Here is a 72,089-nt window from a genome sequence, read left to right on the forward strand (position 1 = left end):
TTTACTACTAATTATTTGGTCAATTTTAGAATAAGTGTGATGTGGTGCTGAGAAGAATGTATATTCTATTGATTTGTGGTGGAGAGTTCTGTAGCTGTCTACTAGGTCTGCTTGGTGCAGAGCTGAGTTCAAGTCCTGGATCTCTTTTTTAACCTTCTGTCTCGTTGATCTGTCTACTATTCATAGTGGGGTGTTAAAGTCTCCCATTATTATTGTGTGGGAGTCTAAGTCTCTTTGTATGTCTCTAAGGACTTGCTGTATGAATCTGGGTGCTCCTGTGTTTGGTGCATATATATTTAGGATAGTTAGCTCTTCTTGTTGAATTGATCCCTTTACCACTATCTAGTGGACTTCTTTGTCTGTTTTGATCTTTGTTGGTTTAAAGTCTGTTTTGTCAGAGACTAGGATTGCAACCCTTGTTTTTTTTTTATTTTGGTTTCCATTTGCTTGGTGGATCTTCCTCCATCCCTTTATTTTGAGCCTATGTGCATCTCTGCATGTGAGATTGGTCTCCTGAATACAGCACACAGATGGGTCTTGACTCTTTATCTAATTTGCCAGTCTGTGTTTTTTAATTGGAGCATTTAGTCCATTTACATTTAAGGTTAATATTGTTATATTTGAATTTGATCCTGTCATTATGATGTTAGCTGGTTATTTTGCCTGTTAATTGATGCAGTTTCTTCATAGCATCAATGGTCTTTACCATTTGGCATGTTTTTGCAGTGGCTGGTACCGGTTGTTCCTTTCCATGTTTAGTGCTTCCTTCAGGAGCTCTTGTAAAGCAGGCCTGGTGGTGACAAAATCTCTCAGCATTTGTTTGTCTGTAAAGGATTTTATTTCACCTTCACTTATGAAGCCTAGTTTGGCTGGATATGATATTCTGGGTTGAAAATTCTTTTCTTTAAGAATGTTGAATATTGGCCCCCACTCTCTTCTGGTTTGTAGGGTTTCTTTAGAGAGATCCACTGTTAGTCTGATGGGCTTCCCTTTGTGGGTAACCCGACCTTTCTCCCTGGCTGCCCTTACCATTTTTTCCTTCATTTCAACCTTGATGAATCTGACAATTATGTGTCTTGGGGTTGCTCTTCTCAAGGAGTATCTCTGTGGTGTTCTCTTTATTTCCTGAATTTGAATGTTGGCCTGTCTTGCTAGGTTGGAGAAGTTCTCCTGGATAATATCCTGAAGAGTTGGATATTAACTAACTTGGTTCTATTCTCACCGTCACTTTCAGGTGCACCAATCAAACGTATATTTGGTCTTTTCACATAGTCTCATATTTCTTGGAGGCTTTGTTCGTTTGTTTTTACTCTTTTTTTCTCTAATCTTGTCTTCTCACTTTATTTTATTAATTTGATCTTCAATCACTGATATCCTTTCTTCCACTTCATCAAATCAGCTACTGAAGCTTGTGCATGCATCACGAAGTTCTTGTGCCATGGTTTTCAGCTCCATCAGGTCATTTAAGGTTTTCTCTACACTGTTTATTTTAGTTAGCCATTCGTCTAACCTTTTTTCAAGGTTTTTTGCTTTTTTGCAATGGGTTAGAATATGCTCCTTTAGCTCAGAGAAGTTTGTTATTACTGACCTTCTGAAGCCTACTTCTGTCAACTCATCAACTCATCAAACTCATTCTCCGTCCAGTTTTGTTCCTTTGCTGGCGAGGAGCTGCGATACTTTGGAGAAGAAGAGGCACTCTATTTTTTTGAAGTTTCAGCTTCTCTGCCCTGGTTTCTCCTCATCTTTGTGGTTTTATCTACCTTTGGTCTTTGATGTTGGTGACCTACAGATCGGTCTTTGGTGTAGATGTCCTTTTTGTTGATGTTGATGCTATTCCTTTTGGTTTGTTAGTTTTCCTTCTAACAGTCAGGTCCCTCAGCTGCAGGTCTTGTGGAGTTTGCTGGAGGTCCACTCCAGACCCTGTTTCCTGAGTATCACCAGCAGAGGCTGCAGAACAGCAAATATTGTTGCCTGATCCTTCCTCTGGAAGCTTCATCCCAGAGGGGCACCCACCTGTTTGGGGTGTCTGTTGGCCCCTAATAGGAGGTGTTTGCTAGTCAGGCTACACAGGGGTCAGGGACCCACTTGAGGAGGCAGTCTGTCCATTCTTGGAGCTAGAACACTGTGCTGAGAGAACCACTGGTCTCTTTAGAGCTTTCAGACAGGGACGGTTAAGTCTGCAGAAGCTGTCTGCTGCCTTTTCTTCTACTATGCCCTGCCTGCAGAGGTGGAATCTATAGAGGCAGTAGGCCTTGTTGAGCTGCGGTGGGCTCCACCCAGTTCGTGCTTCCTGGCCTCTTTGTTTACACTGTGAGCTACTCAAGCCTCAGTAATGGCAGGCGCCCCTCCCCACATCAAGCTGCTGCATAGCAGGTGAATCTCAGCCTGCTGTGCTAGCAGTGAGCAAGAGTCCATGGGTGTGGCACCCACTGAGCCAGGCACAGGAGGGTATCTCTTGGTCTGCTGGTTGCTAAGACTGTGGGAAAAGTGCAGTATTTCATCAGGAGTGTACTGTTTCTCCAGGTACAGTCTGTCATGGCTTCCCTTGACTAGGAAAGGAAATCCCTCAACCCCTTGTGGTTCCCAGGTGAGGCGACGTCCTGCCCTGCTTCAGCTCACCCTCCATGAGCCACACCCACTGTCCAACCAGTCCCAGTGAGATGAACAAGGTACCTCAGTTGGAAATGCAGAAATCACCCATATTTTGCGTCAATCTTGCTGGGAGCTGCAGACCGGAGCTGTTCCTATTCGGCCATCTTGGAAGTGCTCTCCACGATGTTTTCTTGAGATGCAAATAATTTGAATGCTCTTTCAAATACTGTGACAGAACAGCAAGGCCCACACTTCTCCTTCTTCCACTTTATCAGTTCAACTCAGCAGGGCCAGAATTCAAACTCATGTTCATAGAGATCTCATTTAATTTTCAGCAAAGAACATTGGGTAAATCAATACGTTCTTTCTTGTTTTTCACTGCCCCTTTGGAACTACATACAGATGTGCTGTGATTATGGAGGACTGAAATCAGCACACGATGTAGGAACTCTTGTTGGTCTGCACTGCTGTTTTTCTCTGTTTGCTTTTCTGATGGTAGATTATGTTAATGTTATCTTTCTTGTCTTTAATTTCTGAGTTGACACAAAGTAAACAATCTGACATTCCTTTAAGAAACATACTATTCCTCTTTCTGAAAACACTGACATTTGACTTTCATTTTAGGCAGACTTTTACTGTCTCTGCTTTTGGGAACTGCAGTGAATGGTTAAGAGTACCAGAAGAACTTGTCATCTATAGCATTCATGTTAGAACATTTCACAGGGACTAGGAATCTTTTTAGACAGTAAAGTGGAACAGAAAGAATGGGAAGTAGCTCTTTCTTGGCAGGATTGCAGTATACTTTTTTCTGGAATTAGTAAGAATGATGAACTGTTACACAATGATGGGGAAGTTGTGAGTGGGTGACCCAGAAAGACATGATAGCTAAATTTCACTGGGATCCTGTTTCTCATTCTGTTTTCCTCCTTTGGCTGTGATCACTGCTGGATAAAACAACATAGCTGAGCAGATAGAAAACACTTTAAATCACTCTCCCTATCCTCACCTGGCCTTCAGTTCTGTCATTCAGCTCACTCTATCACAATCTGTACTACATCATTTATTCATATTTCACAAAAAATAAAAATAACTTCACTGAAACTCTTCTCACCAAGTTCATTATTGACCTGCACTCTACAAATCCAGAAGAGTCTTTACAATCTTTATTTTATCTGATGTGTTAATATGATTTAACACATGGACAATTGTCTTGTAGCAAGATGAGCCATGGACAAAACCCCTCAGACACCGAGATAGTGAAGGGAGTGGCTTTAATCAGCTGGGAGCATCAGCAGGCTAGCGTCTTAAAATCAGGTGCTCAACTTCTGTCCCTTTTAAGGGCTCACAACTCTAAGGGGGTCCACGTGAGAGGGTTGTGATTGATTGAGCAAGCCAGGGGGTACGTGACAAGGGCTGTGAGCACCGGTGGTCAGAGTGAAACAGAACAGAACGGGAGGTTTCACAATGTCCTTCCATACAATGTCTGGAATCTATAGAGAACAACAGTTGCTAGGTCAGGGGTAGAATTTTAACTACCAGGCTTAGGTCAGGCAGGCCCAGGCCTGGTTTCAGGTCTGGTTCCTTGGTTTTGGGTCTGGTTCCTAGGTGCCAGGCTACCTGCCTTTAGTTTCACTTCTCTTTCCTTTTCTGAGTATAAAACAATATAAAACAATATGAGAGGGTCTCTCTCTTCCCTCAGTCTCTGTTTTGAATATTTCTTTTTTTTGGCTATGGGGTCTCACCTCCTCCTGGATTTTCTTACATAGATCCGGCCATTCCTTCTATGTTTCTTTTGAAAAGAAAGATCCTGTTAGGTGATCTCTTTGACATCTTTGATTTTCAACTGCCATTGAAGACCAGCTGTTGTGATTTTCCTCGAATTTTTGTTCCAGAAGAGGTTGCAGTGGGTGTTTACAGTGTGTCTTTCTTGGGACACTTTTTTAGTTCCTGGAAGGCAACTCAATGCCTAAGTGTCTGCCCCTTCACCAGGTGTTCCTCTCACAGGAAACTTTTTTAAGCTAGCAGATGTTCTTGCACTCTTCTCTGACCTGTGTCCAGTTTATTCCTACCAAGATAGCCACTCTCTAAGAGAGCCCTGCCTGGGAGGAGTGTTCAGTTCAGGTGTATTGGTCAGGTGAGAAACAGAGGAGCCAACATAACAAAACACATGAAATAACAGAAGCACTGTATTACTTACAGATCTCAGAGAGAAGGGAGCAGCCAGAAAAATTCTGAGGTCACATGTTTATTATTTGAACTGTCTCACAAAACAAAACAAAACAAACAAACCCTACAACTATGGAGCAAACATGTAATGCTTTCTAAGTTTTGTGTCTATGTCTACTTTTTTTCCTGCCTACTCTGAATCTGATAACTCTTCTATTGGTGTTGAGATAAAATGGACGGCTTATGGCGCTGCAGCCAAGACTTTTTAAAAAGTCTTAAAAAGCTTTCAACTTAATGGCTTTACAAATTACAACAGCTTCATTATAACCAACAACCTAAACACCTTTTGAAAATGTAAATATTTAGTTAGGTTTGTCGGACCAATGTATGCTCAGGGTGATGGAACAGTTAGTTGAATAATTAATATTCTAAAAAAAAAAGAACTAGACAAATGTTTACAAAAAGTTAGGCTCTCAGATTAAACAGATCAAAATCTCGACTCAGAGAAATAATGTAAACTGTATCTGTCTGCCACAAAAATTGCTTTGTCTGCCACACAGGGACCAACAGACAAAGCAAAACAAACAAACAAACAAACAAACAAACATAACTTCTAAAGCGCTTCCCCATCTGCCCTGACTGATCAACCAAACAAGAAGTACTTCCTTGCATACGATTTGCAGGAATGCATCACTGCCTTTTGCTCTTTTTCTTTCTCCCCTTGAAAAGGTGTTTGTTTTGATTAGCTGGGGTGATAAGTCTCCCCTTCAACTTTTTTGTCAGCTCCTATAACTATTTTTCTCCAGTTCTAACTCTGCTATTATGGCCTAATGCTAAAATGTTTGTCTTTATATAAGCACTCATTTACCTAAGACAATCTGAGTAAAATTTCCTAAGAGATTTCTGGCTGACTGTATCAGATTTTACCATGTAAACACAATATATGACATAATACACGTACACATGGATAAACACACCTAAACACACATACATTCACACAAATATAGCTTTTATTTTAGAATTTTAGCCACGAGACAGTAAAACAAACTTACTGGTTTACAAAAGGCAGTTGGATTAAAAAACTGGTTATAGTGGCTCATGCATGTAGTCTCAGCTTCTGAGGAAGCTGAGATTAGCGTCTCCCTTGAGCCCAGTAGTTTGAGTCCAGCCTGGCCAACATAGTGAGATCCTTTCTCAAAAAAAAAAAAAGCAGTTGCATCCAAATTATATTTTTGACAAAATGAGGCCTGTTCACATAGGTGAACATCACTTGTCCTAATTAAGTTAATGGGCCAAAATTTGGGGTAAAGCAGATTTCATAGCAGTTTGATTTTTAGCAGCCTATTTTTATGCTTTTTTTCAATTTTAAATAACTGTAGGGTTACATTTTTAATGTTTACATTTTAGCTAGAACTGGCTGAATTGTATAAGAAAGCCAAAATCTCAAAGTTTTTCCCCAATTTGATTCCATACTAGTGGTTTTTTTTAATATGTCTAAATTATTCCATGTATCCAGGATACTTCCCATACTGTCCTGAAAAGCCATGTATTCCCCTGCTCAAGATAATAGTTTTCTTGTTTACATTCCTCTATAATATGTGGTACACTCATAGCTTTGGACATCATTATTCCCACATCTGATTAAAATAAGTGCCTTCTTCATCAGACTCAATCTCAAGGATATCTAAATGGGCTTCCCATAAGGAGAGGCAATCACAGTGAAGGAGTTTTTGTTTTAGTTTTTAAATTTTTTTAATTTTTTTAACTTTTTTGGTAACCAGCCTAATAAACAAAAAAGAATTTACATTTTATCAAGATAATTTTCCAATGTCATCTTTATCAGTTTTTTAAATTAGGAAAGCAGAACTTTGAGAGGTTTAAGGTTTTTTAAATCCATGTAACTTTCTTTAATGCTTTTGAAGTCTTTATTGTCACTATGGTTTAATAAATGACTACTATTTCACAGTGACCTATTATTCTGTTTTGATCAAGTGTTTTGAAACTTTTGATATCTTTGGCAGGCTTTCCAAGGACCAGAATTCTAAATGAAGTCTTTTTGAACTAAACTTAACTTTGAAATTTTCAAGCTGAGCCCCTAGAGAGACTCAAAGAACACATCTGTCATCCTGCAGATTTTAAATGATTAGGCTTATTTGGTAAATGATATAAAAAGCATAGTCAAATGATAAGTGATACTAGATCTTCTTTTAGTTGTACTTATGGATAAATTATTGAGATGAATATTTCAAAAATTATATAAATTTATAAAAATCTAATATGTTAGTCATAATTTTGATTGTTAGGTTAAATCTTCTTTTAAGTTATATGTTTATGGATATGTTATTGGTCTAAGTATTCTAAAGGTTAAGTGAAATTTATGAAAGTCTGGTGGACCTGTTATGAGCTCACAATCATGATTCTGGTTGTTATCTTAAAATGTTGTAAAGAAATGACAAGAAAACTAAATTTTCTTTTCAACTGTGAACTTTCATCACATTTTAACCATAGCTATTCTAAGTCTTTGTTATCCATAGTTATTATTTTTATTTTTCTCTATAATTATTTATAATTGGCTATAGTCCAAAATTGCTTTTCATAAAAAAGACTCTAACAAGTACTCTTAAACTCATATTTCTAATAATTTTAAAATTAATAGACTAAATAAAAATTTCAAGAATTCTGATGAAGAAACTGATGAGCTCAGGAAACTGCTAATCAAGGTCAAGCAAACAAAATTTTAATTACATGAGATTTAATAATTGATGAAAATATTACTTTTATAACTTTTATTTAAAACATTATGAGAGGGAGAAAGCAAGGGAAGAGAACAAGAGTCTCTGCCTAGTAATGTAGATAATTCTCACAGATCTTGTCCAAGACCATCAGTGTGACACATCTACAAGTTTGCAAGAAGTACAGGATTACTGGGCTTGAGGTGACCCCTAAAGCCAATACAGCTTAGATACAACACCCAAGCCCTATGGAATATCTGGAAAGCCTTCTCAAGAAGGATGGGAACAAACAAGACAAGACAGTAAAGACTACAGTAAATGCCTAACTCTTCCATGCCCACAAACCAAAGAATGTCTATGAGCATCAGCACCATCCAGTAAAACATGACCTCACCAAGTGAACTAAATAGGACACCAGGGACCAATCCTGGAGAAACAGAGATATATGACCTTTGAGACAGAGAATTCAAAAGAGCTGTGTTGAGAAAACTTGAAGAAATTCAAGATAACACTGAGAAGGAATACAGATTTCTGTCAGATAAATTTAACAAAGAAATTGAAATAATTAAAAAGAATCAAGCAGAAATTCTGGAGGAAAAAAATTGCAGTTATCATACTGAAGAACACAACATAATCTTTTCTTTAATTTTATTATTGTACTTTAAGTTTTAGGGTACATGTGCACAATGTGCAGGTTTGTTACATATGTCTACATGTGCCATGTTGGTGTGCTGCACCCATTAACTCGTCATTTAGCATTAGGTGTATCTCCTAATGCTATCCCTCCCCCCTGCCCCCACCCCACAACAGTCCCCGGAGTGTGATGTTCCCCTTCCTGTGTCCATGTGTTCTCATTGTTCAATTCCCACCTATGAGTGAGAACATGCCGTGTTTATTTTTTGACCTTGCGATAGTTTACTGAGAATGATGATTTCCAGTTTCATCCATGTCCCTACAAAGGACACGAACTCATCATTTTTTATGGCTGCATAGTATTCCATGGTGTATATGTGCCACATTTTCTTAATCCAGTCTATCGTTGTTGGACATTTGGGTTGGTTCCAAGTCTTTGCTGTTGTGAATAGTGCCGCAATAAACATACGTGTGCATGTGTCTTTATAGCATCATGATTTATAGTCCTTTGGGTATATACCCAGTAATGGGATGGCTGGGTCAAATGGTATTTCTAGTTCGAGATCCCTGAGGAATCGCCACACTGACTTCCACAATGGTTGAACTAGTTTACAGTCCCACCAACAGTGTAAAAGTGTTCCTATTTCTCCACATCCTCTCCAGCACCTGTTGTTTCCTGACTTTTTAATGATGGCCATTCTAACTGGTGTGAGATGGTATCTCATTGTGGTTTTGATTTGCATTTCTCTGATGGCCAGTGATGATGAGCATTTTTGCATGTATTTTTCGGCGGCATAAATGTCTTCTTTTGAGAAGTGTCTGTTCATGTCCTTCACCCACGTTTTGATGGGGTTGTTTGTTTTTTTCTTGTAAATTTGTTTGAGTTCATTGTAGATTCTGGATATTAGCCCTTTGTCAGATGAGTAGGTTGCGAAAATTTTCTCCCATTCTGTAGGTTGCCTGTTCACTCTGATGGTAGTTTCTTTTGCTGTGCAGAAGCTCTTTAGTTTAATTAGATCCCATTTGTCAATTTTGGCTTTTGTTGCCATTGCTTTTGGTGTTTTAGACATGAAGTCCTTGCCCATGCCTATGTCCTGAATGGTAATGCCTAGGTTTTCTTCTAGGGTTTTTATGGTTTTAGGTCTAATATGTAAGTCTTTAATCCATCTTGAATGAATTTTTGTATAAGGTGTAAGGAAGGGATCCAGTTTCAGCTTTCTACATATGGCTAGCCAGTTTTCCCAGCACCATTTATTAAATAGGGAATCCTTTCCCCATTTCTTGTTTTTGTCAGGTTTTTCAAAGATCAGATAGTAGTAGATATGTGGCATTATTTCTGAGGGCTCGGTTCTGTTCCATTGATCTATATCTCTGTTTTGGTAGCAGTACCATGCTGTTTTGGTTACTGTAGCCTTGTAGTAGAGTTTGAAGTCAGGTAGCATGATGCCTCCAGCTTTGTTCTTTTGGCTTAGGATTGACTTGATGATGCAGGCTCTTTTTTGGTTCCATATGAACTTTAAAGTAGTTTTTTCCAATTCTGTGAAGAAAGTCATTGGTAGCTTGATGGGGATGGCATTGAATCTATAAATTACCTTGGGCAGTATGGCCATTTTCACGATATTGATTCTTCCAACCCATGAGCATGGAATGTTCTTCCATTTGTTTGTATCCTCTTTTATTTCATTGAGCAGTGGTTTGTAGACTCCTTGAAGAGGTCCTTCACGTCCCTTGTAAGTTGGATTCCTAGGTATTTTATTCTCTTTGAAGCAAATGTGAATGGGAGTTCGCTCATGATTTGGCTCTCTGTTTGTCTGTTATTGGTGTATAAGAATGCTTGTGATTTTTGTACATTGATTTTGTATCCTGAGACTTTGCTGAAGTTGCTTATCAGCTTAAGGAGGTTTTGGGCTGAGACAATGGGGTTTTCTAGATATACAATCATGTCATCTGCAAACAGGGACAATTTGACTTCCCCTTTTCCTAATTGAATACCCTTTATTTCCTTCTCCTGCCTAATTGCCCTGGTCAGAACTTACAACACTATGCTGAATAGGAGTGGTGAGAGAGGGCATCCCTGTCTTGTGCCAGTTTTGAAAGGGAATGCTTCCAGTTTTTGTCCATTCATTATGATATTGGCAGTGAGTTTGTCATAGATAGCTCTTATTATTTTGAGATACGTTCCATCAATACCTAATTTATTGAGAGTTTTTAGCATGAAGGTTGTTAAATTTTGTCAAAGGCCTTTTCTGCATCTATTGAGATAATCATTTGGTTTTTGTCTTTGGTTCTGTTTATATGCTGGATTACATTTATTGATTTGCGTATGTTGAACCAGCCTTGCATCCCAGGGATGAAGCCCACTTGATCATGGTGGATAAGCTTTTTGATGTGCTGCTGGATTCAGTTTGCCAGTATTTTATTGAGGATTTTTGCATCAATGTTCATCAAGGATATTGGTCTAAAATTCTCTTTTTTGGTTGTGTCTCTGCCCGACTTTGGTATCAGGATGCTGCTGGCCTCATAAAATGAGTTAGGGAGGATTCCCTCTTTTTCTATTGACTGGAATAGTTTCAGAAGGAATGGTACCAGTTCCTCCTTGTACCTCTGGTAGAATTTGGCTGTGAATCCATCAGGTCCTGGACTCTTTTTGGTTGGTAAGCTATTGATTATTGCCACAATTTCAGAGCCTGTTATTGGTCTATTCAGAGATTCAACTTCTTCCTGGTTTAGTCTTGGGAGGGTGTATGTGTCGAGGAATTTATCCATTTCTTCTAGATTTTCTAGTTTATTTGCGTAGAAGTGTTTGTAGTATTCTCTGATGGGTAGTTTGTATTTCTGTGGGATCAGTGGTGATATCCCCTTTATCATTTTTTATTGCATCTATTTGATTCTTCTCTCTTTTCTTCTTCATTAGTCTTGCTAGCAGTCTATCAATTTTGTTGATCTTTTCAAAAAACCAGCTCCTGGATTCATTAGTTTTTTGAAGGGCTTTTTGTGTCTCTATTTCCTTCAGTTCTGCTCTGATTTTAGTTATTTCTTGCCTTCTGCTAGCTTTTGAATGTGTTTGTTCTTGCTTTTCTAGTTCTTTTAATTGTGATGTTAGGGTGTCAATTTTGGATCTTTCCTGCTATCTCTTGTGGGCATTTAGTGCTATAAATTTCCCTCTACACACTGCTTTGAATGTGTCCCAGAGATTCTGGCATGTTGTGTCTTTGTTCTCGTTGGTTTCAAAGAACATCTTTATTTCCGCCTTCATTTCATTATGTACCCAGTAGTCATTCAGGAGCAGGTTGTTCGGTTTCCATGTAGTTGAGCAGGTTTGAGTGAGTTTCTTAATCCTGAGTTCTAGTTTGATTGCACTGTGGTCTGAGAGACAGTTTGTTATAATTTCTGTTCTTTTACGTTTGCTGAGGAGGGCTTTACTTCCAACTATGTGGTCAATTTTGGAATAGGTGTGGTGTGGTGCTGAAAAAAATGTATATTCTGTAGATTTGGGATGGAGAGTTCTATAGATATCTATTACGTCCACTTGGTGCAGAGCTGAGTTCAATTCCTGGGTATTCTTGTTAACTTTCTGTCTCATTGATCTGTCTAATGTTGACAGTGGGGTGTTAAAGTCTCCCATTATTATTGTGTGAGAGTCTAAGTCTCTTTATAGGTCACTCAGGACTGCTTTATGAATCTGGGTGCTCCTGTATTGGGTGCATATATATTTAGGATAGTTAGCTCTTCTTGTTGAATTGATCCCTTTACCATTATGTAATGGCCTTCTTTGTCTCTTTTGATCTTTGTTGGTTTAAAGTCTGTTTTATGCGAAACTAGGATTGCAACCACTGCCTTTTTTCTTTTTCCATTTGCTTGGTAGATCTTCCTCCATCCTTTTATTTTGAGCCTATGTGTGTCTCTGTACGTGAGATGGGTTTCCTGAATACAGCACACTGATGGGTCTTGACTCTTTATCCAATTTGCCAGTCTGTGTCTTTTAATTGGAGCATTTAGTCCATTTACATTTAAAGTTAGTATTATTATGTGTGAATTTGATCCTGTCATTATGATGTTAGCTGGTTATTTTGCTCGTTAGTTGATGCAGTTTCTTCCTAGCCTCGATAGTCTTCGCAATTTGGCATGATTTTGCAGTGGCTGGTACCAGTTGTTCCTTTCCATGTTTAGTGCTTCCTTCAGGAGCTCTTTTAGGGCAGGCCTGGTGGTGACAAAATCACTCAGCGTTTGCTTGTCTGTAAAGTATTTTATTTCTCCTTCACTTATGAAGCTTAGTTTGGCGGGATAGGAAATTCTGGGTTGAAAATTCTTTTCTTTAAGAATGTTGAATATCGGCCCCCACTCTCTTCTGGCTTGTAGAGTTTCTGCTGAGAGATCAGCTGTTAGTCTGATGGGCTTCCCTTTGTGGGTAACCCGACCTTTCTCTCTGGCTGCCCTTAACATTTTTTCCTTCATTTCAACTTTGGTGAATCTGACAATTATGTGTCTTGGAGTTGCTCTTCTCGAGGAGTATCTTTGTGGCGTTCTCTGTATTTCCTGAATCTGAATGCTGGCCTGCTTTGCTAGATTGGGGAAGTTCTCCTGGATAATATCTTGCAGAGTGTTTTCCAACTTGGTTCCATTCTCCCCGTCATTTTCAGGTACACCAATCAGACGTAGGTTTGGTCTTTTCACATAGTCCCAAATTTCTTGAAGGCTTTGTTCATTTCTTTTTATTCTTTTTTCTCTAAACTTCCCTTCTCTCTTCATTTCATTCATTTCATCTTCCATCAGCGATACCCTTTCTTCCAGTTGATCGCATCTGCTACTGAGGCTTCTGCAATCTTCGCGTAGTTCTCGAAACTTGGCTTTCAGCTCCATCAGCTCCTTTAAGCCCTTCTCTCCATTGGTTATTCTAGTTATCCATTCTTCTAATTTTTTTTCAAAGTTTTTAACTTCTTTGCTATTGTTTTGAATTTCCTCCCGTAGCCCAGAGTAGTTTGATCATCTGAAGCCTTCTTCTCTCAACTCGTCAAAGTCATCCTCCATCCAGCTTTGTTCCGTTGCTGGTGAGGAACTGCGTTCCTTTGGAGGAGGAGAGGTGCTCTGTTTTTTAGTTTCCAGTTTTTGTGTTCTGTTTTTTCCCCATCTTTGTGGTTTTATCTACTTTTTGTCTTTGATGATGGTGATGTACAGATGGGTTTTTGGTGTGGATGTCCTTTCTGTTTGTTAGTTTTCCTTCTACCAGACAGGACCCTCAGCTGCAGGTCTGTTGGAGTTTACTAGAGGTCCACTCCAGACCCTGTTTGGCTGGGTGTCAGCAGCGGTGGCTGCAGAACAGCAGATTTTCGTGAGACCACAGATTCAGCTGTCTGATAGTTCCTCTGAAAGTTTTGTCTCAGAGGAGTACCCGGCTGAATGAGGTGTCAGTCTGTCCCTACTGGGGCGGTGCCTCCCAGTTAGGCTGCTCAGGGGTGAGGGACCCACTTTAGGAGGCAGTCTGTCCGTTCTCAGATCTCCAGCTGCGTGCTGGGAGAACCACTACCCTTTTCAAAGCTGTCAGTCAGACAGGGACATTTAAGTCTGTGGAGTTTCTTGCTGAGTTTTTGTTTGTCTGTGCCCTGCCCCCAGAGGTGGAGCCTACAGAGGCAGGCAGGCCTCCTTGAGCTGTGGTGGGCTCCACCCAGTTCGAGCTTCCTGGCTGCTTTGTTTACCTAAGCAAGCCTGGGCAATGGCGGGCGCCCCTCCCCCAGCCTCGCTGCCGCCTTGCAGCTTGATCTCTGACTGCTGTGCTAGCAATCAGCGAGACTCCGTGGGCATAGGACCCTCCGAGCCAGGTGCGGGACACAATCTCCTAGTGTGCCGTTTTCCAGGCCCATTGGAAAAGCGCAGTATTAGGATGGGACTGACCCGATATTCCAGGTGCCGTCTGTTTCCCCTTTCTTTGACTAGGAAAGGGAACTCCCTGACCCCTTGCGCTTCCCGAGTGAGGCAATGCCTCGCCCTGCTTCGGCTCACGCACAGTGCGCTTCACCGACTGTCCTGTACCCACTGTTAGGCACTCCCTAGTGAGATGAAACCGGTACCTCAAGCAGAAATGCAGAAATCATCCGTCTTCTGTGTCGCTGGGGCTGGGAGCTGGAGACCGGAGCTGTTCCTATTCGGCCATCTTGGCTCCACCCAACCAGCATTTTCTTTTTCTCCCTACCTGATCTCTCTAAAATTTGGAAACTATTAATAAGTGTTTTTATTTTTATAACAATTTAGTTAGTTGAATAAGTCCAATAATAATCTGCTTTCTCTTTATAGCAGGTTACAATTGGAAACATTGATTATATTACCAAGGATTTGACTAAAATATCATATTTGAAAATGCACATAGAATGCCTGACTTCAGTGATTCTCAGCCTTACAGTGAGTGAGTAAAAATGGTCACTTCCTGGAAGGGCCAGGAACCTTAAAATTGTAGGCAAAATGTAAAGTCAGCCTTGGTTTACCTTCCTAGCTTAACCAGTTATTTAAATCTGAGATTCCTATATGGTATTAGGGAAAGTTATGTTTCTAAAGAAAAGCTATAATATACTTATTATTAGATTGTATCTCTGTGCATTGTTTTTGAGTTCTTGTTGTTTAACTATAGACTAGACTAGATCCTGCATTCTTTTAGATGTCTCCAATCCAGACTTCTTTTTCTTTTCTCCCTTCCTTCTTTCCTTCCTTCCTTCCTTCCTTCCTTCCTTCCTTCCTTCCTTCCTTCCTTCTTCCTTGAGACAGAGTTTTGCTCTTGTTGCCTCGGCTGGAGTGCAATGGCGCCATAGCAGCTCACTACAACCTCTGCCTCCCAGGTTCAAGCCATTCTCCTGCCTCAGCCTCCCAAGTAACTGGGATTACAGGCGTATGCCACCACCCAGCTAATTTTGTGTTTTTAGTAGAGACAGGGTTTCACCATGTTGGTCAGATTGGTCTTGAACTCCTGACCTCAAGTGATCCACCTGCCTCCGCCTCCCAAAGTGCTGGGATCACAGGTGCGAGCTGCCACATCTGGCCCAATCCAGCTTTCTTCCATGGAATTACTAAAACAAGAACTGCTCTCTTTCTGAACTCCTATAAGCTGAAACTAGATGAATTTTAAGGAATAAGTCTCATGCATGATGCTTTGGTCACAAGAAAGTTACCAAACCACCCAATACCATAATTCCACTACAAACCAGGATGAGAAGCTGATGTTTGCATGCTGTAGATAGCTTTTCTGAAGGTTTCACAATAAGACTCTATGTAATAATGAGACTCTTACCCCTCTTAATGCCCACTTTTTTACTTGCGAAGATGATGGTTACTTGATTTATACAATTCGTTGTTCTTAGCCTGGGTTCATGGGTCAAAACCATCATGCAAACTCAGATTGTCATATTAGTATGAATTTTACTTTGTATTTTGCCTTTTAAAACTTCTTATCTGTTACTTGTTAATTTTTTTCATAAGTACAATTCCTGGCAAAATAATACTGACCTAACACTTTGAGATGATAACAAAAAACTATGGAATAGACAAAATTAAACTTTATAATGGACACCATCCAGGTAGACAGCCTGAGAGTCACTTCCTTCAAAACTCCTTTCTTGCTCAAATGTTACTAAAAGGGTTTTGAAACTGACTGTTAGCCTCCATTTACTCCCTCCAGTGTGAGATTAAACCAGCAACCTAGAACAGGTTCATCCCAGCACTGAGGGACGTCAAAACCTAACTACGAGATGATTGATCAATTATGCTTTTGGAGAAAGATCTTGATCAAAAGGGGAAAGTGAGAAAGTTCTTAGAATCAAAATGGAGTCACTAGTGTTTTGTTTGTTTGTTTCTTCAAAAAAAAAAAGCAAAAACCAAACCAAAACAGAACAAACCCTGACAAATAGAGCTGGGGAAGGCTGTGAAGAGAGGGTTCTCATGCATAAATGCCTGATAACAAAAATTATCGCAAAAAACACAAGGCCATCACATCCATACACACAAAAAATTACTTCTGCAAGGACATCTGTCCAGCCATTTCCTGTCTAACCTTGAATTGGTATCACCCCTGTTATTGATCTTTGTAGCCAAGAGTAATTATATGAAAATAATCAGGTAATCCTCCTAATTTTTTCTTTAAAAACCTTTGTCTTTCTTCCCTGAACATGCACAAGTTTACGATGGCACGTGTATTCTCATTGCAATGCCCTATTCCTGAATAAATATCATTTTCTTCCAAAAGCCTCTGTTTGTTATTTAGGTTGACACACATACCCATTTATTTTCTGTTTCTTCTACTTTTGGATTTCAAGTGGACATAATTGAATCAATGATAATCCTTGGGAAATGGAATATTATTATTGGTACATGTATATACTTTATTTGGCTAGTTAGGCAGTCATTTATTCCAGTAATAATTAAACACTGGTGAGCCCACCTCTACTTCCCATCATTTCTACCATATGTCATTGTCACTAAACACTATATGACCCTTCTATAAGGCATTTTTACATCTACTTTTGCCCTTTTGCAAGCTCTCTTTTATACCATAGTCAGAGTCATTGTTGAAAACAGAAATTTTATTATATCACTACTCTGCTTGCCACCCTTCAGGGTCTTCCTTATTACCCTATGTTCTATTTCCATGAATATTTTTGGGAAAGCAAGACTCCCAGTCATAAATCACCCATTGATCTGTAGAGATAGTCAAGGCAGCAAGTAAAGCATAAGTCGATCATGTGAAACAAACTCCTGGAATGGTACTTGACACAAACTTTGTCACAAGGCACAAACAAAACAAAAATTCAATTACTAGAACCAGGCAAAAAAAATCAGAATATGATGAAATCAAAGCTATTAGTCAATAAGCAGCCCACAATGAACGAATTATATGCAATACGCATATGCCATATTATGCCAATGTGCACGTTTTGTGTGTTCCTTGTAAATGACTCAGTTTCCAAATGCATAGCTTAAATTTGTATTCAACATACTAGAATAGTAAGGGGGAAATAATCTGAGATAAAGAACAAAATTGAGTTAATTAAAGAGTAAGAGGAGTCAGGGCCGGGTGCGGTGTCTCATGCCTGTAATCCCAGCACTTTGGGAGGCCGAGGCGGGCAGATCAGGAGGTCAGGAGATGGAGACCATCCAGGCTAACACGGTGAAACCCCGTCTCTACTAAAAATACAAAAAATTAGCCAGGCGTGTTGGCGGGCTCCTGTAGTCCCAGCTACTCAGGAGGCTGAGGCAGGAGAATGGCGTGAACCCAGGAGGTGGAGCTTGCAGTGAGCCGAGATCGCACCACTGCACCCCAGCCTGGGCGACAGAGCAAGACTCTGTCTCAAAAAAACAAAACGAAACAAAACAAAAGTAGGAGGAGTCAGAAGACAAGACACTGTGCTATGGGGTTTTGATGGGGAAAAAATCAGATATGAGCAATGAGGAACTTTCATGATAGCTGATAGAAATGGAAACCATAGTTCTAACACTCTAGCAGAAAGGATAGTTAAGTCTAGATGGCCATTCTCCCTGAACTGCAACAGATGGCTGGACAATTAATTTTATTCAATAATTAGGCCAGGCACAGTGGCTCAGGCCTATAATCCCAGCACTTTGGGAGGCCGAGGCAAGCAGATCACTTGAGGTCAGGAGTTTGAGACCAGCCTCGCCAACATGGTGAAACCTCCTCTCTACTAAAAATACAAAAGTTAGCTGGGCGTGGTGGCACACGCCTGTAATCCCAGCTACTCAGAGGCTGAGGCAAGAGAATCACTTGAACCAGGAGGCAGAGTTTGCAGTAAGCCAAGATCATGCCACTGCACTCCAGCCTGGGCGACAGAGAGAGACTCCGTCTCAAATAATAATAATAAAAATAAAATAAAGAAATGCAACCTTAAAAAATGTTTTTTGTATCCTGCAAATTTACTGGGTTCATTTATTAGTTCTAACAGCTTTTTTTTTTTGGTAAAGTCTCGAGTTTACTGTATATAAGAAAATAATAATAATGTTATTCAGTGATTGGTTGAACCTAAGGAAAAAAAAAGTTGAACTTGAGTTTGCTCAGCGTTCTAAAGAGGCTATATATTGGACAAATTAAGAAGAGAGCACACATTCTGTCTTGTTGGGTGGTAGAAAACTGAGTAAGAAAAAGGCATGGGCTTATTCCAGAATTTACATAATAATACCATACACCTGCAATTTATATGTAGAGATTTTCAACGCAGCAATACAGAAACTTATTTCACTATTAAAAACCTATCTGACTTTGACAAAATTAATGACTTTATTCCGAAAAGGGACACAATGAGATTGCTAACAAGCCTCAAATCTATTACAAAATTCAGAACAAGTTTCAAAATGTGATACCACTCCCTTTATTTATTCCTCTTCTTTTTCTCATTCCCCGTGAATATGCCCACATAAAAATGTCACAGATTTCTGAGTAAATCATCTGCTAACCTCCAGGTCCACTCAACATTTTTGTATCTTCAGCTTCCCCCAAGCCTGGCCCTTTTTGGAGGGTTTGACCTATACCACAATTGTTGTAAACCTTAAAGATTGAGCTGCTGGTGGACTTCTCTCTTTCTTTTGTCCTCCACCAATAATAGCTCACAAAGATCTTTAAAAACAGCTTTATTGGAGCATGGTTAATATACAATAAGCTGCACATATTTAAAGTGTTCAATTTGTTTAGTTTTGATGTATGTGTATACCTGTGAAATTATCAACACAATCAAGACAATGAGCATATCAATTACTCCAAAAAACTTCATCATGATTATCCCTCATTGTGATTCTTTCCTTGCCCTCCTTCCTATCCATCTCTAAGCAACCACTGCTTCTAGTCACAGTCGATTAATTTTCACTTTCCAGAATTCTATATAAATAGAATCACGCAGTATAAGATTTGTAAGAATATACTGTCCAACACCGCTATTGAAATTAACCTATTTTCTGCTTTTACATTACCAATAACAATTAGCTTTTAAACTTTAACTTTTGCCATTAACTAGCCTTGCACACTTAATCACAACATTTTACAAGAGTAGAATTTCACAGATCTCTTTCACTGTGTCATAAAATACCGTAAGAAGGAATCAATTTGGCTTCCCCAATACCAAATCTGTATTAGTCAGGGTTCTTCAGAGAGGCGGATCCAGTAAGATATATATATATATATACACATATATATATATATATATATATATATATATAGACATTGAGAGAGAATTTATTAGGGGAATTGGCTTGCATAATTTGGGTGGCTGAGAAGTCCCATGATAGGCTTTCTGTAAGCTGAAGACCATGGGATGACTGTAGCATGACTCAGCCCAAGTCCAAAGGCCTCAGCACCAGGGAAGCCCATGGTGTAATTCTCAGTCTGAGGCCAAAAGTCTTAGCATTCTGGAGCCACTCCAGATGTAAGTGCTGAAGTAGAAAGGCCAGTGAGCCTGCAGTTCTGCCGTCCAAAGTAGCACAAGAAAAGTCTGTCCCAGCTCTGAGAGAGAGAGACCAATTTTCCTTCTGTATTTGTTCTCTCTGGATCCCTGATGCAGGCCAGCACTGAGGGAAGATCTTCCCCACCTAGTCCACTCAGACTCACACACTAATCTTATCCATTATTTTGGATGTGTCTGGAAGCACTCTTACAGACACATGAAAAATAATGATTTATCAAGTGTCTAGAATCCTTAATCCAATCAAGTTGACACCTAAAATTATGTCTATAAATCCACCCCTTGTCAACTTGGCACCCATACTTAATTGCATCTCCTTAAACTATATTTAATTTACAAATAAAGACAATACCAAGGGAATAGTTCCACCTAACATGTTGTAATTAACAGAATGCAACTATCCTGTATGCAACCAAAAATGTACTGATTTGTTCCCTAGAATTCAACTTTCAGAATTTCAACATTCTGAATTGTAATTTTTGCAATTTTTGATGTTAGGAATTTTTAGGTTTCAGAGATGTTGATCTTTAGGGATTTTGAACTTTGGGATTTTAACATTTAGGATTATGGCATTTGTAATTGCATGTTTTGAGATTATAATCAGCACTCCCCCCAACCCCCCAAAAAAGAAACTACACAACATAGACTCCGAGTTTTATAAACAGCAATTTATTTCTTTGTTTTGGAGGCTGGAAGTCCAAGATCAAGATGCTGTCAGATTCAGTGTCTGGTGAGAGTCCACTTCCAGGGTTATAGATTACCATTTTTTAGCTGTACTTCACATGGCAAAAGGGATCAGTCGTCTCTCAGGGATCTCTTTCATGAGGGCAATAACCCCATTCATGAAGGCAGAGCCCTCATGACCTAATTATCTCCCAAAGGCCCTACCTACTAATACCTTGGAGGTTAGGATTTCAACATATGAATTTTGAGGAGACACAAACATTTAGACCATAGCACTAAGTAATATTTTGTTTAATTCCAGACATTGTAAACTAAACTTCGCTGAGTTTTAAATTATTTTTATTGCTTTAGATATTCTAAGGTTTAGTCTAGAATGCTGTTATGTTCTTGGAAACAATATGATTCTTTGGGTCTTGTCTTTAAAATTTGTTAGGTGGGATCTAATCAGCAAGTAGCTAGGGCTAATTATTTCCCACCACTGTGGTAAGACTCATCTGTGAACTCTACCCAATACCCCATGAATTGTGAGTTTTCCATGTGAACAGTCACTTTTCATGGCCCTGTGTGTAACTCTAATCCTTTCATTATTCTTTCCCCAGGCTCAGGTAATTTGCTCACATGCATGCACTTAATAATATTCAGCTGAATACTCAAAGGGGACTACAGATATTCAGCTCTCTCTCCTTGCCACCTCCCTACTCTCTCTCTCTCTCTCTTTCTCTCTTTTTCTTCTTGCAAGGTTCTCCTCTATATAACCATTTCCTGTGAATTCTAGCCACCTTAGTCTCCCAGATTCTCAGCTGCTTCTCCCCAACTCTGGGACTCCTCTGATCATTCTGTGGGCTTCCTATTCCATGGTAGCCTGGAAACTATCTCAAGGCAGTAAACTCAGCTTAGCTTCTCATTTCTCATGGATCACTATCCTTGAGATCCAGGCAACAACTCTTCTTGTTGCTTCATTTTCAGTGTCTTGAAAATCATTGTTACACATGTTTGGTTTTGTTTTTAGTTGTTTCAGGTGGGACAGTAAACACACTTCCTGTTTCTTCATTTTGAATAAAAGCAAAAATGTCTTGTTCACCTAGCTTTTTAATTTTGCACCAATCTATTTCTTCCATTTTTCTACTATATCTTTTCCACTGGGCTCTTATTCTACTAGATTTTTGCTATAATATTCACTTTCACTGCATTTAGTCTTGGTCTTATTTCCATTTTTACCCTGGCCACCAATCATTCTCAAAGTTGCTACCAAGATGAGATATGTAAAAGACAAAGCAATTTAGTACTCATGTTTCAAACTATTTAATGTCATTACTTGCCTACAGCGTAAAATTACAATTCTTTAACATGGTATATAAAACTCCTCTTCATGTAGTCCTTGTTTACCTCAGCAATAATAACAAATTATCAACAACAGCAACAACGAAATAGGTAATATTGAGCCTACCATCTGGCAGGGACTGGTAGATGTCTTTTTGAAAAAAAGGCAGTTCCTATCCTGGTATCTTAAGACTAGCAAGTAAGATAAACAATAAATATAAAAATATAATTGACAACCTTCATAAGTACAGGGTATCATGAGTGCATATTTTCTGGGGTCTTTCAGGGTTAGAGTTATTTCTCCTAGTGAAGGGAGGTTTAACTGAGAAATAAAGTATACGTGAGTAAGAGTTACCTTAGAGAAAGGTACTGGTAGGGAGGCAGTAAACACAGAAGGAACAATATGTATGACATACCATGAGGCAGTGAGAGACTTGGCATGCCCAAGAAATGGAAGAAAACCAGGGTGCCTTTGTTGACTGGGTTCTAGTGAATGTCTCTTTGGAAGGCTGGAGATGCTCTTTAATTCCCCATTTCAGGCCCATCACTAACACCTGACAATATGTATGCCATGATGAACTATTAGTAGTTCTTTTGAGCTTATGTTTTTATATAAAAATATTCATTTGTATGTGCTATTTCTTATGCCTTAAACTCCTTTATCATTTGTTCCTTTGGCAATGTTTTTCTCATCTTTTAGGACACAATTTAAGCCTCTCCTCAGAGAAAATAGTTTTCTGACTGTTCATTCCTTTCTGTCAGTAGATAGGACTACTTTGTCCATTATTTTTAACCCTGCACTTTAACTTTATGTTCATTGTTGTTATCGTATGTGTTTCTCTTACTTGAATCTGAGTTATATAGAGCTAAAACCATGTGTTGCTAATTTTTGTTTCACCATTTGTAATATCAGTAATAGTCATGGCTAATTCTCTTGGTGTACTTCATCCCATTAGAAAAGAAATGACAAATGCTGTGTCTCAACAACTTACACAAAATTACTCATTAGACACATTTGATTATGGAAATAAAATTAAAAGTAGATATAATAAAACGTTATTTAATTGTGTTTTGCCTGTTCTGCTTTAGTTTTTTACATAATTTTTCTACATGACAATTAGTAATTTTTTGTGTCTTATATATTTGTCCAAAATGAAGTTCAAAAATGTAAAATATTTAATTCAGCAACAGCAGCATATGAGTTAGTATTTCCTCTAATTTTTTGAAATCTATGGGAAGTGTTTCCCAATTTCCTTTGGTTGTTTCATGTCCTATATTGAAGAAAACATGAGTATGAAATGGAACCTCAGCTCTTTTAATGACTTCCCTTTTTGGGTTGACTCCGCCTCCATATGTAGCCTTTTCATTTTCATAAAAGTGAAGTGATTTTTAGAATTCTTAGTCGTTTTCTTTAGAAGAACATTTCTAGGGAATAATACAAGAATATTTAGGAATCATTGAAGTTATAAACCTTTGGAATGAGCAAACTCAGAATGGTGCTACTTGAAGACTCTGGATCTGCTGGTAAAAGCTTCTCATGTATTCTACATTTCCCCTTTAATGGGCTATATAATTATTATGACAGTCAATGGATGTGATTTAAAAGTGATTGGCATCAGGAGAGTAAGGAGTGGAAAAAGGACATAGGCTTATATGGCAGCATCTTTGATCTGCCATAGATTCAAAATTGAAGATGTGATACAGGAATCACAGTTGGCATTAATTTTGTAAAACTGCTGAGGTAAAATTAAGTCAGGAACTAAAGTTAACTGAAATGTATTGAGTAAGAAAAAATAGTTGTTAGAAAAGATAGAATATGCAGAAAGGAATATTGATAGAAAGTTAATTACATAAAGAAGGTTATCTACTCTGATAAGTGAGTTATCTATTTCAAGACTTGTTTGGACATGTTAAAATCATTTAGCATTTTTAGTTTTAAATTAGTGTTGGGTTAGAGGAACAAGAAGATATGAGAGTAGTAACAGCATTAAAGAGTGTATTATGTGATAATGATACAGGTAGAGATGACAAGATTTAATATTTGAGTTTTTCAGATATGAATATCATCACTTAGGTATTGCTCAGCTAGCTACTATTTGGCAAGCATCAAGCCAGGTACTGGTGAAATTATGGTGAACACAATAGATATAATTCGTTTACTCATGGAACTTATCCTCTATCAGTGCAGCTAGGTAGTCTTAAAGATGGGGGCATCCATAATTGAATATCGAGGTGGTTAGGGAATAGAGAAATCTCAGGATACCTTCCCTGTGCCTGCTGGGAGAATTGTCCACTACTAAGTTTCATTGATGTTGTTTCCATTTTCCAGGTTTTTTTGTAATTTACTTTTTATTTTTTTATTATTATTATACTTGAAGTTTTAGGGTACATGTGCACAATGTGCAGGTTTGTTACATATGTATCCATGTACCATGTTGGTGTGCTGCACCCATTAACTCGTCATTTAGCATTAGGTATATCTCCTAATGCTGTCCCTCCCCCCTCCCCACACCCCACAACAGTCCCCGGAGTGTGATGTTCCCCTTCCTGTGTCCATGTGTTCTCATTGTTCAATTCCCACCTATGAGTGAGAACATGCGGTGTTTGGTTTTTTGTCCTTGTGATAGTTTACTGAGAATGATGGTTTCCAGTTTCATCCATGTCCCTACAAAGGACATGAACTCATCATTTTTTATGGCTGCATAGTATTCCATGGTGTATATGTGCCACATTTTCTTAATCCAGTCTATCGTTGTGGGTTGCCCTTGCAATTCTCATTTCCACTACCAACCTTCTTCTAATCTGTCACCTCTAGGTTGCCTATAAACATGAACATTTTCAAAGCTATTTCACTGAAACTATATGAGCCTGGGTATGAATGTTTCCTGCCTGCCTTGCAATTTAGAAGGAAGAGTTTTCTGTCTTGGTTTGAGCTTCTTTGTTAATTAACCTCTGAAACGATCTATCTTCTCCAAAGTCTCTTTTTGGGAAGATGCTACTTTTGCCCTCTTTTCTTTTTCACAGACATCAGAAGACATTTTGTCAACTTGAGTCCCTTCACCATTACTGTGGTCTTACTTCTCAGTGCCTGTTTTGTCACCATTTCTCTTGGTGAGTACTTTGTCAAATTTACTTACAGCCTTAGCCCACTCTGACAAGAACAGTTAAAAGGCAAACAATTTTTCTGAAGGTGAGTAGCATCTAAAAACTAGGTGACATGCTCCATGTATCCAAAGGATCAGATATTATTAAAAGCACACAGTAAAAATCTAACCATGCAACACCAAAATATTAGCATGGTTCCTCACCAAATGAAATAAACTCACAGGAGAGAAATGAATTTTACTTAAAGATTAGAAATAATGTTGAGCTGAAAAATAGGAAAGAATACAAAGGAGGAGAAACCTCAGAATCATTAGAACAAAAGTGAATTTGGGAAACACATTAGTAAATTCAAATGCCAAAATTTATCTAAAAATGTATTGAGAGATGCCAGGTTGGTGGGACCAGATTCCTAAATAAAGCTAAAATAATGCCAAGGAGGCAACTGAGATCATCTATCATCTGGGGGTGGGAGGAGAGTACAAAGAGGTTTATTTTATGGTAGAAAATAGCAGAAGATATCTCCATCTTAATTTTTATTTAAGTAGATAAGTTTCAGTCTAGCATTTTTAAGATTTATGCTATTTTACATATATGTATGAAATAAGGGTTAAATTTCTTACAACTAGGATTATAAGGATAAATAAGTAATGTAAAAAATAATCTTCTACTTGCTCTTTGCGACCTTGGCCAATTACTGTCTTAATCCATTGTTGCAGGAGGAACAGACAAGGAGCTGAGGCTAGTGGATGGTGAAAACAAGTGTAGTGGGAGAGTGGAAGTGAAAGTCCAGGAGGAGTGGGGAACGGTGTGTAATAATGGCTGGAACATGGAAGCGGTCTCTGTGATTTGTAACCAGCTGGGATGTCCAACTGCTATCAAAGCCACTGGATGGGCTAATTCCAGTGCAGGTTCTGGACGCATTTGGATGGATCATGTTTCTTGTCGTGGGAATGAGTCAGCTCTTTGGGATTGCAAACATGATGGATGGGGAAAGCATAGTAACTGTACTCACCAACAAGATGCTGGAGTGACCTGCTCAGGTAAGACTTGCGTTAGTCAAAGCCTCAACACAAAATCCTTGGTGGGAAAAAAATATGTAGATGGGTTAAAACCTAGAATAAGCCACTTTCCTGTAAGCAATCTAGTTCATGTATAAAAGTACTCCACCCATTGCTAGAAAACCACAAAACACAAGGTCATTTTTTTTAATAAAAAAATTCTGAACACTGTGATTAATGAGGAAGTGACTGGCTTCAATTTTATACATGATCTTAGCCAAAAAGCCAAGAAGTGGTGGTTTAAATTTTATATTCAGTAAGCTCACTGTAACCTACTATTCCTATATCATAAAAATATCATGACATCTAGGTTATTTCCTTGTTCTCTTTCCCAGTGACTTGTTTTGACATGTTGACCCACAAATTATTACTGTTTTGTCCAGTAACTGATAATCAACTTAGGTGAATCAAAAAACAACTATTTCTAGCATTAATACATCATTTCTTGTTGTAGGAAGGATTCTTTGAAAATATAATTGCTTGACCAGTGTGCAATGCTAGTCATTTCATTTACATTGTGGTTTTAATTTACAAAACATCTCCATATGTTTTATTGCAATTGACCCCACAATAACTGAGAAAGTCATGTGTCAGGCCTTTCTGCTGACAAATCCCAAGGGCACATTTCTCATCCAACTCAGATTCCTGAGCTCCCCATTTCTCTTTGTTTGTTTCATTCCTTTTTTTATTTTTGGGGGGGGATGAAGTGTCGCTCTTGTCCCCCAGGCTGGAGTGCGATGGCGTTATCTCAGCTCACAGCAACCTCCACCTCCCGGGTTCAAGCAATTCTCCTGCCTCAGCCTCCCAAGTAGCTGGGATTATAGGCACCTGCCACCACACCCGGCTAATTTTTGTATTTTTAGTAGAGACGGGGTTTCACCATATTGGCCAGGCTGGTCTCGAACTCCTGAGCTCAGGTGATCCACCTGCCTCGGCCTCCCAAAATCCTGGGATTACAGGCGTGAGCCACTGTGACTGGCCTGTTTCATTAATTTTTATGCAGTCCTCTCACCTCCCAGCCTCTCTCTCTCCCATAGGACTGACTATAGAAAGGGCTTATCTCTGTCCAGGCATCGTGATGTGATAAGAGAAACACACAGTAGCAGCTAGAAAAATGCTGAAATAAATTTTCACATAGCTAGTATCCTATGATTTTGTGCAAGTTGTCAAATCTCTCTAAACTTCAGTTTCTGAGGACTCAGTGATATAATACATGTAAAACTACTAGTACACTGTTTGGTATGTAACAGGTGCTGAAGATCCTCATGGCTCAGTTCTCTTGGTGACTCAGTTCTCTTTCTTCTTTCTCCTCTTCCTCTTCCTCTTCCTTCTCCTCCTTCTCCTCCTTCTTTCCTCTTATTTTTAACCACCATGGGAGGTGTGAAATGGGGAATAACAAAAGTAACATCTACTGCAAAGTTTAAAATTATCATAAATTTTAGCAGGCTCTTACATAATTATTGCTTTCTAGAGAACTGGCTGTTTAACTAAAACATCAGTGTAGTACTTTTAGCTCTTTTTTTCTGTTGTTTTGTAACGACCAGTGGAGTTAATCAATTTGCTTTTTGAAATTTATACACCTAAAGCTCTAACGGAGTCAAATTTAAATAACTTGAGTCGAATTTATCTATTTCTATATAAAAAGAGTATTTACATCTGTCCTAGTAATGGAAAGAAACAAAACAAAACAGAAAGTTTAAAAACTTTAATCTGTAAACATTTTCCTTTGTAAGTAGATATAGATAAAATTGTAATTGCTTCCTAGATTTTAACATATTAAAATTCTCCACTGTGTGGAGCTGGGCAACATCCAAAATCAGGCACCATTTTAAGGACAACATAAAATCCCAAGTGTCCAGAGGAAACTTATTTTCTAAAACCACTTCTGAATGAATGTAACTTCTGAACTCTGATCTTTTCTCTGCTCCAGATGGATCCAATTTGGAAATGAGGCTGACAAATGGAGGGAATATGTGTTCTGGAAGAATAGAGATCAAATTCCAAGGACGGTGGGGAACAGTGTGTGATGATAACTTCAACATAGATCATGCATCTGTCATTTGTAAACAACTTGAATGTGGAAGTGCTGTCAGTTTCTCTGGTTCAGCTAATTTTGGAGAAGGCTCTGGACCAATCTGGTTTGATGATCTTATATGCGACGGAAATGAGTCAGCTCTCTGGAACTGCAAACATCAAGGATGGGGAAAGCATAACTGTGATCATGCTGAGGATGCTGGAGTGATTTGCTCAAGTAAGGACTGATCTTGGCTCATTCTATTCTCCAGGAGAGGACAAAAGAAAGGGGTAATAAATCTTAAGAGCCTGAACTCTTAAGAACATAATGAAGTCTGCTTCTTTTGTCACCACATTTTAACCTAACTTCAGGTTCCAGTCTGATACCTGTGGACTTTTTACCTTAACTGAAATTAGGAGAAATAGGTTAGGGAAGAAGGGTGCATAGTGAAACTGAGATCCAGGTCATAAGAAAAGAAGAAAGTGTTTAGGAAAAGCCCATAAAGAAAGGGAGAGACCGAAAAGAAAAAGAGGGGAAAAAGGAAGGAAGGAAGGGCTTTACTAGGAAATTTTGCACTATGAAGTTTTAAGACCAAACCACTCCAGTTATCATCTAATCCACAAAAGCCTCCTCATTAGCCTCATTAACCCACTCCTTCCCAAATCATTTTTCAAATTCACAGAATCAAATCACTTTTTAAAAATCAATATTGGCTTCCCATTAAAACTTTATTTATACTAGATATGCATTGTATCTGTCTAGAGACTTTCACATTGTATACTCAGACTGGGGGCAGGGACAATGGTTTGTGTGTGCAGAGATACCACTCTTCATTTTTCTATTGAATTCTTAGTATAAAAGGAGATTGAGTGTGTCTTGAACCCCAGAGAACACTTAGGAAAATAAGAGTAAAAAATCCCTATCTTCACCAGGTCCCTTTTTCTCTCTCTCTCTCTCTCTCTGTGTAAATAAAGGAACTTCCATTCAAACTCGTTTAAAAAGAAGAGAATACTGGCTCACAAAACTGGGAAATCCAGAGGGTATAGTTAGCCTCATGCATGGTTGGATTCAGGTTCTTGAACAGTGTCATCTGGGTTCTATCTCTTTCTGCATGTCTTGAACAGGCTTTCTCTTGTTGAACAATGTGATCAGCTATAGCCTGAACCACAATGAATGGAATTCCTACAAGAAAGCTAGATTTTGTTAGCTTAAGAATGTGAAGAATTTGGAGTAGAAAAAACAGAGACTGTACCTTCCATTCTCTTTTACCCATCAAGATTTCTCTAGGCCCCCAGTTAGCACATGCTGAGGAATTACAATAAATAATATTGTGGGAATGAAAATGGAAACTGCCAGAGGGAAAAAAACAGTTTAATTTATTACAGAATATTCTTCAGAATCAATGTTTGTTCTTTGAAGAATATTGATTTGGGGAAGGTGAAAATTGTAGTACTGAAGCCTCCTTTCTCTTTGCTCTGCTTTTAAACTAAGGAAGTGGTCACAACAGGTTCAGGTGTACAACACAGGCTAGGTAGTATCAATGGAGAATGCAGTCAGAGGCAAAAGGGATTGCTAAGTATGGAGGCAAATTGAAGGATGAGGTTGCCACCTAAACACATGCAAATATATTTTAACCAGAAAAAGTAAACAGTTCTAACAAGAACTCTGTGGTGGTCAAATAGCAGGTCTCTAGATGAAATTCAGTCCCTGGGTCTCCTGTTAGAAACACTTTCTGTAGTATATTCTGTCTATACTGAGATGTCCTATCTTCTTGCCTGATCCACTCCTCTTTCCATCTTGAATGATTTCCGGTGGTAGTACAGTACATCACAGTTTTCTCTGTCTCCACTTATATCTCTCCCTTTTTCCTTAAGTCATCTCAGGTACAGCTATTTATAGTCTCATGTTCTTGCTTCCTTATCTCAGACCTGTTGTGTGTCTCTGTTACAGAGGGAGCAGATCTGAGCCTGAGACTGGTAGATGGAGTCACTGAATGTTCAGGAAGATTAGAAGTGAGATTCCAAGGAGAATGGGGGACAATATGTGATGACGGCTGGGACAGTTATGATGCTGCTGTGGCATGCAAGCAACTGGGATGTCCAACTGCCATCACCGCCATTGGTCGAGTTAACGCCAGTGAGGGATCTGGACACATCTGGCTTGACAGTGTTTCTTGCCAGGGACATGAACCTGCTGTCTGGCAATGTAAACACCATGAATGGGGAAAGCATTATTGCAATCACAATGAAGATGCTGGCGTGACATGTTCTGGTAAGTTAAAACCAAACCAAAACCAAAACACTAAACAAAAAGAAAAGCAGAAAGAGTAAGTCCTGTGCTCCTTAAGAGTAGGAATAGATGTAAGAAGTAGAAATGCCTAGTAAATTCCTTGCTGGGAATTACTTTATACTTGTAGTCTTTGACATGTTCTTTATTCAACTAGTTTGGAAGGTTGTCTGACGGCATTCTCTGTAATAATTATTCAGACTGCTTTTATGGAGCACACTTCAAACTCAGAATCTACCTGGAGCTCAGAGAGACAAAATTTCCTAGGAATCCGTTTTTAAAATTTTTTAATTTACTTATTTTTTTGCTTTAAGTTCTGGGATAGATGTGTTGAATGTGCAGGTTTGTTACATGGGTAAACATGTTCCATGGTGGTCTGCTTCATGTATCAACCTGTCATCTAGGTTTTAACCCCCCATGCATTAGGTGTTTGTCCTAATGCTCTCCCTCCCCTTTCCCCTCACCAGCTGACAGGCCCCAGTGTGTGATGTTCCCCTCCCTGTGTCCATGTGTTCTCATTGTTCAACTCCCAGTTATGAGTGAGACCATGTGGCGTTTGGTTTTCTGTTCCTGTGTTAGTTTGCTGAGGATGATGGTTTCTAGCTTCATCTGTGTCCCTTCAAATGACATAAACTCATTCCTTTTTGTGGCTGCATAGTATTCTATGGTGTATATGTACCACATCTTCTTTATCCAGTCTATTATTGATGGGCATTTGGGTTGGTTCCAAGTCTTTGCTATTGCAAATAGTGCTGCAATAAACATACATGTGCATGTGTCTTTATAGTAGAATGATTTATAATCCTTTGGGTATATACCCAGTAATGGGATTGCTGGGTCAAATGGTATTTCTAGTTCTAGATTCTTGAGGAATCACCACACTGTCTTCCATAATGGTTGAACTAATTTTCACTCCCACCAACAGTGTAAAAGCTTTCCTATTTCTCCACATCCTTGCCAACATCTGTTGTTTCCAGACTTTTTAATGATCGCCATTCTAACTGGGATGAGATGGTATATCATTGTGGTTTTGATTTGCATTTCTCTAATGACCAGTGATGATAAGCTATTTTTCATATGTTTGTTGTCTGCATAACTGCCTTCTTTTCAGAAGTGTCTGTTCATATCCTTCACCCACTTTTTGAGGAATCTCTTTTAAAACTGAATTGCTCATATCTTTCTGCCATTGACAATTTTTATCAACCCTTGAAACTACAGTCCCATTTCTAACAAAAATTTATGGTCTATATTATTGTTTCTTAAAAAGTCAGGAAATAAGTAAGGTATAATTTCCAGCGTATCAGTATCAGAGAAGAAAAAAGACAAAAAAAAAAATCCTCTGGAAGCTAACCTCCATATGTATCGATGGTTTAAGTTTATATTTCTTTTGCAGATGGATCAGATCTGGAGCTAAGACTTAGAGGTGGAGGCAGCCGCTGTGCTGGGACAGTTGAGGTGGAGATTCAGAGACTGTTAGGGAAGGTGTGTGACAGAGGCTGGGGACTGAAAGAAGCTGATGTGGTTTGCAGGCAGCTGGGATGTGGATCTGCACTCAAAACATCTTATCAAGTGTACTCCAAAATCCAGGCAACAAACACATGGCTGTTTCTAAGTAGCTGTAACGGAAATGAAACTTCTCTTTGGGACTGCAAGAACTGGCAATGGGGTGGACTTACCTGTGATCACTATGAAGAAGCCAAAATTACCTGCTCAGGTATGACTTTCAATCAACTTGTTAAGAAGAAGGGTGTAAATTTCCAGTACTACCTTTGAAATTGAAAAGAAACATTGATCCTTATGACTAGATCACTCCCAAGAAACCAGAAAATATCTACACAAATTCCACCGGGAGAGTCAGATAAGTTGACAATTCATGTTGCACTTTAGATAGAACTGTTTGGGTTTTGCTCACTTTGGTTTTTGAGTAGTTTTTAAATCAATAGAGGTAAAAGAGATTAAGGAGGATTAAAATTTAAAAAATAGAATTCAGTATTTCTTTCACAGGATGTCACCAAAAGATTTAAAAAATAACCATGTTAGATAAACTGACATAACCTTCAGCTCCCTCTATTGTACTGTGAAAGAATTTTCTTTTTTTTTTTTTAAACCTGTGAATATTTCACTGCAACCTCTTTAAAAAGCTCAAAAATGAGTTGTAAACCGGTTAGGTTTGTGGATAATCTTTAGTATTTTATGCTAATTATACTTATACAAATGCTAACTTTGTTGAAAAGTGATGCTTTTTTAATAACTCTAAAGTAAATGTAACTTTTACTCATGCAACAAAAAGGCTTTAGAAAACACAGTCTACGAGAAAACCATTAAACGTGTAGAGACCTCACAGAATGGAAACTTGTACGTGCTGCATGTCCTGTAACCAATAATATGGCTCCAGATACCTCCCAACCTAGGCATGCAGTGAGGGGCATTTCCCTGATGTTACAAACGGTGCTTACCTCTAGTTAAGTGGAAATTATCCTCCAATTGAAAAAAAGGCAATCATTTAAGATATAAATTTGAATTGCTGTATTACTTTTTAAAACATATTCTGGACCAGGCAATATAATCACATGGTTTAAACTTCAAAATAAAAAAGTGTAAACTCTTCCCCCACTACTATCCAATTCTTTTCCTCACAGACAACTTATGTGGTTAGAATATTTATATATTATTTGAGATATTTCATGTAAATACAAGAAAATGCAAACAAATCTATATATAGCTATCATTTGCTTTCATTATCCAAATGGTGGCATGTTGTATAAATTGTTTTGTACCTTAAGTATTCACTTAGTAAAATTTCTTGATCAAATTTCACATCAGTATTTAAAGAGATGTCTGAAATTACTTCCATATTTATAACATTTCTTATAATTTATTACCATGTGTATTCATTTATTCTTTTAATTTCTTTTACCTGAGAAGATTAGCCATTCTTTTACCTAAATTTTTTTTTTAAAATCATTATTTAGATTTTAAAAAATTAATGTTACCCTTATTTGCTTTCTAATTCATTAAAATTTACTTTTCTTTCTAATAATTCTCTTCGGATTTCCTAAAGTTTGATTTCTTTTTGGCCCCTAACTTCTTGAGTTGAATCTTAAGTTTTATTTCTTCTGATTTACTAATATAAATATTTTAGGTTATAGATTTTCCTTCTAAATTTATAAAGGTTTGTATATTTTCTTATTAATTGTATTTTACATTGATTAGCATTAAGTTCTGCTGTATCTAAAAGAGAAACAAATAATAGTGGCTGAAGAAAGACAGTGTTTACTTTTTCTCATTTAAAATTAGTCAAATAGGTAAGCAGTTTAAGGCTGTTTTGGTGTCTCTGTTGTCACCAAGAAACATCCAGAATAGATTTGCTGCAGTAATTATCAAATCCTACCAGACAGGAAGGATGAGCCACCCCGCAGCTCAGTGAGTTACTTGGAAAGCCAATCTGGTAGACGAAGTGCTGGCCTCTGAGAAGGTGTCTTCTGTCCAGTGTCCTTCATGGGCCCCAGTGTTGCTCTCAGGGCAGTTCTTCCTGGCACATTATTCTTCACAGTTACATCCAAGTTTGGTTTGGAGAGTATCTCTATCTAAGGACAGCACACCTTTCATAACCCACTTTCTGCTAATATTGGTTTAGGGACCTTTGGATTAAAGATTGACTAATCAAGGGCGGATGTCAGCTGCCCTCAAATTCAACAAAAAAGTTCTTTCCAAGGTTACTAAGCTTCTAGTCTACTTGCTTTATAACCCAATGCCATCTGAAAGTAACTATAGTCCAAGAGCATATAAATATACTTTCATCTATGCTGTGACCAGCCCTTCTCTTTAATTATTGACCACTGCCTTAAGGCCGTTTGAAACTGTGGGTTTGGGAGGAAGGACAAGACCTAAATTCCGTCTTTGCCGGTAGACTCATTGCCTTTGTATCTGGAGTATCAATTTTTTTTTTTTTTTTTTTTTTTTTTTTTTTTTTTTTTTTTTTTTTTTTAGACGGAGTCTCGCTCTGTCACCCAGGCTGGAGTGCAGTGGCGCAATCTCGGCTCACTGCAAGCTCCGCCTCCCGGGTTGACGCCATTCTCCTGCCTCAGCCTCTCCGAGTAGCTGGGACTACAGGCGCCCGCCACTACGCCCGGCTAATTTTTTGTATTTTTTTTTTTTTTTTAGTAGAGACAGGGTTTCACCGTGGTCTCGATCTCCTGACCTCGTGATCCGACCGCCTCGGCCTCCCAAAGTGCTGGGATTACAAGCGTGAGCCACCGCGCCCGGCCTGGAGTATCAATTTTATCTTCTGACAAGGCTACAGTTTTACCACCACCTCAATTTAGGGGGACAGGATACTTAGAGTTTTTTCTTCAATTCTTCAATTCCGAATTATAGGACTCTTGATTAACAATATACAACACCTGCAGGCAGACCATACCTCCTTATAAAATTGATATTTCTCCTCCTATTTCTGCTTGCATTCTGACTACTTGTAGTCTGAATTCATCTTTCTTGTAAATGCTAAAAGTGGCAAGGAGAGTCCACGTCATGCAAATATCCTGATTTTTTGTAGTTTTGTTTCTTGTACTTTGCCCAATAAATTCTGCATTTTTTAAGCATCAGTGAGTAGATGGTTTTCTTTTCAAAGTGAGGCTTGCCCAAGTATTTTACCATGTGTAAGACTCATTAGGTTTTTAGCCTCTCATACCTGAGTCATTAATGCATTCTGCTCATCAACTCCATTCAACCACACCCGTATTTTAGGTTGCATTACTAGAATACCTTACTTATGGTAACATGTTCTAAATTATTCAGGATTCTTTTCAGATGTGTATAATAGAAATCATGAATAACATAAATTTGCAACTTAAGATGGGCTCCGTACTTCACAGAGCTGTATTTTTGTTTGCTATTTGCCATGTGCACTTTTTGTTTCCTTTTACAAACTCTTTTGTTATATTTCTGTAGGTTTTGGAAGTTGTTCTACTTATGTTGGGGGCCTTGGTTTTTAGCTTTTTACATGTTTTGTTAGTAATATAGTTTGTACTTTTGTTTCTTGATTTACTTGATACTTTCAATGATGACATACTGTCTCTGTCAATGATGACGTGCTGTCTCTTTCAATAATGGACATGCTGTCTCTGTGCCTGCCAAATTCAAGCTACGAATTTGATAATCTGTTTAAATTCTTTAACTTTTATATAGCACAGGGCTATATAGCTGAAAAGAACCACAAGAATTCAACTAAGCAGGAGAATTGGAAACAATTTAAGATAAATTGTTGACAGAAAAAGGTCTAGGAAATTTTGGTCACAAAATTACTTTGAATCTCAGACATTTTGTTTGTGATGTCTGTGTATGTACTGTAGAGGACATCTGACCTTAAGAAACAGTTCATTTGAGTTATGCTGTATTTTAACTTAGGATGGAGAAATAATTCTGAGATTATGATGATCTATACTTCTTCAGAGTCTGAAAAGCATTAAATATTGAAAATACATTAATGCTTCTTTAAATCATAATTGTAATTTTATTTATCACTAAACAAAAGGAAGTAATTCTAGTTAATTATTTCTCTAATTATGTTAAAGCTCTTTGTAGATCTATTCATTTTTCTAGAGAAAATTCAGTTACTTATGCCAGGGGAAAACTGAAGTTGTTGATCAATGGCGCTAAATCCAGGTGCAAAAATTTACTTAATGGCTTTTATGTAAAAACACAGTCAGAGACTTAGCAGAAAAAAAAATCCGTTAAAGGGATAAATGTCCAATATTCTATCCATGTCTAAAGAGTAATGATATAAGCAAAGCGACCCATAGGATAGATTAACATGTTACTAGCAGATTCACGAAATAAAGGCTGAGGATGCAGTCTCCAAGTCACTTTCTGAGTGGGAGAATTTGTCCTCTGCCTTGACTCAAATATGTTAGGACAAAGAAAACAAGAGGATACTTATAGAAGGGACTTTTTCTCAATTGCTTAATGAGTTTTCACAGTGGAAAAGAAAATATTTTTGTTTGTTTGTTTTTCACTGGTTTTCTTTTGGTTTATTTTGTTCAAGATGGATCCAAATGAAAGAGTAAGAAGTTAGAAGAAACCAGAATTTGGCTTGATCTAGGAGACTGCCTTTACTTAAAGATTTAGGGCTGTCCAAAAGAGGTTGGGATCATATGAATACTAGTTAATGATATCTTAGAGAAATTTCATGCTTGAATAAAGATTCAAAAAGAAGAAATGAAAGACCATCCCACTCAAGGGTCATTAATTATTTGTATTGTAGAGGTGTTATTTACTTTAAACTCTGAGCTATGTTTAGAAAGCAACATGTTTTTCATCTCAAATTTGGATAGGAATTTGCTTTGTGCAGATTTAATGGATAATGGGTGAAATTTTGACATGTTGAGGTATTCTATATTGCTGTAGTACAGAATATGGTCATATTTGGAACATTTTCTAAGACATTTTAGTATCAGGTGAAAGGTTTATGAGAGATGAAAGGAAATCAGAGTATGTAGATTGGCAAGGGCTGATGGTGTATCTATATCATCGTGATAGTAACATCAAGAGATTACAAAAATTGATATTTGATAGCAGATATCTATAAAGGACTTAAGACCTGCAGAGGGTCTAATTTTCAGCTGCATTTTCTTTATTTCTTTTAAAAAACAAGTTAAAAGAAATAGTTTGTATCTCTTAAGTACTTTATATTGCCTCTGAGTATTTTCAAAGAAACTCACTTATCTTGATGATTGTGTTTCTTAACTTGATGAAGAGCATCTTCATAATATAAATTCCATTTATTATTTATGATGTGTCTTTTCTTTATATTTTAAATTTCAGCTACAGTAAGTTACTTATAATTCTTCAATGACACCATGCTATTTCACGACCATATTCCTTAAAGACTGTTTCACACACTGTGTATTTGGCAAACTCCTCATCTTTTTTCAAGATCCAGTTTAGATCTACGGTATTCTCTCCTACATAGTCTAAAACAGAGTGAATGACTCCTTTATTTGTTAGTTTTATGTCTAATACATATTTCTATTTTTGGATTCATCACTATTAAAATATGTATATCTTGTAGTGAACTGTGTTCATGGAGGAGAAGGCTGTTAGTGAGAAATTGAACAGCCTTGAAAAGAAGTAGCCTTTTCCTAGGTATATAAGGTAGGGAAATACATTTTAAGTAGAGAGAAAAGTTTCTACAGAGGCACAGAAGCATGAAAATTATGGCATGCCCAAGCATCTTTAGGCTGGAGCATCAAATTAGGTTGATAAAGTAATAGATATTAAAGCTTTTAAGGTAACAGCATACTATTTTAAAGTGCACTAAAGAATTAGTGTTTATCACTTCTCCTTAATTTTAATAGCTGGACGAAATTAGGGAATCTATGAAAACTGTTTGTGCTGCAGTTTGCTCAGAAGAAAAATGGGGGTGGTAATAGGGCCTACCTCACAGGAATCACACAGTGAGCTACAAATACATGTTAGCTAATATGATTATGATTATTATTTTTTGTATTATTTATCTTCACTGACAGACTGAACTCTGTGGCAGTCTTTTTAACCCACCCATCATCAAATGCCTAAAATAGAGTCAGACAACATTACAGGTTGTTACGTTATAGGTCGTTACATTGATACTTTTGGATTAATTATTGCATACATAATTATTACAGAAATTATAAGAAATTATGTAAGGGATCATTGCATAAATTTTAAGGAAACGTTAAGTTACCTAAAGAAAAAACATCACATGAAAATATTTGAAATTTATTAATATATTTATAATCATGGCATAAATTTCTTGGAAAAAAGACTTAGAAGCAAGGAAACAATTTACGAAGCTATCGTAGAGGTCTGCATGACAGATGATGACAGATCACTTTATGACAATAGCAGCAAATATGCAGAAGAAGAAATATGCTGGAGGACCAACAGATATGGTGGTTTTCTACATGTTCAATATATCATGAGAGTCAACATTCTAGGCTCTGGAATATACTGTCTGGCTTCAAATTCTGCTCTCTTACTAATTCTGTAGTAATTTCTTGTGTGACCTTAACAAATTACTACACCTCACCTCTCTATGTTTCAGATTCCCTGTCTGTAAAATCAGAATGATATTAACAATTATCTCCTAAGGCAATTTTAAGGATTGAATGAAATAATGTTTGTTAAATGCTTATTGGAATGCCATATATATAATATAATAGACGCTCACTTAATATTCACTGCTATCATTATTACCATTATTTGTGGTGAGATAAAGTGGTTCAATTTTAGGTGATTCTAATTTGGCCTGTATATCATTAATTAAGTAAAGAATATAGTGGGCTTGTCATACAATAACTCATTCAACTTTGAATAATTTAAGTTCCACATGTCTAAGCAGATATGTTTGTGGATCTAAAATTAAAGAGAAAAGTATGGATGAAAATATATTTATTAGCAGTTGAGACATGTCCACTGAGCAGATGAGAAGGTTACGGACAGAACCTTGACTCAAGGAATACATGAAATGTTTTGATAAAGCACTGTCAGAAAGAATGGAGGAGAAAATGGGACAAAGAAGGGTCACGTATACCAAACGTAACAGATGTCAAAAGGAAGAAGTCTGATGTTCATTTTGAAAATTAGAAGTATATTGAGAAGCTTTACATAGAACAATTCAAAAAGGTTGAGCAGACCCCAGATTGCAGTACATGGAGGAATGAGTGCAAGACTAAGAGAGAGCGATAGTAGATACACATTGTTTGTGGTCTCTAATGTTATTATGAATAAAGTAAGCAAAATGTTGGAAGAACAGAGTTATCATTGCCTTTGGGGATGGTTGGCTGCACAAGGTGAAGTCCCAGAATTCTCTCAGATGGATGAGTTCAGCTAGGAATAGGGAGGTCTAGATTTATGCATACCCAACTCGAGGCAGAAAAGCCAAGACAAACAAGTGTAGGAAATCACTGAGCACCCTAGTCTCCATTTCCCACTCCACACCGCCTTCTTCACCCTCATCATGAATGGAAATCTAAAAATCATATTATCTCTCACTGAAATAATATTTATTTTTCAGCCCACAGGGAACCCAGACTGGTTGGAGGGGACATTCCCTGTTCTGGACGTGTTGAAGTGAAGCATGGTGACACGTGGGGCTCCGTCTGTGATTCGGACTTCTCTCTGGAAGCTGCCAGCGTTCTATGCAGGGAATTACAGTGTGGCACAGTTGTCTCTATCCTGGGTGGAGCTCACTTTGGAGAGGGAAATGGACAGATCTGGGCTGAAGAATTCCAATGTGAGGGACATGAGTCCCATCTTTCACTCTGCCCAGTAGCACCCCGCCCAGAAGGAACTTGTAGCCACAGCAGGGATGTTGGAATAGTCTGCTCAAGTAAGACCCAGAAAACATCTTTAATTGGTTCTCATACTGTGAAAGGGACAGGGTTAGGGAGTCATAGCTGTCTTTTTCTAAAGCCCTGTCTCCTTCCAGGATACACGGAAATTCGCTTGGTGAATGGCAAGACCCCATGTGAGGGCAGAGTGGAGCTCAAAACGCTTGGTGCCTGGGGATCCCTCTGCAACTCTCACTGGGACATAGAAGATGCCCACGTTCTTTGCCAGCAGCTGAAATGTGGAGTTGCCCTTTCTACCCCAGGAGGAGCACATTTTGGAAAAGGAAATGGTCAAGTCTGGAGGCATATGTTTCACTGCACTGGGACTGAGCAGCACATGGGAGATTGTCCTGTAACTGCTCTAGGTGCTTCATTATGTCCTTCAGGGCAAGTGGCCTCTGTAATCTGCTCAGGTAAGAGGATGAGGGGCAGCCAGTGATGGGTTTTAAGAGAAGGTGTACATACGGATGAAGAACAAAAGTGAAACGCAATGATCCATTTTGAAGGGTCTTGAGAAGAATGAATACTAATTCATGCTTCAGAATATTAACCTCATTTGTCTTTTCAGAGGGTGAGCAAACCTAATTTTGATGGACTTCATAGTTATCCAGTGCTTACTATGTGCCAAGCCCATCTCAAAGCACCTGATTTATTTCAAACTTGTTGACCATCCACCTTCCCCTCTCTCTCTAAGCTGTGTTTGTCCTCAACTCATCCATGTAACATTTCATCTGACTCCCCTAACCTTTTGTATCTTGTATGACTGAATACTTTGGTGTTTGCAGGAAACCAGTCCCAAACACTGTCCTCGTGCAATTCATCGTCTTTGGGCCCCACGAGGCCTACCATTCCAGAAGAAAGTGCTGTGGCCTGCATAGGTAAGACTCTGTGACAAATCTATGAAAATATTTGAAAATATTAATAACAAGTGGAATGCTCTTTATTAATATTTTCATTTCTCTTTGCAGAGAGTGGTCAACTTCGCCTGGTAAATGGAGGAGGTCGCTGTGCTGGGAGAGTAGAGATCTATCATGAGGGCTCCTGGGGCACCATCTGTGATGACAGCTGGGACCTGAGTGATGCCCACGTGGTTTGCAGACAGCTGGGCTGTGGAGAGGCCATTAATGCCACTGGTTCTGCTCATTTTGGGGAAGGAACAGGGCCCATCTGGCTGGATGAGATGAAATGCAATGGAAAAGAATCCCGCATTTGGCAGTGCCATTCACACGGCTGGGGGCAGCAAAATTGCAGGCACAAGGAGGATGCAGGAGTTATCTGTTCAGGTAAATTATGCATATTACCTCTGGTCATAATTACATAGAGAAAGGAGTGAGGAAGAGTAGTGAGGGGTATTAATCTTAAAGATTTTCCTGAAAAGTAGATCCGAAAGGAACTATTGTGGGAGTCAGGACAACAGAAGTCTGGGTTTGATGTGCTAGTGGTACTTCATGAGCAAGGTAGTGCAACATTATAAAGAGAAAAGACCAGAAATGGTCTTGTATATCATGAAAATGACAACAAAGTTAATAATGAAGGAAGGTTTTTAATAAATATATTTGGGGCTGGATATTAGATAGCGATCAATGGCAACACTTGATAATTACAGTATTAATAAAGAAGTAGATTTAAAGGGACAAGAAGAAATACATATGTTGCATCATTCTACAGAAAAAAAGATAATTACCATGCCCAAGGAATTTTTCATGGCAGATAAATGAGACTTACTTGTCATAGAGACAAAAATTAGCATGAGGTTACTGCCCTCATACTGCTTTGTATACATGGTGAGTTTTAGAAAACATTTCGAAATTTAAAAATGTACTATTTCATATATATTGGGGGGAACAGAACTATGATTCAGTAACTTAAGGAAGTGAAAAACTCTGTATCTCAGAAGTGATTTATTGCTATTCTGATGACATAAATCTGGTAGAAGACATGCACAGCAAAACTGTGAAGTGTCAGCAAATGAACTATGTCATTTTAGGAGATGTACACAGAACATTGATTTTAGTGCCTGAGTGTCTAACAATTTTAACTATCAAAGACAGTTGCAAAAAAAGAGAATATTTTTGGGAAGAAATCCAAACTACGTAATTGAAAAAAGCCTATTAGAATTATTGAGGGTAATCTAAAGGGGTCTCTGAGTCCAAAACTTAAGACCAAAAAACTATAATGTATTTATAGAATAAATAAAATATTTTAATAATATCTATGAAATCATCCAGAAGTTACTAACGAATTATTAGTAACTGACATATTGTACTATTGTACCTATTTTTAAAGCAATTCTTACGTCAAGGTAAAGGGAAGGAGTCTCTGAATCTTCAGAAAAGATGCAAAACTAGTAATTCTATGTTTCGCCGCAGAGTTCATGTCTCTGAGACTGACCAGTGAAGCCAGCAGAGAGGCGTGTGCAGGACGTCTGGAAGTTTTTTACAATGGAGCTTGGGGCAGTGTTGGTAGGAGTAGCATGTCTGAAACCACAGTGGGTGTGGTGTGCAGGCAGCTGGGCTGTGCAGACAAAGGGAAAATCAACCCTGCATCTTTAGACAAGGCCACGTCCATTCCCATGTGGGTGGACAATGTTCAGTGTCCAAAAGGACCTGACACGCTGTGGCAGTGTCCATCATCTCCATGGGAGAAGAGACTGGCCAGACCCTCGGAGGAGACCTGGATCACATGTGACAGTGAGTATCCATTGACCTATGTGAAAATTCCATTCTGCAGCCCCGCTATCATCTTCTGATAACGGACACTGGATTTTATTTTCCTATTCTCACACTGGCTTAAATTGCTAGATCGAATTAAGCAAGAATGGATAACTTGTGGGTAATATCTATTCTACCAGGATGGTGTAATTGGTTTTATTTAATTTGGCCTGTAGATATTCAGGATCAGCTATTATTATTCTAAAGAATATCATACTCCCCATGGTATGCTTGAAAGATTTATTCAATTACTTTCTCTGAGGAGGAGAGAATATATGATTTAATATTTGACTGTTGAATGGTCTACCTTACCTTCCCATTTTTCTTTCAAATATTATCTTGTTACACTAATATAGGGAGAAAAGCAGTCAGAAATCAGAAAGATCAATTCTGAAGTATTTCCACATTCTACAGGTTTTTTTTTTTTTTTTTTTTGAGACGGAGTTTTGCTCTTGTTCCCCAGGCTGGAGTGCAATGGCGCGATCTTGGCTCACTGCAACCTCTGCCTTCTGGGTTCAAGCAATTCTCCTGCTTCAGCCTCCTGAGAAGCTGGGATTACAGGCATGAGCCACCACGCCCAGCTAATTTTGTATTTTTAGTAGAGATGGGGTTTCCCCATGTTGGTCAGGCTAGTCTCGAACTTCTGACCTCAGGTGATCCACCCGCCTTGGCTTCCCAAAGTGCTGAGATTACAGGTGTGAGCCACTGTGCCTGGCCTCTACATTTTCTTAAACTGTGAGATTTGTGACAACGTGCCAATTTCCCAAGATCTTGCCTATTTGAAAGAACTTGACATCACATATTTATAATGTTAACTTTAATCATTTAACATTTACTGGGTCACATTATGTATCTTATGTGCAGGATGGAATATACCTAGTTGGTGTAATGACAAGTCCTCTTATAAAAGATAAATTTTGTAAAAATATAAATTTTAGGCCAGGCGTGGTGGCTCATGCCTGTAATCCCAGCACTTTGGGAGGCCGAGGCGGGTGGATCACGAGGTCAGGAGATCGAGACCATCCTGGCTAACATGGTGAAACCCCGTCTCTACTAAAAATACAAAAAATTAGCCGGGTGTGGTGGTGGGCGCCTGTAGTCCCAGCTACTTGGGAGGCTGAGGCAGGAGAATGGCATGAACCTGGGAGGCGGAGCTTGCAGTGAGCCGAGATTATGCCACTGCACTCCAGCCTGGGCAACAGAGCGAGACTCCATTTCAAAAAAAAAAAAATATATATATATATATATATTTATAAATTTTAATATGCACATTCAGTAAAATTTTAAATATATATTTTTTAAAGTTTCAAATCTCTCTTTTCACCTGTGAACTCTTGGAAACTTTTAGAAGTCTTAGAAATAGGCTACATGTCTCTGATTTTTCAGACAAGATAAGACTTCAAGAAGGACCCACTTCCTGTTCTGGACGTGTGGAGATCTGGCATGGAGGTTCCTGGGGGACAGTGTGTGATGACTCTTGGGACTTGGATGATGCTCAGGTGGTGTGTCAACAACTTGGCTGTGGTCCAGCTTTGAAAGCATTCAAAGAAGCAGAGTTTGGTCAGGGGACTGGACCCATATGGCTCAATGAAGTGAAGTGCAAAGGGAATGAGTCTTCCTTGTGGGATTGTCCTGCCAGACGCTGGGGCCACAGTGAGTGTGGGCACAAGGAAGACGCTGCAGTGAATTGCACAGGTAAGTGCCAGAAGCCTGGATTGAGCTTGGAAACTCTGGCAGCAAAGAGGCGTTGGGCAGTGATGTGTGTTGTGTAAAAACCAGATTTATCAACACAGGGATCTGGTGGGGATTCTCAGTGAATCATAATGTCTCTACTGAAAGAACGATGAAAACAATTGTTATATATTGGCCTTCACCAAGGAGACACATACAACCTATATTCCCTGTGCAGAGAAAGAAAGACTAGAGGGCTCTAGTTTTAGGTGGGAAAGAGTCATTTACTTGGTTGAGAGGTACTAAGGGGTCAGACAAGGAAATTAAAAGGTTTGTTCTATATGTCACGCAAAGAATTAAGCCTCTCTCTCTCTCTTTTCTCCTACAGATATTTCAGTGCACAAAACCCCACAGAAGGCCACAACAGGTATATTATGGAGTTTATGATGATGAGACCGATTATCTGCATACATAGAATTTTTCTTGTTTAGAAATTTTAGGTCAGACGTTCTGAAGATTTGATATTTACCTCAGGGATCATGTATTTAACCTAAGAGAGAGTCAGTAACTAGGGACCTTGCCCTTTTCGATAAGACATGATCATATCTCTTGGTATTTACTTTTACTTAGGTCGCTCATCCCGTCAGTCATCCCTTATTGCAGTCGGGATCCTTGGGGTTGTTCTGTTGGCCATTTTCGTCGCATTATTCTTCTTGACTAAAAAGCGAAGACAGAGACAGCGGCTTGCAGGTTTGAGCCAAATTCGGGTTTATCTAATATGTCTACAGGATAACGGGGTTCTTGGGAAGAAAAAAATATTAGACTCAAGTCTAATGGCCAGAAAGATGGACTCTAAAAGAGGTTTGAGCAGTTTCTCAAAATAGAGGGAAGGGCCAGGCATGGTGGCTCACACCTGTAATCCCTACACTTTGGGAGGCTGAGGCAGGAGAATTGCTTGAGTCCAGGAGTTCAAGACCAGCCTGGGCAACACAGGGAGCTCCCATTTCTACACATTTTTTTCTTTTTTTTAAATAGAGGGAATAAGATTTCAGAGGAGAAAAGGGGCTTTAGGTTGCATTGATGATTCCTGTGTTCTATCTACATGCTTAATTGGAACATTATAGAATTGAAAGTTCAGAATGAATATGTTAGATATTGTTTAGGATGACTTTTTACCTAAACATTTATTTTCTCTTACTATAATCAATCTCCTTATTACAAATTTTACTGTTCTGTTGAGCAATGTATTAGGCTCTGAAGATACAGACATGGACAATAAATCTTGGTGGAACTTCAAGTCTAGTGGAAGAGATATATATGTAAACACATGCACTACAATGTAGCCATTTTACATTAATAGGAAAAAGCAACAAAAGTGGCACAGAGAAGGGAGTAATTAACTGAAAGGGGAGGGGGATTACTGGAGGCTTCAAAGAGGCTTGGGGGACAAATTTCTAACATAGAGGCTCAGAGAATTGGGTGAGGAACATTCTAGAGAAGAATATGTACAAGTGTAGAGAAGCCTAAAAGATGAAGCATTTCTTGTTTTTTTTCTGAGGGGCGGGGGGAGAAAAAGTTGAGGCAAGGAGAGAGGCTGCTAAGTCTGAAGAAGAGAAAAGGCACAAATTTGAAGTTCTTATGTTTCATGTAAGATTCATAGTCATTAAAGAGTATTATGTAGAGGAGTGAAATGGTCAAGATATCTTTAAGGAAGATCTTTTGGCAACAAGATCTATGAGGATTGAAGGAGGACCACTTGACTGACAGGAATGGCATTTTGTAACAGTTGAGGCGAAAAATGAAAAGTACTATAACAGATATAGTGAGAATGGAGGGGAGAGGAAAGACTTTTAAAGATACTTAAGCTCCAGTGAGTTACGAAAGACTGCTGGCTTCCTTGGGTAAAAACAGTGGGTTGTTATATTAATACAATGGCAGTGGGGAATATTTAGCCTTGTGCCTATTTCATTTGAGTGTGTGGCATTATAAGGGAAGAGCTTGGTAGTAGAATGGGATAGAAACAATAGCACGGGTAAAGACGAGGTATGTTTGCAGTGCTTGGAAAAAGCACACATACAGGAAGGGAAATTTTATTATGATAGCTGATCCCTAACCTAGGATCTCTGTTTTCAGTTTCCTCAAGAGGAGAGAACTTAGTCCACCAAATTCAATACCGGGAGATGAATTCTTGCCTGAATGCAGATGATTTGGACCTAATGAATTCCTCAGGTCTGTGGGTTCTTGGAGGGTCCATTGCCCAGGGGTTCAGATCAGTGGCTGCAATTGAGGCACAGACGTTCTATTTTGATAAACAGTTAAAAAAATCTAAAAATGTAATAGGAAGCTTTGATGCATATAATGGACAAGAATGACTGAAAATTATTTTTGGAGAATATCAAAATTGCAATCATAGGGAGGCCTTTAAGCTTAAGAGGCCTGTGATTATTCCTGATAGAGGTATGTAAAGAACCATGCAGAGGAATATTATGACTTGGACCTCATTTTATTAAAACAGAAATTAATCTTACAAAAGATTGTCATAAGTGACTGTTTAACATTTTTCTTTAAATTTTGTTGTGTATATTTAAGGTATACAACATGATTTTATGGGATGTATATAGATAGTAAAAAGCTTACTAAAGCAAAGCAAATTAACATCCATCATCTGACATAGTTACCCTTTTTTGTGTTCTTCTTGTGGCAAGAGCAGCTAAAACCTACTCACTTAGCATGAATCCTATATACAGTACAATTTTATTACCTATAATCCTCATGTTGTACATTAGACCTCTAGACTGCGTCATTCTACGTATCTGCTACTTTGTATCCTCTGACCTACATACGTCTTTCACAGTTTCTTCCATTCCCATTTCCTGTCATTTTTTTTTCTCTAGCTTGATATTTATTATATTTTTCCCTAAAAGTCTAAAACCTTAAACTTTCCATATCTTTATTGCATGAGAAGCCATCAAAATCCACAGGACTAGCTTTATTTCTCTTCACATCATGCTGTTTTATCCTTGAACTTCTATTTAGCACCAGTGCACTTATTCTGCCTCTGGGCAGCATAACTTTACTGGGTTGGAAGAAATATCCCAAAACCAATTGAACAATGAGAACACATGGACACAGGAAGGGGACTGTTGTGGGGTGGGGGGAAGGGGGAGGGACAGCATTAGGAGATACACCTAATGCTAAATGATGAGTTAATGGGTGCAGCACACCAACATGGCACATGGATACATATGTAACAAACCTGCACATTGTGCACATGTACCCTAAAACCTAAAGTACAATAAAAAAAAAAAAAAAAGAAATATCCCAAAACCCATTGTCTTTACTCCATGAAGGGTCCCTGACCTTCTGAGAGGGGCCTGCCTCACTTCTTCAACCCAAAGAATTATGCATCTGCTACTGTGTCAGGGAACATATTTAAGGTATAAGAAACATGTACTGTTACTGTGTCAGGAAACATATTTAAGGAATAGGAAAGACTTTCTCTGCCCCTTAAATCACACATGCTTGTCTTCCTAGTTATGGGTAGTGTTTTTAGTTGCTCAAAGAGCCTCACAGTTACGTGAGGAAAGGTCTGGTTTATTTCCCAGTAATTATTTTCTTCCTTTCAGAAAATTCCCATGAGTCAGCTGATTTCAATGCTGCTGAACTAATTTCTGTGTCTAAATTTCTTTCTATTTCTGGAATGGAAAAGGAGGCCATTCTGAGGCACACTGAAAAGGGAAATGGGAATTTATAACCCAGTGAGGTGAGTGATAAGAATTTATTAGTCATTGTTCAACACAGCTACATTCCTTTTGAGGACTGAGAGCTCTTCTGGCATTAGAAAGAAAGAATGCATCATTTGGTTTTTGTGATTGGTTCTGTTTATATGATGGATTACGTTTATTGGTTTACATATGTTGAACCAGCCTTACATCCAGGGATGAAGCCAACTTGTTTGTGGTGGATAAGCTTTTTAATGTACTGCTGGATTTGGTTTGCCAGTATTTTATTGAGGATTTTCGCATCAATGTTCATCAGGGATATTGGCCTGGAATTTTCTTTTCTTTGTTTTGTCTCTGCCAGGTTTTGGTATCAGGATGATGCTGGCCTCATAAAATGAGTTAGGGAGGAGTCTCCCTTTTTCTATTGTTTGGGATAGTTTCAGAAGGAATGGTATTAGCTCTTCTTTGTACCTTTGGTAGAATTTGGCTGTGAATTCATCTGGTCATGGGTTTTTTGTTTTTTTTTTTGGTTAGTGGGTTATTAATCACTGCCTCAATTTCATAACTTGTTATTGGTCTATTCAGAGATTCGACTTCTTCCTCGTTTAGTCTTGGGAGGATGTATGTGTCCAGGAATTTATCCATTTCTTTTAGATTTTCTAGTTTATTTGTGTAGAGGTGTTTATAGCATTCTCTGATGGTAGTTTGCATTTCTGTGGGATCAGCGGTGATATCCCCTCCATCATTTTTTATTATATCTATTTGATTCTTCTCTCTTTTCTTCTTTATTAGTCTGGCTAGTGGTCTGTCTATTCTGTTTATCTTTTCAAAAAACCAGCTCCTGGATTGATTGATTTTTGAAGGGTTTTTCATGTCTCCAACTCCTTCAGTTTTGCTCTGATCTTAGTTATTTCTTGTCTTCTGCTAGCTTTTGAATTTCTTTGCTCTCACTTCTCTAGTTCTTTTAATTGTGATGTTAGGGTGTTGATTCTAGATATTTCCCACTTTCTGATGTGGGCATTTAGTGCTATACATTTCCCTCTTAACACTGCTTTAGCTGTGTCCCAGAGATTTTTGTATGTTGTGTCTTTATTCTCATTGGTTTCAAAGAACTTCATTATTTCTGCCGTAATTTTGTTACTTATTCAGTAGTCATTCAGGAGCAGGTTGTTCAGTTTCCATGTAGTTGTGAGGTTTCGAGTGAGTTTCTTAATCTTGAGTTCTAATTTGATTGCACTGTGGTTTGAGAGACTGTTATGATTTCCGTTCTTTTGCATTTGCTGAGAAGTGTTTTATTTCCAATTATGAGGTCCATTTTAGAACAAGTGCTTTGTGGTGCTGAGAAGAATGTATATTCTATTGATTTGGAGTGGAGAGTTCTGTAGATGTCTATTAGGTCCATTTGGTCCGCAGCTGTGTTCGGGTCCTGAATATCCTTGTTAATTTTCTGTCTCATTGATCTGTCTAATATTGACAATGGGGTTTTAAAGTCTCCCACTACTATTGTGTGGGAGTCTAAGTCTATTTGTAGGTCTCTAAGAACTTGCTTTATGAATCTGGGTGCTCCTGTATTGGGTGCATATGTATTTAGTATAGTTAGCTCTTCTTGTTGCATTGATTCCTTTACCATTATGTAATGCCCTTCTGTGTCTTTTTTTTATCTTTATTGGCTTAAGGTCTGTTTTATCATAGACTAGAATTGCAACCCCTGTTTTCTTTTTTTGTTTTCCATTTGCTTGTTATGTTTTCCTCCATCCCTTTATTTTGAGCCTATGTGTGTCTTGCACATGAGATGGGTCTCCTGAATACAGCATGCCGATGGATCTTGACTCTTTATCCAATTTGCCAGTCTGTGTCTTTTAATTGGGGGCATTTCACCCATTTACATTTAAGGTTAATATTGTTGTGTGTGCATTTGATCCTGTCATCATGATGCTAACTGGTTATTTTGCACATTAGTTGATGTGGTTGCTCCATAGTGTCATTGGTCTTTATATTTTGGTGTGTTTTTGCAGTGGCTGGTACTGGTTTTTCTTTTCCATATTTAGTGCTGCCTTTGGGAGCTCTTGTAAGGCAGGCCTGGTGGTGACAAAATCCCTCAGCATTTGCTTTTCTGTAAAGGATCTTATTTATCCTTCACTCATGAAGCTTAGCTTGGCTGAATATGAAATTCTGGGTTGAAAATTGTTTCCTTTATGAATATTAAATATTGGCCCCCACTCTCTTCTGGCTTGTATGGTGTCTGGAGAAAGATCCGCTGTTAGTCAGATGGGCTGCCCTTTGTAGGTAACCTGACGTTTCTCTCTGGTGCCCTTAACATTTTTTCATTCATTTCAACCTTGGAGACACTGATGATTATGTGTCTTCGGGTTGCTCTTCTCGAGGAGTATCTTAATGGTGTTCCCTGTATTTCCTGAATTTGAATGTTGGCTTGTCTTGCTAGGTTGGGGAAATTCTCCTGGATAATATCCTGAAGAGTGTTTTCCAACTTGGTTCCATTCTCCCCATCACTTTCAGGTACATCAATCAATCATAGGTTTGCTCTTTTCACATACTCCCATATTTCTTGGAGGCTTTGTTTGTTCCTTTTCATTCTTTTTTCTCCAATCTTGTCTTCATTCCTTTTACAGTAAGTTGATCTTCAATAACTGTTATCCTTTCTTCCACTTGATCAATTTGGCTATTGATACTTGTGTATACTTCACGAAGTTCTCATGCTCTCATGAGCTCCGTCAGGTCATTTGTGTTCTCTAAACTGGTTATTCTAGTTAGCAGTTCCTGTAACCTTTTATCAAGGTTCTTAGCTTCCTTGCATTGGGTTAGAACATGCTCCTTTAGCTCAGACAAGTTTGTTAGTATTTACCTTCTGAAGCCTACTTCCGTCAATTCATCAAACTCATTATCTGTCCAGTTTTGTGCCCTTGCTGGAGAGGAGTTGTGATCAATTAAAGGAGAAGAGCCATTCTGGTTTTTGGAATTTTCAGCATTTATGCACTGGTTTTTCCTCATCTTCATCGATTTATCTACCTTTGATACTTGAGGCTGATGACCTTTGTTGGGGTTTTTGTGTGGGGGACCTTTTTGTTGATGTTGATGTTATTGATTTCTGTTTGTTAGTTTTTCTTTAACAGTCAGGCCCCTCTTCTGTAGTTCTGCTGCAGTTTGCTGGAGGTCCACTCCAGACCCTATTTGCCTGGGTATTACCAGCGAAGGCTGCAGAACAGCAAAGATTGCTGCCTTCTCCTTCCTCTGGAAGTTTTGTCCCCGAGGGATACTGGCCTGATGCCAGCTGGAGCTCTCCTGCATGAGGTGTCTGTTGACCCCTGCTTGGAGGTCTCTCCCAGTAAGCAGGCATGGGGGTCAGCTACCCACTTGAGGAGGCAGTCTGTCCCTTAGCAGAGCTTGAGCGCTGTGCTGGGAGAATTCTCCTTGTCAGGATCTGCTGCCCTCTTCAGAGCCAGAAGACAGGAATGTTTAAGTCTGCTGAAGCTGCACTCACAGCTGCCCCATTCCCCTAGGTGCTCTGTCCCAGGGAGGTGGGAGTTTTATCTATAAGCCCCTGACTGGGGCTGCTGCCTTTCTTTCAGAGATGCCCTGCCCAGAGAGGAGGAATCTAGAGAGGCAATCTGGCCACGGCCTCTTTGGCCTCCTTAGCAGTCAGGGGAAAACCGCCTACTCAAGTCTCAGTAACGGCACATGTCCCTCCCCCCACCAAGCTTGATTGTCCGAGGTCGACTTCAGACTGCAGTGCTAGCATCGAGAATTTCAAGCCAGTGGTTCATGGCTTGCTGCGCTTTGTGGGAGTGGGACCCACTGAGTGAGAGCACTTGGCTCCCTGGTTTCAGCCCCCTTTCCAGGGGAGTGAAAGGTTCTGTCTCCCTGGGGTTCCAGGCGCCACTCAGCTGGAAATGCAGAAATCACCCGACTTCTGCGTTGGTCTCACTGGGAGCTGCAGACTGGAGCTGTTCCTATTCAGCCATCTTGCCAGCTCCTAAAAATGGCATTTCTTAATCTTACTGTATTTCCATGGAATAAAAGTAATTCTTATGCACACTGAAGTTCAAAAAAAAATAGCATTTAAAATTTCTGCTCAGGAAAGTAGTATAATTTTTAACATAAGTGAGTTTGGCTCTGTGTTATAATGAATTCTTATATGCATATGAAGAGGAAAACGACATTTTTCTATTTACGGTTTTAGTTCAGCCTTGAAGATACCTTGATGAAGACCTGGACTATTGAATGGAGCAGAAATTCACCTCCCTCACTGACTATTACAGTTGCATTTTTATGGAGTTCTTCTTCTCCTAGTATTCCTAAGACTGCTGCTGAATTTATAAAAATTAAGTTTGTGAATGTGACTACTTAGTGGTGTATATGAGACTTTCAAGGGAATTAAATAAATAAATAAGAATATTATTGATTTGTGTTTGCTTTAATTACTTGTCCTTAATTCTATTAATTTCTAAATGGGCTTCCTAATTTTTTGTGGAGTTTCCTAGATGTATTATAATGTGTTTTATTTGACAGCGTTTCAATTTGCATATACAGTACTATATATTTTTTCTTATTTGGTTTGAATAATTTTCCTATTACCAAATAAAAATAAGCTTATTTTTAGTTTTTCTAAGAAAGGGAAAGTTAATGATATTGAAGGGTCTGTAAATAATATATGGTTAACTTTATAAGGCATGACTCACAACGATTCTTTAACTGCTTTCTGTTACTGTAATTCTGTTCACTGGAATAAAATGCATAGCCACACCTGGTAAGGGCACAAAGACTCAGTGGTTTCGTATCTCATTCCTCAGGACATTATAACTAAAGCTGAAATAAATACATAAACTATGTCTTTTCTATATAAATATAATGGTTATAAAGTAAGTTTATATATTACTTAAAGTTACTTATGATACATATTCACGTAAAGAAAATATAGCATTTAAAGTAGTACAAGACTAAGCTTAGGGTCTGTTAACTTGCTAAATATCCTAGTTTTCTATGCAACTGATTTTTTTTTAATTTTAGTGGGTCCACCGTAAGTGTATATATATATATATATATATACATACACATATATATATGGTATATGAGATATTTTGATAAAGGCACACAATGTGTAATTGTCACATCAGGGTAAATGAGGTATTCATCACCTCAAGCATTTATCCTTTCTTCGTGTTATTTATTTTTTAAATGACAAAATTTTACATTTTTATCATGTTCAATATGATATTTTGAAATATGTATACATTGTGGAATGGCTAGATCAAGCTAATTGACATATGCATTACCTAACATACTTATTTTTTTCTGGTGAGAACGCTTAAAACCTCCTCTGAGTGATTTTCGAGAATACAATACCTTGTTATTAACTGTAGTCACCATGTTGTACAATAGATCTCTTGAACTTTCTCCTCCTACCCAATTGAAATTTTGTACCCTTTGACCAACATCCTCCCAACACCTTCTCCCAGCTACTGGTAACCACCACTCTACTCTCTGTTTCTGTAAGTTCAACTTTTTCACATTCCACATATAAATGAGATAATATGGCATTTGTCCTGGCTTATTTCACTTAACATAATGTCCTCTAGGATCATTTGTGTTGTTGCAAAGGACAGGATTTCCCTCTTTTTAAAGGGTAAATAGTATTCTATTGTGTATATGTACCACATTTTCTTCATTCATCCATCAGCGGACACTTAGGTTGATTCCATATGTGGGTTATTGTGAATAGTGCTGCAATAAACATGGGCATGCAGATGTCTCTTTAACATGCTGATTTCCTTTACTTTGGAAATATACACAGAAGTGGAATTGCTGAATCATATGGTAATTCTATTTTTAATTTTTAAGGCTGTCCTAATTTGCATTCTCACCACTAGTTTACTAGGGATCCCTTTTCCCCACAACCTCATCAATCCCCATCTTTCATGTTTTTGATTATAGCTATCTAATAGGTATAAGGTGAGGTGATATTGTGGTTTTAATTTGCCTTTTCCTGATGATTAGTGATGTTGACCATTTTTTTCATATACCGGTTTGTCAGTTGTACGTCTTCCTTTGAGAAATATCTGTTGTTTTGCCCATTTTTAATCAGGTTGTTTTCTCAATATTGGGTTGTTGGAGTTCTCTCTATATTTTGGATATTAACCCAATATCAGTATGATGTAAACTCATTTGTTTACGTTCATCTTTATTGTCTGTGTTTTATTTCCAAAAAATCATTGTCATGATATTTCCCGTGCCCCACCCTTTATTATTATTATTATTGTACTTTAAGTTCTGGGATACATGTGCAGAACATGTGGTTTTGTTACATACGTATACATGTGCCATGGTGGTTTGCTGCATCTATCAACCCGTCATCCAGGTTTTAAGTCCTGCAGGTTTTAAGGTATTTGTCCTAATGCTCTCCCTCTCCTTGCACCCAACTCCCCGACAGGCCCCAGTGTGTGATGTTGCTGTCCCTGTGTCCATGTGTTCTTATTGTTCAACTCCCACTTATGAGTGAGAACATGTGGTGTTTGGTTTTCTGTTCCTGTGTTAGTTTGCTAATAATGATGGTTTCCAGCTTCATCCATGTCCCTGCCAAGAACATAAACTCTTTCTTTTTTATGGCTGCGTAGTATTCCATGATGTATATGTGCCACATTTTCTTTATCCAGTCTATCACTGATGGACATTTGGGTTGGTTCCAAGTCTTTGCTATTGTGAATAGTGCTGCAGTAAACATATGTGTGCATGTGTCTTTATAGCAGAATGATTTATAATTGTTTGGGTATATACCCAGTAATGGGATTACTGGGTCAAATGGTATTTCTAGTGCTAGATTCTTGAGGAATCGCCACACTGTCTTCCACAATGGTTGAACTAATTTACACTCCCAACAGTGTAAAAGTGTTTCTATTTCTCCACATCCTCTCCAGCATCTGTTGTTTCCAGACTTTTTAATGATCACCATTCTAACTGGTTGAGATGGTATCTCATTGTGGTTCTGATTTGCATTTCTCCAATGACCAATGATGATGAGCTTTTCTTCTATATGTTTTTTGGCTGCATAAATAAATGTCTTCTTTTGAGAAATGTCTGTTAATATCTTCCACCCACTTTTTGATGGGGTTGTTTTTTTCTTGTAAATTTGTTTAAGTTCTTTATAGATTCTGGATATTAGCAGTTTGTCAGATGGATAGATTGCAAAAATTTTCTTCCATTCTGTAGCTTGCCTGCTTACTCTGATGATAGTTTCTTTTGCTATGCAGAAGCTCTTTAGTTTAATTAGATCCCATTTGTCAATTTTGGCTTTTGTTGCCATTGCTTTTGGTGTTATAGACACGGAGTCTTTGCCGATGCCTATGTCCTGAATGGTATTGCCCAGGTTTTCTTCTAGGATGTTTATGGTTTTAGGTCTTATGTTTAAGTCGTTAACCCATCTTTAGTTAATTTTTGTGTAAGGTGTAAGGAAGGGATTCAGTTTCTGTTTTCTGCATAGTGGCTAGCCAGTTTTCCCAACACCATTTATTAAATAGAGAATCCTTTCCCCATTGCTTGTTTTTGGCAAGTTTGTCAAAGATCAGATGGTTGTAGAGGTGTGGTGTTACTTCTGAGGCCTCTGTTCTGTGCCATTGGTCTATATATCTGTTTTGGTATCAGTACCATGCTGTTTTGATAACTGTGGCCTTGTAGTATAGTTTGAAGCCAGGCAGCATGATGCCTCCAGCTTTGTTCTTTTTGTTTAGGATTGTCTTGGCTGTGCAGACACTTTTTTAGTTCCATATGATGTTTAGAGTAGTTTTTTTTCCAATTCTGTGAAGAAAGTCAAGGTAGCTTGATGGAGATAGCACTGAATCTATAAATTACTTTGGGCAGTATGGCCATTGTCATGATACTGATTCTTCCTATCCATGAGCATGGAATGTTTTTCCATTTATTTGTGTCCTGTCTTATTTCCTTGAGCACTGGTTTGTAGTTCTTCTTGAAGAAGTCCTTCACATCCACTGTAAGTTGTATTCCTAGGTATTTTACTGTCTTTGTAGCAAATGTGAATGGGAGTTCACTCATGATTTGGCTCTCTGTTTTTCTGTTATTGGTGTATAGGAATGCTTGTGATTTTTGCACATTGATTTTGTATCCTGAGACTTTGCTGAAGCGGCTTATCAGCTTAAGGAGATTTTGGGCTGAGAAAGTGGGGTTTTCTAAATATACAATCATGTCATCTGCAAACAGACAATTTGACTTTCTCTCTTCCTCTTTGAATACCCTTTGTTTCTTCCTCTTGCTTTATTGCCCTGGCCAGAACTTCCAATACTCTGTTGAATAAGAGTGATAAGAGAGGGCATCCTTGTCTTGTGCCGGTTTTCAAAGGGAATGCTTCCAGTTTTTGCCTATTCAGTATGATATTGGCTGTGGGTTTGTCATAAATAGCTCTTATTATTGTGATATATGTTCCATTGATACCTAGTCTATTGAGGGTTTTTAGCATGAAGGGTATTGAATTTTGTCAAAGGCCTTTTTTGCATCTATTGGGATATGTGGTTTTGTCATTGGTTCTGTTTATATGATGGATTACATTTATTGTTTTGCTTATGTTGAACCAGCCTTGCATCCTAGGCATGGAGCCGACTTGATTGTGGTGGATAAGTTTTTGATGTGCTGTTGGATTCCATTTGCCAGTATTTTATTGAGAATTTTTGCATCAATGTTCATCAGGGATATTGGCCTGAAATTTTTTGGTTTTTGTGTTTCTGCCAGGTTTTAGTATCCGGATGATGCTGGCCTCCTACAATGAGTTAGAGAGGATTCCCTCTTTTTCTGTTGTTTGGAATAGTTTCAGAAGAAATGGTACCAGCTCCTCTTTGTACCTCTGGTAGAATTCAGCTGTGAATCCATCTGGTCCTGGATTTTTTTTGGTTGGTGGGCTATTAATTACTGCCTCAACTTCAGAACTTGTTATTGGTCTAGTCGGGGATAATGACATCATCAAATTCACACATAACAATATTCTTAAATGTAAGTGGCCTAAATGCCCTAATTAAAAAACACAGGCTGGCAAATTGGATAAAGAGTCAAGACCTATCGGTGTGCTGTATTTGGGAGACCCATCTCACATGCAAATATACACATAGGCTGAAAATAAAAAGATGGAGGAATATTTCCCAAGCAAGTGGAGAACAAAAAAAAGTGGGAGTTGCAATCCTAGTCTCTGATAAAACAGACTTTAAACCAGTAGAGATCAAAATAGACAAAGGCATTACATAATGGTAAAAGGATCAGTGCACCAAGAGCTAACTATACTAAATTATATGCACCCAATACAGGAACACCCAGATTCATAAAACAAGTTCTTAGAGACCTACAAATAGACCTCCACACAATAATAGTGGAAGATTGTAATACCCCACTGTCAACATTAGACAGATCAACAAGACTGAAAAATAACAAGGATATTCAGGACTTGAACTCAGCTCTGGTCCAAGTGGACCTAACAGTCATCTACAGAACTCCCCACTCCAAATCAACAGAATATACATTCTTCTCAGCACCTCATTGCACTTATTCTAAAATTGACCACATAATTGGAAATAAAACACTCCTCAGCAAATCCACAAGATTGGAAATCATAACAAACTGTCTCTCAGACCACAGTGCAATCAAATTATACCTCAGGATTAAGAAACTCACTCAAAACTGCACAACTATATGGAAACTGAGCAGCCTGCTCCTGAATGACTACTGGGTCAATACAGAAATTGAGGCAGAAATAAAAATGTTCTTTGAAGCCAATGAGAACAAAGACACAATGTACCAGAATCTCTGGGACACGTTTAAAGCAGCGTGTAGAGGGAAATTTATAGCACTAAATGCCCGCAAGAGAAAGCAGGAAAGATCTAAAATCAACACCCTAACATCACAATTAAAAGAGCTAGAGATGCAAGAGCAAACAAATTTAAAAGCTAGCAGAAGACAAGAAATAACTAAGATCAGAGCAGAACTGAAGGAGATAGAGATACGAAAAATCCTTCAAAAAATCAATGAATCTAGGAGCTGGATTTTTTTAAAAGATCAACAAAATAGCCCACTAGTCAGGCTAATAAGAAAAGAGAGAAGAATCAAATAGATGCAATAAAAAACGATAAAGGGGATATCACCACTGATCCCACAGAAATGCAAACTACCATCAGAGAATACTATAAACACCTCTACACAAATAAACTAGAAAATCTAGAAGAAATCAATAAATTTCTGGACTCATACACCCTCCCAAGTTGTTGTTGTTTTTATTTATTTATTTTTTTTTTTGAGACAGAGTCTTGCTCTATCATCCAGGCTGGAGTGCAGTGGCTTTTTCATAGCTCACTACACCCTTGAACTCCTGGGCCCAAGTGAGCCTCCTGCCTCAACTTCCCATGTAGCTGAGACTACAGATGTGTGCCACCATGCTTGGCAAATTTTTAAAATTTTTCTTTTCTAATGGAGACAGGCCCTCACTTTATTGTCCAGGCAGGTCATAAACTCCTGGCCTCAAGGGATCCTCCCACCTTGGCCTCCCAAAGTGCTGGGATCACAGGCATCCCCTATGTTTTCTTGTAAGACTTTTATAATTTTTAGTCTTATATTGAAGTCTTTAATCTTTTGAGTGATTTTTATATACAGTGTAAGATGAGGCTCTAATTTTCTTCCATTGCATGTGGATATCCAATTTTCCCAACACTGTTAGTTAAAGAGACTGCCCTTTCTCCAGTCTGTGTTGTTGGCAACTTTCTTGAAAATCAATTGACCACAAATGAGTGGATTTATTTCCAAGCTGTCTATTCTGTTCCTTTGCTCTGTATGTCTGTTGTTATGCCAGGACAATGCTGTTCTGATTACTGTAGGTTTGTAATATATTTTGAAATAAGGTAAACCAATGCCTTCAACTTTCTTTTTGATCAAAATTGCTTTGGCTATTCAGGGTATTTTGTGGTTTTATCAAAATTTTAGAATTACTTTTTCTATTTCTGTGAAAAAAATGTTATTGAAATTTTGACAGGGATTGTATTGAATCTGTAGATCTTTTTGGGTAGCATGGATACTTCAACAAAATCAATTTTTCTAATCCATGAATATGGGAAATCTTTTCATTTATTTGTGTTTTCAATTTCTTTCATCAATGTTTAATAGATTTCAGTATACAAGTAGGCCTTTCACCTCATTGGTTAAACTTATTCCCAAGTATTTTGTACTTTTTGATGTTATTGTAAATGGGATTTTAAAATTTCTCCCTCAGAAAGTTCATTGTCAGTGTATAGAAACACTAACGATTTTTATGTGTTGATTTTGTATTCTGCAACCTTATTAAATTTGTTAGTTCTAACAGTTATATGGTGGAGTCTTTATTATATGTGTGTGTGTATGTGTGTGTGTGTGTGTGTATGTGCTGGTCTGTCTGTCTGTGTCATCTGTACAAAGGGACAATTTAAATTCTTTCTCTTCCATTTAGATGTCTTTCATTGCTTTCTCTTGCTAGTTACTCTGGCTAGATCTTCTAGTACTGTGTTGAATAGAAGTGGGGAGAGTGGGCATTCTTATTCTTTCCTTATTTCAGAGGAAAAAAACTTCAACTTTTTTTTTTTCAAACCTTGAGTCTGGTATTAGCTGTAGGCTTGTCATATATGGTCTAAAAATTACTGTGTTTAGGTACATACCTGATGTACCTAGTTTGTTGACTTTTAAATATGAAAGGATATTGAATTTTGTCAAATGCCTTTTCTGCATCTCTTGAGATGATTATACAGGTTTCTTTTCTATCATTTCTTCTGTTAATGTGATATATCACATTTATTCATTTGCATATGTTGAACCATCCTTGCATTCCACTTGATCATGGTGATAGATCCTTTTAATATACTGTTGAATTTGGTTTGATATTATATTAAGTACTGTGTGATGTTTTGATACATGTTTACAATGTGGAATGATTAAATTGGGCCAATTGACAAATTCATCACCTCACATATTTATAATTTTTTTGTGGTGAAAACATTTCAAATCTATTTTCTTGGCAGTTTTGAAATGTACAATGCATTAGTATTTATTAGAGTGACAATTATGTTAATAGATCAGTAAACTTATTCCTTCTATCTAACTGCAACTTGTTACTTTTTGATCAACATCTATTTTCCATTTACTACTCTACTCCAGTGTCCGTTAGCCATCATTCTACTTTTCTATGAGTTCAGTTTTTTTTAGATTCCACATACAAGTGAGATTGTGTGGCATTTGTCTTTCTGTGCCTGGCTTATTTCACTTACCATAGTGTCCTCTAGATTCATCCATGTTGTCACAAATGATAGGATTTCTACTACTTTTAAGGCTGAATGGTATTCCAGTAGTATGCCACATTTTCTTTGTCCATTAATCCGATGATGGATACCTAGGTTGCTTCTATATCTTAGCTATTGTGAGTAATGCTGCAATAAAAACTGGAGTGCAGATATCTCTTTCACATACTCATTTCATTTCCTTTGGATGTATACTCAGAAGTGGTATTGTTAGATTATATGGTAGTTCTATTTTTAGTTTTCTGATAAACTTCCATACTTCTTTCCATAATAGCTGCATTAATTTACATTCCCACTGACAATGCACAAGGGATCCCCTTTTCTACACCCTCACCGACACTTGTTATCTTTCATCTCTTTGATTGTAGCCATTCTAAGTGCTGTGAAGTGATATTTCATTGTGGTTTTAATTTGGCTTGCCCTGGTGATCAGTGACAATGAACATTTCTTCATATATCTGTTAGACATTTGTATATCCTCTTTTGAGAAATGTCAATTTAGGACCTTTGCCCATTTCTTGATTGGATTATTTGTTTTTTTAATTTTTTTTTGTTATTGAGTTTTCTCAGTTCCTTATAAATTTTGGATATTAGCCTCTTAACAGATATATGGTTGCAAATATTTTATCTCATTCTGTGGGTTCTCTCTTCATTCTGTTAATTATTTTATTTGCTGTATAGAAGCTTTTTAGTTTGATACAATTCCATTTCTTTATATTTGCCTTTTTTTGCCTGTGCTTTTGGGGTCATATGCAAGAAATCTTTGCCGAGACCAATGTCATTAAAATTTTCCCGTGTTTTCTTCTAGTAGTTTTACACTTTCACTTCTTACACTAAAATCTTTTCATTTTTTTATTTTTTTGGATATGTAGTAGTTGTACATATTTATAGGATACATGTGATATTTGGATACATGCACACAATGTATAATGATCAAATCAAGGTAATTGGGATATCTATCACCTTGAATATTATTTTTTAATAATATTTGATTTATTATATATAATTATATTAGATTCTTAAAAATATATAAATATATTCTTTAAAATATAATTGATTAAAATCAATTATATAATTTTAGATATTTTGAAATATGCAATAAGTTGCTGTTAACCACAGGCACACTATTGTGTTACTAAAGACTAGATCTTATCTTTTCTATCTAAAAGTACTTTTGTACCCATTAGCCAATCTCTCTTTATCCCCCTTCCCCATTCCCCCCTTCCACCCTCTCTATCTCCATGAGATCCATTTGCTTATATCTCATATACGAGTGAGAACATACCATTTTTTTCTTTCTGTGCCTGGCCTATTTCACTTAACATAATATCCTCCAGTTCCATCCATGTTGCTGCAAATGACAGGATTTTATTCTTTCTATGTCTGGATAATATTTCATTGGATGGCATTTTCTTTGTTCATTAATCCATTGATGGATGGCTAGATTAACTCTGTATCTTGGCTATTGTGAACACTGCTGCAATAAACATGGAAATACAGATCTCTCTTCAATATACTGCTTTCCTTTCTTTTGGTTATATACCCAGGAACAGGATTGCTGGATTGTATGGTAGTTCTGTTTTTAGCTTGTTGAGTAACCTCCATACTGCTTTCCATAGTGGCTGTACTAATTTACATTCCCGTCTGCAGTGTATGAACATTCCAGTTGGTTACTTTCAGTACTATGTTAAATAACAGTGGTAACAGTGGGCATCCTTGTGTGTTCCAGATTTTAGAGAAAAGGCTTTCAGTTTTTCCCCATTCACTACGATACTAGCTGAGGGTCTGTCATATATGGCTTTTATTATGTTGAGATATGTTCTTTCTATACCCAGGTTTTTTAGAGTTTTTATCATGAAGTTTTAAAATTTCATCATGAAGGGATATTGAATTTTATCAAATGCTTTTTCAGCATCAATTGAAATGATCATATAGTTTTTATACTTCATTTTGTTGATCTGAAGTATCACATTGATTGGTTTGCATATGTTGAACCATCCTTGCATTACAGGGATAAATCCTACTTGGTCATGATGAATACTTTTTTTTAATGTATTGTTAAATTCGGTTTGCTAGCATTTTGTTGAAGATTTTTAAATCAATATTCATCAGTGATACTAGTCTGTAGTTTTCTCTTTTTTTGATGTGTCCTTGTCCTGTTTTGATATTAGTGTTGAATTTGGTTTGCTAGTATTTTGTTGAGGATTCTTGCATTAATATTCATCAGTGATATTGGCCTGTAGTTTTCTTCTTCTTTTTTTTTTTTATATGTCTTTGTCTGGTTTTGGTATCAGGGTAATACTGGCCTTATACAATGAGTTTGGAAGTATTCACTCCTCCTCTATTTTTTGGAATAGTTTGAATAAGATTGGTATTAGTTCTCTTCTTTAAATGCTTGGTAGAATCAGCATTGAACCCATTGGATCCCAGACTTTTTTTTTTTAAATGGGAGATTTTTTACTATGGCTTCAATCTTATTATTGTTATTGATCTGTTCAGGTTTTGGATTTCTTTATTGTTCAATCTTCGTAGGTTGTATGTGTCTAGGAGTTTGTCCATGTCTTCTAGATTTTCCAATTTATTAGCTTATAGTTAGTCATAGTTGCCACTAATGATCCTTCATATTTCTGCAGTATCAATTTTCATGTCTTCTTTTTCATCTCTGACTTTATTTATTTGGATTCTCCCTCTTTTTCTTCGTCTAGCTTACTAAACTAAAGGTTTGTTAATTTTGTTTAATTTTCAAAAAACCAACTGTTTGATTTGTTGATATTTTGTATTGTTTTCTTCATTTCAATTTTATTTCTGCTCTGATTTTTATTATTTTGTTTCATCTTCTAATTTTGGCTTTGATTTGCTCTTGTTTTTGCTCTAGTTTTTTAAGATGCATGATTAGGTTGCTTATTTGAAGTCTTTCTACCTTTTTGATGGATGTGTTTATTGATATATATTTTCTTCTTAATATTGCTTTTGATGTATCCAATAAGTTTTGGTATGTTTTGTTTCAATTTTCATTTGTTCACAAAATTTTTAAATTTTATTTTTAATTTCTTCATTGACCAATGTTCATTCAAGTGCATATTGTTTAATATCTGTGTATTTATAGTTTACAATGTTACTTTTGTTACTGATTTCTAGTTTTTTTCTACTGTGGTCAGAAAAAAAAACTGATATGATCTCAATTTCTTTGAACTTCTTGAGGCTTGTTTTGTCCTCTAACATGTGGTCTATCTTAAAGAATATTCTAAGTGCTGAGAAGAATGTGTATTCTGAAGCTCCTGAATGAAATGTTCTATAAATGTCTCTTAAGTCTATTTAGCCTATAGTGCAGATTAACTCTGATGTTTCTTTGTTGATTTTCTGTTGTGATGATCTATCCAGTGCTGAAAGTGTAATATTGAAGTTCCCAACTTCGATCGTATTGGGTCTATTTCTCTTTAACTTAATAACAGTTAATAACATTTGCTTTATGTATTTGGGGGCTCCAGTACTGGGTGCATATATATTTACAATTGTTATATCCTCTTGCTAAGTCAACCCCTTTATTATTATATAATGATCTTCCTTGTTTATTTTTATAGATTTGTCCTGAAATCTGTTTTGTCTGATATAAGAGTGACTATTCCTGTTTTTTTTTTTTTGGTTTCAATTTGCATGGAATATCTTTTCTATCCTTTCATTTTTAGTCTATGTGTGTTTATATAGGCAAAGTGAATTTCTTGTGGGAAGCATGCAGTTGGGTCTTTTTGTTATTATTCATTCAGCTACTCTGTGTGTTCTAATTGGAGAATTTAGTCCATTAACCGTCAATGTATTATTGACAGGAAAGGACTTACTACTGCCATTTTGTTATTTGTTTTCTAGTTGTTTCATTGGTCCTATCTTCATTTCTTACTGTCTTCCTTTGTGTATAAGTGATTTTCTCTGGTAGTATGTTTTAGTTTTTTGCTTTCTAGTTTTTATGTATCTATTTTAGTTTTTCTTCTCATGGTTACCACGAGGCTTGTACATAACATCTTATAACAAATTTTTTAAGCTGATGAAAACTTAATTATACTCACAATAAAAAAGAAACAAGCAAAGAGAAAACTAAAATATCTACACTTTAACTTTATTCTCCCCTTATCATTTTTTGAGTTTTTGTCTATATATCTTTTTATATTGCCTGTATTTAACAAATCATTGTAGTTGTTATTATTCTTGATAGGCTTGTCTTTTAGTCTTCATACTAAATACATGCATGGTTTACACACTGCAATTACAGTGTCAGAGTGTTCTATATTTGTTTGTGTACTTACTTTTACTGGTGAGTTTTATACTTTCAGGTGATTTCTTATTGTTTGTTAGCACCTTATCTTTCAGACTGAAAAATTCCGTTCAGCATATTTTTGTAAAGCAGGGCTTATGTTAACGAAATCCTTTAGGTTTTGTTTGTCTGGGAAAGTCTTTATTTCTCCTTCATGTTTGGAGGATAATTTTGCTGGATATAACATTCTAGGTTGAAGAGTTTTTTTTTCTTCACTACTTTGAATAAATTATCCCCATCCCACTTGGCCTGTAAGGTTTCCACTAAAAAGTCAACTGCCAGATGTATCAGAGTTCCTTTACATGTTATTTGCTTCTTTTCTCTTGCTGCTTTCAGGATACTTTGTCCTTGAACTTTGAGAGTTTGATTATTTTGTGTCTTGAGGTAGTCTCATTTGAATTGAATCTCCTTGGTCTTCTTTGAGCTTTACATACCTGGGTATTCAAATCTTCCTCTAGGTTTGAAAAGTTGCTATTTCTTTGAATAAAACTTCTTCACTGATCTCTTATTCTACATCCATTTTAAGGCCAATAACTCTTAGATTTGCCCTTTTGAAGGTATTTTCTAGAACTTGTAGATGTTTTCACTCTTTTTAATTCTTTTTTTCTTCTTGGACTCTGTCTTTTTATATAGCTATTTTCAAGCTCACTAATTCTTTTTTTTCTTTACGTCTTCTAAAAAAATGGGATACATGTGCAGAATGTGCAGGTTGGTTACATAGGTATATGTGTGCCATGGTGGTTTGCTGTACCTATTGACCCATCCTCTAAGTTCCCTCCCCTCACTCCCCACCTCCCAATAGGCCCTGATGTGTGTTGTTCCCCTCCCTGTGTCCATGTGTTCTCAATGTTCAACTGCAACTTATGAGTGAGAACATGTATTGTTTGGTTTACTGTTCCTGTGTTAGTTTGCTCAGGATGATGGCTTCCAGCTTCATCCATGTCCCTGCAAAGGACATGAACTCATTCCTTTTTATGGCTTCATGGTATTCAATGGGGTAAATGTGCCACATTTTCTTTATCCAGTGTTTCATTGATGAGCATTTGGGTTGGTTCCAAGTCTTTGCTATTGTAAATAGTGCTGCAATAAACATACATGTGCATGTGTCCTTATAGTAGAATGATTTATATTCATTTGGGTATATATCCAGTAATGGGATTGCCGGGTCAAATGGTATTTCTGGTTCTAGATCCTTGAAGAATCACCATACTGTCTTCCACAATGGTTGAACTAATTTACATTCCCACCAACAGTGTAAAACTGTCCCTCGCCCGCATCTATTATTTCCTGACTTTTTAATAATTGCCATTCTGACTGGCATGAGATGGTATCTTATTGTGGTTTTGATTTGCATTTTTCTGATGAACAGTGATGTTGAGCTTTTTTGTGTTTTTTGGCAGTGTAAATGTCTTCTTTTGTAAGCTCATTAATTCTTTATTCCGCTTGATCAATACTGTTGAGAGACACTGTTGTATTTTCCAGTTTGTCAATTGAATTTTTCTGCTCCAGAATATCTTTGTTTTTTAAATTATTTAATATCTTTGTTAAATTTCTCTGATAGAATTCTGTACTTCTTTTCTGTGTTATCTTGAAGTTTGAGCTCCCGAAAGACAGCTATTTTTAATTCCGTGTCTGAGAGGTTGCATGTCTCCATCACTCTAGAATTAATCACTGGTGCCTTATTTAATCTACTTAACAAAATAACATTTTCCTCAGTGTTCCTGATGCTTGCAAACATTCACTAATGTCTAGACATTGCAGAGTCAATTGTTTATTTCAATCTTCACAATCTGGGCTTGTTTTTATTCATCCTTTTTGAAAGGGCTTTTAAATAATTCAAATTAGAAATTAAGACTGAGAAATTCACCCAAAGCCGTACAGTTACATGGAAATTGAATAACATGATCCTGAATGGCTTTTGGGTAATGAAATTAAGGCAGAAATCAAGAAGTTCTTTGAAACTAATGAGAACAAAGATAAACATACCAGAATCTCTGGGACACAGCTAAAGCAGTGTTAAGAGGGAAACTCATAGGACTAAATTCCCATATCAAAAACTTTGACAGATCTCGTTAACAACCTAATATCACAACTAAAACAACTAGAGAACCAAAAGCAAACAAACTCCAAAGGTAGCAGAATACAAGAAATTACCAGTCAGAGCTGGACTGAAAAAAAAATAGAGATATGAAAGAACATCTAAAAAATCCAGAAATTCAGGGGTTGGCATTTTGAGAAAATTCATAAAATAGACCACTAGCTAGACTAATAAAGAAGAAAAGAGAGAAGATTCAAACATACACAATCAGAAATGACAAGGGGGATATTACCATTGACCCCACAGAAATACAAACAACCATCAGAGAATATTATGAACACCTCTATGCACATAAACTAGAAAATCGAGAAGAAATGGATGAATTCCTGAACTCACAACAACATCCCAAGACTGAACTAGGAAGAAATTGATTCCCTAAACAGACCAATAATGAGCTCTGAAATTAAGGTAGTAATAAATAACCTACCAACCAAAAAAAAAAAAGGCCCAGCACCAGAGGGATAGAGAGATTCACGGCTGAATTCTACCAGCTGTGCAAAGAAAAGCTGGTACTATTTATATTGAAACTATTACAAAAAATTGAGGAGAAGGAACTCCTCCCTAACTCATTCTATGAAGTTAGCATCATCCTGATACCAAAAACTGGCAGAGATACAACAAAAAGAGAAAACTTCAGGCCAATATCCTTGATGAACATCGATGCAAAAATCCTCAACAAGATACTGGCAAACTGAATCCAGCAGCACATCAGAAAGTTTATCCACTACGATCAAGGAGGCCTCATCCTTGTGATGCAAGATTGCTTCAACATATGCAAATCAATAAATGTGATTCATCACATACACAGAATTAAAGACAAAAACCACACGATTATATCAATAGGTGCAGAAAAGACTTTCAATAAAATTCAACATCGATTTATGTTAAAAACTGTCAATAAGCTAGTGATTGAAGGAACATACCTCAAAATAATAAGAGCCATCTATGACAAACCCACAGGCAACATCATACTGAATATGCAAAAGCTGGAAGCATTCCCCTTGAAAGCCAAGACAAGGATGCCGTCTCTCACACTCCTATTCAACATAGTATTGGAAGTTCTGGCCAGGCCAATCAGGCAAGAGAAAGAAATAAAGGGCATCCAAACAGGAAGAGAGGAAGCTGAACTATCCCTGTTTGCAGGTGACATAATCCTATATCTACAAAACCCCATAGTCTCAGCCCAAAAGCTTCTTATGCTCGTAAATGTCTTCAGCAAAGTCTCAGGATACAAAATGTGCAAACATCATTAGCATTCTTATACACCAACAACAGTCAAGCAGAGAGCAAAATCAGGAACACAATTGCCATTCAGAATTGCCACAAAAAGAATATAATACCTAGGAATTCAGCTAACCAGGGAGATGAAAGATCTCTACAAGGAGAACTACAAACCACTGCTTAAAGAAATCAGAGATGAAAGAAACAAATTGAAAAACATTCCATCCTCATGGATAGAAAGAATCAATATTATTAAAATGGCCATAGTGCCTGATATGGTTTGACTCTCTGTCCCCACCCAAATCTCACCTTGGATTATAATAATCCCCACATGTCAAGGGTGAGACCAGGTGGAGAGAATTGAATCATGGGGGCAGTTTCCATCATGCTGTTCTGATAATGAGTGAGTCTCTTGAGAGCGGGTGGTTTTATAAGAAGCTTCCCCTTTCACTCTGCTCTCATTCTCTCCTGCCACCCTGTGAAGAAGGACGTATTTTCTTCCCCTTCCACCATGATTGTAAGTTTCCTGAGGCCTCCCCAGCCATGCAGAACTGTGAGTCAATTAAACCTCTTTTCTTTATAACTTACCCAGTCTTGGCAGTTCTTTATAGCAGTGTGAGAACGAACTAAAACAATGCCCAAAGCAATTTATAGATTCAATGCTATTGCTGTTGAACTACCATTGACATTCTTCACAGAACTAGAAAAAAACTATTTTGAAATTCATATGAAACCAAAAAGGAGTCTGAATAGCCAAAGCAATCCTAAGTAAAAAGAATTAAGCTGGAGGTATCACGCTACCTGGCTTTAAACTATACTACAGGGATACAGTAATCAAAACAGCATGGTACTGGTACGAGAACAGACACATAGACTGATGAAACAGAATAGAGAACCCAGAAATAAGACCACACACCTACAACTATCTGATCTTTGACAAACCTGATAAAAACAGGCAATGGAGAAAGGATTCCCTATTCAATAAATGGTGCTGTGGCCAGGTGTGGTGGCTCAGGCCTCTAATTGCAGCACTTTGGGAGACCGAGGTGGGTGGATCACTTGAGGTCAGGAATTCGAGGCCAGCCTGGCCAATATGGCAAAACCTTGTCTCTACAAAAGATACAAAAATTTTAGCCAGGTATGGTGATGGGTGCCTGTAATCCCAGCTACTTGGGAGGCTGAGGCAAGATAATCGCTTGAACCCAGGAGGCAGACATTGCAGTGAGCCAAGATTGCACTACTGTACTCCAACCTGGGCAACAGAGCAAATCTCTGTCTCAAAAAAAAAAAAAAAAGGTGCTGGGATAACTGGCTAGTCATATGCAGAAGAGTGAAACTAGACTCTTTCCTTACACTATACACAAAAATTAACACAAGGTGGATTGAAGACTTAAATGCAAAACCCAAAACTGTAAAAACCCTGGAAGACAACCTAGGCAATACAGTTCAGGACACAGGCAGGGCAAAGATTTCATGATGAAGATGCCAAAAGCAATTGCAACAAAAACAAAAATAGACAAATTGAATCTAATTAAAGAGCTTCTGCACAGCAAAATAAACTCTCAAGAGAGTAAACAGACAACCTACAGAATGGGAGAAAAATTTTGCAAACTATGCATCCAACAAAGGTCTAATATCCAGCATCTATAAGGAATTTAAATTTACAAGAAGAAAACAACCCCATTAAAAAGTGGGCAAAGGATATGAACAGAGACTTCTTAATAGAAGACGTACATGCAGCCAACAGGCATATGAAAAAAGCTTGATATCACTGATCATTAGAGAAATGCAAATTAAAACCACAATGAGATACCATCTCACACCAGTCAGAATGACTATTATTAAAAAGTCAAAAAATAACGGATGCTGGCAAGGTTGTGGAGAGAAAAGAATGCTGTCGGTGAGGGTATAAATTAGTTTAGCCATTATGGAAGACAGCGTGGCGATTCCTCAAAGACCTTAAAGACAGAAATACCATTTAACTCAGCAATGCCATTACTTCGTATATACCCAAGGAATATAAGTCATTCTGTTATAAAGACACATTCACATGTATGTTCATTGCAACACGTTCACAATGGCAAAGACATGTAATCAACCTAAATGCTCATCAATGGAAGACTGGATAAAGAAAATGTGATACATATACACCAAGGGATTCTATGCAGTGAGACCATGTCCTTTGCAGGGACATTATCCTTGGCAAACTAAGTCAGGAACAGAAAACCAAATGCCACGTGTTCTCACTTATAAGTTGGAGCTAAATGATGAAAACACATGAACACATACAGGGGAGCCACACACACTGGGTTTTTCGGAAGGTAGAAGGTGGGAAGAGGGAGACCATCAGGAAAAATAACTAATGGGTACTAGGCTTAATACCTGGGTGTTAAGGGTAGGCTATTGGGTGATAAAATAAGCTGTACAACAAGCCCCCATGACACAGCTTTATCTATGTAACAAACCTGCACATGAATCCCTGAACTTAAAATAAATGTTAAACAAAAAAAAGAGAGAATTCAAATTGGTTTGAGTGTTGTTACCTAAGCCTGTGGTCATGGCAGCCTCTCAGCACTAGGGGGCACCCTAAGCCTCAGAGTGCTACAATCTTTACAGACTCAGATACACAGCCTTGGTGGACTTGGGGAAGATAAAAGAGAGTTCCCTGGGTTCCCAGGTGGATTCTCTTGCTCTCTTCCTTCAGTTTTCCCCAAGCAGGAGTCTCTTTCTATGCTGGTCTGTCTGGAGCTGTGAAAGGCATGATTCAGGCACTCTCATGGCCACCACAGCTGGCACCACACTGAGTCACACCTGAGGCCAATGGCCTTCTAGACCAACACAGTACTTGGGCTTACCCAAAGTCTTCGGACACTACTACCTGGCTACCACTGATGTTTATTTAAGGCCCACCGCTACCTTTAGTCAGCAGCTGGGGAATTCTGCTAGGGCTGGGTCTGTCCCACCAGAACTGTGGATTCCCTTTTGGCCTGGGGTGGGCCTAGAAATGCTATTCAGGAGGAAAGTCTTGGAACTGAGGTCTTCAAGAATCTGCCTGGTGCTTTATTTTACTGTGGCTCAACAGGTACCTGAGTTGCCAAAGTCCTCCATATTCCTCCATGTTCTTCCTGAAAGTGGAAGGAGTCTCTCCACATACTTCACTGCCTGGAGTTGAGGGAGAGGTGATGCAGGCACTCCTATGGCCACCACAGCTGGTGTCACACTGTCATATTCCAAGCCCACTGCCTCCAAGACCAGTACAGCACCAAGGCTTGCCCAAGGACTGCAGTCACTGTGGCCTGACTGCCACGTGAATTTATTAGAGGTCCCAGGCCATTGTAGTCAGCCAGTGGTGAAGCTGGCTGGGACTCAGTTTTCTTCTATTGGGATGAAGGATTCCCCTGTGGCCCAGTGCTGGTATAAATGGGCACTGGCAGAATGCTGCCTGGTGTTGAGTTCCACTGTGAGAGGGTGGCACTGAGCTCCAATGCAAAATCTCACACTCACTTCACTCTTCTTCCCCTAAGCACACAGATTTTCTCTCCATGCTGTGTTGCCTGAGGCTGGGGGTGGGTAGTGTAGACAACGCAAGACTGTCCTTCCTACTTTCTTCAGTGTCTCTTTCCTTGTTATTATGTTAAAACCAGGTACCATGACCTCTCACCTGTTTGTTCTGGTTTGTTTGTTCTTATGAATGTGCTTTCTTGCTTGGATATTTGTTCAATTTAGTGTTCCTGCAGGGGCACAATTGCTGGAGGGTTCTGTTTGGCCGTATCTCCACCTCCAACCATTAAAGTCTTTAATCCATTTTGAGTTTATTTTTGTATATGGTGTTAGGTAAGGGTCACATTTCATGATTCTTGTGGATATCCAGGTTCCCCAACACTATTTAATACAGAGACTATTCTTTCTCCATTGTGTGTTGTTGGCACCTTTATAAAAAGTAAATTGACCATATTTCTTGGCTCTCTGTCCTGTTCCTCTGACCAACGTGTCTGTTTTTATGCCAGAACCACTCTGTTTTAATTACTATAGCTTTGTGATCAATTTTGATGTTAGGTACTATGATGCCTTTAGCTTTTTTATTTTTGCTCATGATTGCTCTGGCTATCGGAAGTCTTTTGTGGTTCTATTCAAATTTTAGAATCGTTTCTATTTCTGTGAAATTTTGATGGGATCACATTGAGTCTGGAGATTGCTCTGGGTAATATGGATACTTTAATGATATTAACTCTTCCAAACCATGAACACTTGATAACTCTGCACTTATTTATATTGACAATTTTTTTCATCAATGTTATTGTTCTCCATATACAGATTTTTCACCTCCTTGATTAAAGTTACTCTTCATTATTTTGTTTATGGCATTGTGAATGGGGTTGGTTTCTTAATTTCTTTTTCTTTTTTTTTTTGAGACAGAATCTCATTCTGTTGCCCAGGCTGGAGTGCAGTGGTGTGATCTTGGCTTACTGCACCCTCCGCCTCCCAGGTTCAATCAATTCTCTTGCGTCAGCCTCCTGAGTAGCTGGGATTACAGGCACATGCCACCACGCCTGGCTAATTTTTGTATTTTTAGTAGAGATGGGGTTTCACCATGTTGGTCAGGCTGGTCTCGAACTCCTGACCTCGTGATCCGCCTGCC

At 37.9% G+C, this 72,089-nt stretch overlaps 1 protein-coding gene across 3 annotated transcripts; it reads left to right on the plus strand.

Annotated features, from left to right (window-relative positions):
• The first annotated feature begins 22,918 nt into the window (after window positions 1-22,918).
• On the plus strand, window positions 22,919-51,930 carry CD163 (CD163 molecule). Of its 3 annotated transcripts, none has more exons than XM_003273792.4 (17): window positions 22,919-23,092; window positions 24,593-24,679; window positions 25,390-25,713; window positions 27,662-27,982; window positions 29,696-30,016; window positions 31,425-31,745; window positions 39,087-39,401; window positions 39,501-39,815; window positions 40,188-40,280; window positions 40,371-40,685; window positions 41,772-42,092; window positions 43,500-43,808; window positions 44,173-44,211; window positions 44,415-44,534; window positions 45,918-46,013; window positions 47,494-47,547; window positions 51,705-51,930. In XM_003273792.4, the coding sequence occupies exons 1-16, from the start codon at window positions 23,047-23,049 to the stop codon at window positions 47,514-47,516; spliced, it is 3,366 nt and encodes a 1,121-aa protein (XP_003273840.1). In that variant the 5' UTR covers window positions 22,919-23,046; the 3' UTR covers window positions 47,517-47,547; window positions 51,705-51,930. The 3 variants fall into 3 exon arrangements, with proteins under 3 accessions (XP_003273840.1, XP_003273841.1, XP_012357936.1); XM_003273793.4 differs by having other exon boundaries at window positions 47,411-47,547; window positions 51,705-51,922; XM_012502482.2 differs by lacking the exons at window positions 47,494-47,547; window positions 51,705-51,930 and having other exon boundaries at window positions 45,918-46,582.
• The last annotated feature ends 20,159 nt before the right edge of the window (window positions 51,931-72,089 follow it).

This window comes from Nomascus leucogenys, chromosome 23 (assembly GCF_006542625.1).
Source record: "Nomascus leucogenys isolate Asia chromosome 23, Asia_NLE_v1, whole genome shotgun sequence".
Lineage (NCBI taxonomy): Eukaryota > Metazoa > Chordata > Mammalia > Primates > Hylobatidae > Nomascus > Nomascus leucogenys.

Coding starts and splice junctions, on each gene's coding strand:
- CD163 (XM_012502482.2), top strand. CDS start 23,047: ATGAGCAAACTCAGAATGGTGCTACTTGAAGACTCTGGATCTGCTG. Junction 40,686..41,771: donor TGCAGGAGTTATCTGTTCAG/GTAAATTATGCA, acceptor GTTTCGCCGCAG/AGTTCATGTCTCTGAGACTG. Junction 43,809..44,172: donor CGCTGCAGTGAATTGCACAG/GTAAGTGCCAGA, acceptor TTTCTCCTACAG/ATATTTCAGTGCACAAAACC.